This window comes from Lemur catta, chromosome 9 (genome assembly GCF_020740605.2).
Source record: "Lemur catta isolate mLemCat1 chromosome 9, mLemCat1.pri, whole genome shotgun sequence".
NCBI lineage: Eukaryota > Metazoa > Chordata > Mammalia > Primates > Lemuridae > Lemur > Lemur catta.
Genome location: NC_059136.1, coordinates 56,070,906 through 56,142,794, shown reverse-complemented (window position 1 = coordinate 56,142,794; position 71,889 = coordinate 56,070,906). Strand labels below are relative to the sequence as shown.

At 45.2% G+C, this 71,889-nt stretch overlaps 1 protein-coding gene and 1 non-coding gene across 2 annotated transcripts; one reads left to right on the top strand and one right to left on the bottom strand.

Moving 5' to 3' along the window:
• Positions 1-20,226: 20,226 nt before the first annotated feature.
• On the bottom strand, positions 20,227-20,331 carry LOC123645314. The gene has a single exon (XR_006737506.1). It is a non-coding gene; the product is annotated as a U6 spliceosomal RNA (small nuclear RNA).
• Positions 20,332-39,546: 19,215 nt separating this feature from the next.
• Positions 39,547-47,831, top strand: ODF1 (outer dense fiber of sperm tails 1). The gene is made up of 2 exons (XM_045561918.1): positions 39,547-40,096; positions 47,226-47,831. The coding sequence occupies exons 1-2, from the start codon at positions 39,774-39,776 to the stop codon at positions 47,701-47,703; spliced, it is 801 nt and encodes a 266-aa protein (XP_045417874.1). The 5' UTR covers positions 39,547-39,773; the 3' UTR covers positions 47,704-47,831.
• Positions 47,832-71,889: the final 24,058 nt, after the last annotated feature.

The window sequence follows — 71,889 nt, the reverse complement described above, 5'->3', positions numbered from 1 at the left end:
CACCACAACACTGTTTTGCACTCTTTTGTTTTCACTTAACCACACATCTTGGAGATTTTTACATGATCACCGATTGGCATTGTGTTAGTCTGTTTGTACTGCTATAACAAAATAACTGAGACAGGGTAATTTATAAGGAACAGATACTTATTTTACCACAGTTATGGAAGCTGAGAAGTCCAAGATCAAGGCATTGGAGAAGTCCAAGGCACTGGAATGTTCTATGTCTGGTGAGGGCTGCTCTCCACTTCCAAGAAATCACCTTATTGTTGCATCCTCCAGAGCGGGAAATGCTGTGTCCTCACATGGCGGAAGAGCAGAAGAGAGCAAATCCTCTCGCTCAAGCCCTTTTATTTATTTTTTTAAAAAACAGAACTAGAGCTTGCAATTTTTTAAAATATATGTTTATTAGCATTGGGTGAATTATTTTATCTTTTAAATTTTTATGTATTTATTTACTTTTTATATTTAGAGACAAGGTCTTGCTCTGTCAACCAGGCTGGAGTACTGGGGTGTGATCCTAGCTCACTGCAGCCTCAAACTCCGAGGTTCAAGCACTTCTCCTGCCTCAGCCTCCCAAGTACCTAGGACTACAGGCACATGGCACTACCCCTGGCTAATTTTTTAAAAAATTATAGTGAGATAGGGTCTTACTATGTTGCTCGGCTGATCTCGAACTCCTGGTCTCAAGCAATCCTCCTGCTTCAGCCTCCCAAAGTGCTGGGATTACAGGTGTGAGCCACACGCCTGGCCTTCAAGGCCTTTTGTAAGGACCCTATTCTGACTCATGAGGGCTCTGCTTTTATGACCTCCTAAAGGCCCCACCTCTTTTCCACAGTGGCATACAGCTTCAGTACATAGCCATGGTGTAATTTATTTAACTCCTTGCTTATTGATAAATATTTAATTTTTTTTTTTAAGAGACAGGGTCTCACTCTGCTGCCCAGGCTGGAATGCAATGGCATCATCATAGGTTACTGTAAACTCAAACTCCTAGGGTCAAGCCATTCTCCTGCCTCAGCCTCCCAAAGTGCTGGGATCATAGGCTTTGGCCACGGTGCCTGGACTGATAAACATTTAGGTTGTCTCTAAGTCCTGCCATTACAAGCAATGCTGCCATGAACTTCCTGTACATACATTTTCATACATGCATTAGGATATCACTGTGCTACACTCAGCAGTGAAATCACTGGGTCAAAGGAAATATGCCTGTGGCAGTTTGATAGATATTGACAAACTCCCATCCAAAAAGATTTGTCAACATATACTCTCATGTGGAGTATCTTTTCTCCACATTGTTGAAAATGCAGTGTATGGTTGATTTTTTTAAATTTTTGACAATGTGATAGGTGAAAAATGGTACCACAATGTTTAAATGTTCATGACTATACTTATGAGTGATACCAATTATATTTTTATCTGTTTATAAGAATCTAGGGCAGGCCAGGGTGGCTCACGCCTATAATCCTAGTATTTTGGGAGGCCAAAGTGGGATGATCTCTTGAACCCAGGAGTTTGGGGCTGTGGTGAGCTATGATGATGCCACTGCATTCTAGCTGGGGAACAGAGCAAGACCCTGTCTCAAAAAAAAAAAAAAAAAAAAGATATTTTGAATTTTTGTATAACTGAGTGTGTGAACTGCCTATTCACACATTTTATCCTTTTTCTCTACTGGATTAACGGTCTTTTTATTGGTGATTTGTAAGAGCTCTTTATATATTAAGAAAACAAGTATACCTTTGCCTTCCGTGTTGTACAGATTTTTTTGGAATATGTATTTTAAAAACATTTCCAGCTGACTCTGATGACAGCCAGGTTGGGGAACCACTGCTAGGGAATTGTATTTTAATCAGGGTTAATATGTCTTATATGTGGGCCACCTCCTGTTGTAGGTAAAGGTAACAGCTGCCTACCTTGGTGTGGTCTCAGGGAAACAAAATCCCTTTCTGAAATCATCTTGGCTACTTAGTAGAGGTTCCCAGTATTAAACCTACCTTTGAGGCGTAAGGCAGTGTTATCAGGGAGATTAGCCACACACTGACCCGTTCTTGTGCAGTTGCAGGACCGCCCCTTCCCCCACGTCCCTGGGACTATATACAGTACAGACTAGGGTAACAGAGGGAGACTCATTTAGCACAATGCCACCCTCCCCTTTTCAGTCTTCCACACCCCAGGTCCTGAAGCCTCATAATATCAAGATGGAAATAAACAATGCACAGCCCAGTAGAAGAAAGGAACCAAGAGAGGGGCTATGTGGGGAAGGGGGACAGGATAGGATGTCCAGGGGAAAAGGGTTTTTTTCCTCCTAAGGGAAGGAGGAAATCCTTCCCTGGATGCCAGAGGGTCACACTGAGGCCCCTTGTTAGTGAGAGAACCCCAAGAAGGGCAAGCTGGTGGCAGAGGGGCAGAGGAGCAACTGCAGGCTTGTAGCCTTTCTGTGGTTTCTGTGTCATACGGGAACATTCAGCTGAATGTAAAAGGGCTGTTTTATACATAACTTTGGGTGCGTGTATGCTTCACGAGCTGACTATAAGACCATCTGCCCTGGACCGCCGTTCCGTGATGGTTGTGTAGGGAAAGGGTGCGTTCTGGGATTGGACCCAAACTGAGGAATTAGGACACTTCAGATGAAAAAGCAAAGATCAGTGATTCTCAAAGTGTGGTCCTAGGAGCAGCAGCAGCCCCAGGGACTCCTTAGAGATGCAAATTCTGGGACCCCATCCAGAGCTGCTGAATCAGAAACTCTGAGGGGGGCCTTCAGTTCTATGTTTTCTTTTTTTTTTTTTCTTTTGAGACAGAGTCTCACTCTGTTGCCTGGGCTAGAGTGCTGTGGTGTCAGCCTAGCTCACAGCAACCTCAAACTCCTGGGCTCAAGCAATCCTCCTGCCTCAGCCTCCCGAGTAGCTGGGATTACAGGCATGCGCCACCATGCTGGGCTATATTTTTCGATGTATTTTTAGTTGTCCAGCTAATTTCTTTCTATTTTTAGTAGAGATGGGGTCTCGCTCTTGTTCAGGCTGGTCTCGAACTCCTGAGCTCAATCTACCTGCCTCGGCCTCCCAGAGTGCTAGGATTACAGGCGTGAGCCACCGTGCCCAGCCTGAGTCTATGTTTTAGGAAGCCCTTCAGGTGATTCTCAAGATGGAGTTTGAGAACCACTGCTCCAGACAGGAGCTACTGACGTCTGCCACGGTGTCCAGATTTAGCAGAATGCAGCCTGTAGGCAAAGTGCAGGCAAGACAAGGGGCACTTGCGATAATCTCTCTGAGGTTGCAGCACGCAGTGCACAGCAGCTTTGTGACCCTGAAACTTCTTTCTGGGTGAGTGTTGCAAATAAGTGTTTTCCTGGGAGAGCTAGCACCAGAGAGCCGTGTGCATTTACCAGACGGGTTTCTGAACAAGAACTCCTGCAGGAGATTCCTGGGAACCGAAGCTTATCTACAAACGAGAAATTTTTAAAGATCCGCCCCCATCTGTGGAGGTGGAATTTTTAAGGAGTTGCATTGCTGTAGGGATGGGGATGTCAATTTTTCTTGTTTCACCATAAGTGGAGTGAGGGCCCTGGGTGAGCGCCCCATGTTGATTCACTTCTCTGGATTTCGGAGTTGAACTCATTGTGCTTTAGGGCCTCTCTGATTTTACCAAATCCCCAAACAGTTCCCCCCTGGCAAATAGATATACATATATATGTGAATATACATATATTGATTTTTTTATGGCTTGAAAATAATTGCAAGGTGGGTCATTATTTTAGCTGTCTCTATCAGCAAGTAACCTTAATGAGTATCCTCCTGTGATTTATTGCCAAGTTACATTTTTTTTTTTTGCAAATAAGACTTGGAGTCTTTGGAAGGGATTAAGTTTCCTGTAAATGTCTCATGCATTCTCTAGGGTTTTGGCCACAGCACAGCCATCAGGAATCTACCGACAAGACGCTCAGCACTCTGGGATGCTGGCAGCGTGTCATCCTGACTCAACAGACCTTTGCGGTGACTAGAAAAGATTCAGCGGGCCTAAACATTTTCAGAATTCTTTTTAAATTAAATTCCTCCTATTTTTCTTTCTTTGCTGGAAGTGAAATTCAAAAACTCCAAATACCATAATGATATATTTTTTAAAAAGGTTTAAAAAGCCATCTTAGGCCGGGCGTAGTGGCTCATGCCTGTAATCCTAGCACTCTGGGAGGCTGACAGCAGGTGGATCACTCGAAGTCAGGAGTTCGAGACCAGCCTGAGCAAGAGCGAGACCCCATCTCTACTAAAAATAGAAAGAAATTAGCCGGACAACTAAAAATATGTAGAAAAAATTAGCCGGGCATGGTGGCACACGCCTGTAGTCCCAGCTACTCAGGAGGCTGAGGCAGTAGGATCGCTTAAGCCCAGGAGTTTGAGGTTGCTGTGAGCTAGGCTGATGCCACGGCACTCTAGTCCTGGCAACAGAGCAAGACTCTGTCTCAAAAAAAAAAACCCATGTTAGTCCCAGCCTGAGGTCGGAAGGCAAAAGCGGGGTGGTGTGGACCCTGGATGGGAAGGCTGTGTCCCCAACAGGGACGTTGAGTGAAACCCTGAAGCCTTCCAGCAAGGGGCGACAGAGGCTGGCCGTGCACTGAGCAAGCTGGTCATCTCGACCAACCACAGCCTGCCCACTGCATGGTCCCTGTGGGAGAACAGACAGCGTGATCCTTCTGCAAGACCAAACAGGTTTCTCTAAGTGTCCTGCTCCAGGCTGAGGGAGGCTGATTCCAAGGACTGGGGCGTTGGCATTTACACTGGCAGAAGCTGGGCTTCCTAAGGCTCAAGTTTCTCAGACTGATCTGACTTGTTTACATTCCAGTTCACGATGCAGACTGAGAGCTCTTGAGAAGCTGTGCTTATGTTTTTAGGCCTTCAACAGTTTTACACACACATACAGAATCCAAACTTTCTTTCTTCAAAGAGAACCTTGTATTTATATGTTATCTTAACAAGTTTTCTTGGTCTTTCTGCCATGCTTTTCTATTTAGCTGTTCTGGAGGTCAAAAATAAAAAGCCAACCATGTGATATTCTGCAGTAGTGCACCCTCTTAACCCAAGGGCTACAACCCGCCTGAAATTGCATGCCAAATTGTGTGCACGTGCATTTTCCCCCCTAGAGTCAATAGGACATGGCTTCCATAAAAGGGTCAAAGATGGCCTTAGGTGTTTAAAAACCTCAGCCAATTGTTCAAACTTAAATGCCACGGCAATGATTAATTTCCGTTACCTGCAAGTGGACATTCCAGAAGAACTGTGGCCAAGGTTTCTCACCAATCCCTCTCTGCCCAACACATTGCCTCACAGCACATATACATATATCCCAAACCAGACTACTTAAGCCATATTTTTGTTTTCTGAGAAAACAAAACCCTTTTTAATATAGAAAAGTGTTCTGATACTCCAACCATCATCCTGAATTCAGTTGTTAATATTTGTCCTTTGAGGCTTCAAGCCTTTTCTTCCCTTTTTCAATTGAAAGAAAGGAAGCATTACAGATAAAATATAAGTCCTTTTGGTTCCCAGTTGAATTCCCCCATCCAGAAGTAACTATGATAATGAATTTAGCATGCATCCCTTCAGCTCATTGTTTAGAGCTTGTGTGTGTATGTAGCCCCGAACAATATGTAGTATTGCTTTTATATCTGTAAATGATATACTGAGTGTGTTATTCGGCAACTTGTTTTCTTCATTTGAAATTATACTTTTGAAATTTGTCTGTATTGATATATGAAAATCTTGTTCATGCTTTACATTTGCTATTTTGTATATTAACATTTAAATGCATCAAATTGTATTTATTCATCGTTAATGGATACTGGGGTTGTTTTTAACATCTTGATTTTATGAAAAACTCAGCAATGGATCTCCTTAAACTCATCTCCTTGTATCTTTCTAGAGAGGAGACCTAGAAGTGGAACTGGTGGGCTGTGGGGTGTGTGCACCTTCATATTTAATAAATACTGCCAAGTGGGTCTCCAAGGTGGAGCATATCAACTTTCACTCCTACAGCAATACCTGAGATTGCGTGAATTCTTTCCACCTAGGCTCAGCTGGGAATGTACCTGGTCTGAGACCTCCTGCCTCCTTTTACTTCTCTGTGTTTAGGCAGCTACTTCTCTGAGCATGGAGATGAGAATTCTCCCAATAAAGGCCTCTGGGAGGAATCTTTCCTCAACAGTTTCAATCCAGGAGACTCTGGGAACTTGCTGTGGCCTGTGCCATGGCATCATGGCCCAGCCAACTATTAAGCTTCTTAGTTTTTATTTTCTCCTAACTTGGTAAAACAAGTGGAAACTCTTCATCTGCTCATATTTTTGTGCTCAACTGACCCAACCTGGGGGCCTGTTACTGAGCAGGGAGCACGTATCACATTTGTTTGAACTTAGATTACCTAAGGTCAATGTTGCTGCTTGGTTTGGCTAGCCCATTCATTACCAGAGTGTTTATTGAGCATGGGTGAAGGGTGAGAAGCTAACGAAGACAATACCCATATAGTAGTTACCACTGCAGAGGGTGTGCACTGTAGCTTATCTCAACCAGTGCTCCCAACCTGCCTGTGAAGTAGGTACTATCATTATCCTTATTTTACAGAGCAGGAAACTGAGGCTTTGCTTCAGAAGATCTCACTTGCTCAGGCCTCGCCAGGATTCCAGCCCACAGCTCTTTGTCCCCAGACACAATGTCTGAATAACTGCCTGTGTTTCCATTATGGGTTAGGTGGAGCTCTCTGTGGAGCTGGGGTGAGAGGCCACTTGGTTAAGGAGATCAGAGGAGAACGTAGAAAGGAAGTGACATTTGCAATGAGCCTAGAAGGCTGTTTCGTATTTTATCGGGAAATGTTGATGGGAAGGGCAGGCAGAGGATGCACAAAGGCACAAGGAGGGAAGGAGCAGAGAAGTTCTGCAAGTGGTGAATGGCTGGAGTAGAGGAAACTACAGGAGTGGAGGAGGACATAAACCAGAAAAACAAGCTGGGAGCTGATCACAGAGGGCCTTGAATGACAGGTGAGGGCACTTAAACCTCGTTCAGTGGAGAGGATGAGTCATCAGGGGCTTGGAGCTGGGGAGTGATGTGAAGGAGAGTCAGCAGCAGGGAAGGGAATGGAATTGTGGGAAAGGGCAGGGAGGCTGGAGGTCAGGCTTGCTCAACACCCATCCCAGCCCACGCTGACATGGTCAGAAAGCTGAAGACTACAGTTCACACACTTCTTCGGAGCTAGAGTTCTGGACAAGTATCTGAGTAGCTGGCATGGATGATACAGAGGCAGCGTGGCACTAGGGTCCCTTGCTGCTTGATTCCAGGGCTTCTGCAGTGGCGATGGTGTCTCTCCAGTTTTTGACAGAGGTAGTAGGAGTGCAAGAGTCGGACGTTGTTCATGGAAGCCCTGCTTCAAACGTCTTCTCCAGGTCTTTCAACAATTTGTGAGCCACTTGAACCTGAGTTCTGCTCAAACTAGCTTGAGTGGCTGTTTCTGCAAAGGGAACTTTAATGAGGATGCCATTGCAACAAAGGTAGTAAGGACTTCAACTTGGATGGGAGCACCAGGCTGGGAAGAAGGGGGAATGGATGAGCACGTTTCGGAGGTAGAAATGGGCAGGTGGAGGTAGATCTTTCAGTGTGGGATGGAGGAAATTGTGAAAGATGAAGATGTGGTGTGGGGAGGAACAGAGTCATTAATGGGCACAAACAGTAATTTTGAGAAGTTGCCTTCAGTCTAGAACTTCAGGGAAAGCCTAAATTTAAGGAGGTGGAAAGAAGAGTCAGTTATGAATCAATTACCTGTTGAGAAGCCTCTTTGTACTGGAAGTGGAAGCTCCATGAGGACCGGTTTCTTGCCAACTTACTCACCATCATAAACCCTGTGTCTGGCTCAGTGCTTGGCATGCAGTGGCTTCTCGGAACATATTTGTTGAGTAATGAAGTCAGGGTCCGAGATGTAAGAGGAATTATGGAAGGAAAATATCTTTAAAGAAAGTGGGTAGGAAATAGTGTAGGTGGGATAAAAGAGATTGAGAAGTGAGAAAAAGACTACTGGATATAATTGGTGCTGAATAAAATAGAACATTTTCAATGATTTTCTAAAGATAGCTTTTAAAAAATTGAAGTAAACATACACACAGAAAGGGTATATCACACATGTATAGCTTAATGAATTATTTAAAGCAAGTAACCACATTCCAGATCAAAAAACAGAATATCCCTGGCAGATCCAAAGCCTCCCTCATAACCCCTCTTAGTCATTAACCTCCCAAGGGAAACCACTATCCTGATTCTAACATCATAGATTGTTTTGCCCATTTTGAACTTTATATGGAGTTATACAGCATGTATTCACTTGTGTCTGGCTTCTTTTGCTCAAAATTATGTTTGTGAAATCCATCCATGTTGTTGCATGTAGCAGTAGTTTATTCATTTTCGTTGCTGCATAGTATTCCATAGTAGGACTATATCAGATTTATTTACCTATTCTACTATTGATGGGCATTTAGCTTCCTTCCTGGTTTTGAATATTAATAAAGCTGCTATAAACAAGTTTATACAAGTGTTTAGTATACCTATGTACACATTTAGTACACATCTAAAAGTGAAATAGCTAGAATACAGGCTACGAACATATTCAACTTTAGTGAATAGTATCAGTTTTCCAGTGATTGAATTAATTTATGCTACATCTAACAATTGTATTTTACAATTGTCCTACATATTCTCCAAAAAGGATTAATGCTTTTTGTGTTCTATTTAAGAAATCTTACCAACCTCAAAGTCACTGAGATAGTTTCCCATTTTATCTTTTAGAAGATTTATTGTTTTATCTTTCACATTTAGATCTATAATGTATGTGGAGTTCATGTTTGTATATGTTGTGAGGTCCACATTAATGTTTATTTCATTTGGACATCCAGTTGGCCCAGCCACCATTGATTTGAAATGGTTCTCTTTTCCCCATTGTTTGGCAGAACCATCTCTTTCCTATATAACGTATCCACATATGTGTAAGTCTGATTGTAGGCTCTCTATTTGGAAATTTTTACTCTGCCATTTACCCAGATCTATAACTTTTTCCTCTTAATAGTCTTTATTCTTTGTTCTAAGAGACAGATATTAAAGATTAGTTATTTATCCAATTTGCAATGAACACTGAGATTCATAATGAATGTGGTGCTGGATTGTTGTATTGGGACCTATGCTTCCTGTTGACATTGCATTTAAGACCCCAAAGTTGGCTCATTTACCCTTTTGTTCTAGAATCTTTCCTGTGCCCCATCCCTGGCTTCCTTGGATCATTCCCTGTGCCCATGTCTATCTTTCCCTCCAGGGTCTAAGCTCATTTAGGGGCTCGTCCTAATTACCTTCGCATTCCTCTGTGCCAGAAGGGCCGTGTAAACCCAGTGCCATAAGAATTCAAGGACGGAGTGATTAGTTCTGGCCAGGAGAGCTCACAGAATCCTCCATAGTGGTGTTGGCACTTGACCTAGGTCCAAATGTCTGAACAGGATCTCATTGGACAGGAAGGGAAGGAGAAGTAAGAGTAGGTAACATTTACCTCTGCATTCTGTGCCAAGCACTGTGTGAAGGGCTTTCTGCATTAACTTACTCATTCTCACATCGATTCTTTGAAGCAGGCGCTATTATATCCTCATCTGATAGGAAAACCGGGAGTTGGAGTAACTAGAAAGTTAAACCATCATCGCATTCCCCTACAAATACCCAGGCAAAGACTAGGGTTGGGGGTTAGTTTTTCTTAGAATTTGAGAATTTAAGAGCCCTTCCTTAAGAGTGGTAATTTCAAAACTTCAGTATAATCCTTGACTGTGTAAGGGAAGCCTGGAAAATGGGAGGAGTTTGTGTTTGTGAGTGTGTGTGTGTGTGTGTGTGTGTGTGTGTGTGTGTGTGTAGTGATGGTGATTTTGTGTTGTTTTGTTTTCTCCTGAGAGAAAGAAAAAGAGGCAAGAAGAGAAAAGGAAAAAAGATGGAGCGGCCATTACGTGACCCGGCAGAAGGTGGCAGAAATGGCTGAGGATGTTTTTAACAACATGACTGAGGAGGGCCATAAAGGATGGCTAATGTTCATTTTTAAGTTGCCTGACTTTCTGCAAAGTATAACCCTCCGTCTTCCTGAATTTTTAGTAACAGTAAAGTCTGCTACATGCGCAAAGACGTGTCAGTGTGAATTTATGGAGAATGAGGGAGTGGCTGAGGCTCACATTTGAGTTGTACAGAACAGCAAGATGAGCCCTAAGCTGGACTAATTCACAGGAATAGAAGGTCAGGACAAGAGGTAACCCAGACCTTAGCTCTCCTGGGAACGCAGGAGTTTTAGAGGAGGCATGGGCTTCCCAAAGTCTGTGCAATGGGTTATTTGAGATGATCCCCGTTGGATTTTGGGGGACAAGAAGGTTCCAGCTGACACTTACTTATTTAAGGAACAGGGCAGGAGGTGTGAGCTGAACCTAGAGACAGGAGGTGTGAGCCGAACTTGGGGAAGGGCTTAGCAAGTGTGGCTGGAAGTCAGGGGCTAAAATAGAGTGATAGAGTGCTGTAGGGAGTTGAGATGGGAATTCAGCGTCCATATGGGGACCTGAAATGTACAAAAGCAGTACAATAAAGTGCCTAATTCATTGTCAAAGGGAAGAATTAGTATGGCTGGTGGATCCCTTTCAAAGTATAGTCACCACTGAGTTATTTTGAATGACTTTGATAGTGAAAGCTTTTGAAAGTAGGCAACAGGCTGCTTAAAAATACTAGCCTTAATGTGTGTATATAGCATGGACAAATGCACCAGCCACCTGCCATCTTCCTTCACATTGCCCCAAATCCCACCCTGGGAACTGCCCTCTTTCCCCTCCTGAATCCTGATCAAAATTAGTAAGGAACAAGAAAATTCAAGTCAGGCCCTTTTGATCAGGAACGTATGACTTCCAAAATATTTTGACCTTTGGAAATTTTCTAGAACTAGGTCCTAACTAATCTTTCAGTGTTAATGGTCTCCTGTGAAATGTCCACCCAAGTCAACAAATGTTTACTGAGCACAGACCATGTCAGGCACTAGGGATGGTAGAGAAAGCCAAGACCCAGCCCCACACTGGAACGGTGCAATGACTTGTAAAAATCTAGGCAAGACTTTTAAATACATAATAACCTGGCCTCTAAATGGAGTCTTGGAGAGACACTCAACATCGAAATTTCAAAATACTTTCTCCTAGACTTAACCCTCTTTTTTTGGTGGCTTTCTTTATCAAAAGATTTTTCTTTGTTAAATATTAAAATATCAGGGCTTAGCCAGGCACAGTGTCTCATGCCTGTAATCCTAGGACTTTGGGAGGCCTAGACAGAAGGATCACTTGAGGTTGGGAGTTCAAGACCAACCTGGACAACATAGCAAGCCCCAACTCTAAAAAAAAAAAAAAAAAATAGAAAAATTAGCTGGGCATGGTAGCATGTGCCTGTAGTCCCAGCTACTCAGGAGGCTGAGGCAGGAGGATCAGTTGAGCCTAGAAGTTTGAGGTTGCTGTGAGCTGTGATGATGCCACTGCCCTTGTGCCTGGGCAACAAAGCAAGACCCTGTCTCAAAAAAAAAAAAAATATATATATATATATATATACACACACATATATATATCAGGGATGTTCTCTCTTTTAAGAGATTTCTCAACGGGGCTTTATGTTTCTCAAAAGGGAAGATATGTACAAGTTCAGTAACTACTGGGAACAGAATGACAGGCACTATCATGCTGACAGCATGCCTGAGGTTGAGTGACATTAAATTTATTTTTCAGACTTAATTAAAGCTAAAGGACACAAATATCCCCACTCCCAAACCACCATTTATTACAGAAGATAAAAGCAAATCACTTGAAGTAATGAAGAAAAACTTCGGAACAACATCTTAGCGTTTTGTCAGAAAACACTGAATCCTCCGAAGACAGTTAATGGCAAAGTTAATCCCAAAGAGCCAATACCCACCCCGTGTACTGTGGTGGAGACGCTAATCTCGACTTCCTCCGGCCTGAAGACTGCTTCTGGAAATTAGCACGGGCCCTGCCCTTCCCAGGTGAAGCGCTCTCTGGTGGGTTGTACTTAGTAACAGCTCCAAGGCAGGGACAGCCACTGGCCCCAGCCCACTTCCTGCTGCCCAACACGGCCTTTCTCTCCTATCTCAGGGAAACGTCACTGTCTTTTCCGAGATCACTGTGAATTTCCAGGGCCCTTGTGGCCCAAGCATCTGCCCCTGTAACATTAGGTAAGTTCATGGATCTCCTGCTGCTCTGCAGTGTGGTCACTGCTTTGCCCTCTATCGATGCAGACCTAAAACTTGACTTTTAAAAGCCTCTCGCACAAGGGGTGTGTGTGTGCATATGTGTGTGTGAGAGAGAGAGAGTGTGTGAGTGTGTAGCAAGCTTCATGGTGGTTTGGTAAAACGGAGGGCCTCACATTGCAGCAACACAACAGCAAACATGTTATGGAGCTTCCTTCTTCCAAGTCTTTCAGCCACCCCTCTTGTTGCCAGGCTCCTGCTCTCTCTCCTCTCTCCCCCCTCCCCTTCTTTCCTTCTTTTCAAATTCTTCCCATTTGTTTACATGGAACAATTTAGCCCTCCTCAGCCCCTGCCCCTACATTCATCTCCAGACTTCCTTTTTTCCCCCACCCAGAGACAGGGTCTCATTCTGTCACCCAGGCTGGAGTGCAGTGGTGCAGGTGATCCTCCTGACTCCCGAGGAGCTGGAAGTACAGGAGTGTATCACCACATTTGGCTAATTTTTTTATTTTTTGTAGAGATGGGGTTTCACTATGTTGCCCAGGCTGCTCTTGAACTCCTGGCCTCAAGCAATCCTCCCACCTGGGACTCCCAAAGTGCTGGGATTACAGGCGTGAGCCACCATGCCTGGCCCAGGCCTCCCTTTGCATCACTCCTAATGGCTTGGCCAAATGGCCTGATTAGGTTCTTAGACAAGGGCCATCTTCCCCTCACCCATGGGGTAGTATGGTAGTTTTTAAATATGTCCACAGATTCTTTGACACTTCTCCTTTCAAAGGGTGACACCTAAAGGAACCTCCCCTTTAGTGTAGGCTACACTTAGTGACTCAAATCCAAACAATGAAAAGGTGGCAGAAGTGACAAGTGACTTCCCAGATGAGGACAGAAGAGGCAGCAACTCCCTCTTCTCTTAGATCACTCACCTAGGGTGCAAGTCAGCTGCCCTTCACCAGGACTCTCCAAGAAACTTCTCTCTCTCTTCCCATTCTGCATTATTAATTCTTCCCACCAAAAGCCGCCAGGCACAGCCCTGGGTCAAAGTGCAAAGTGAGGGGGTGAAGGAGGGGAGGGGCTGGGTTGCAGCAGAGCAGTAGAGACAAGACCAAGACATTCAAGTGCAGTAGAGCAGGGCACGGGCTCCCAGTCGCAGCCTCCTGAGACGGAGCCCAGTTCTGGCACAGATGGGCTTGGTGTTAAGGCCTGGCCCAATGTGAGTGCTCACTTGTTGGTAGTAGTTATTACGGCGATAGTCATTAAATGAGCACCTTCTCTGTGTCAAGCTCTACGCTAGCTGCATTATGTACATTTTCATATCATTTTTATTACTCACAGAGCAACTCAATAAGGTTGATATGCTGTAGTGGTTGAACAGAGCCCCCTGCCCCCAATCCCTCCTAAAGTATGTCCAAATTGTAACCGCAGGTACCTGTGAATGTCACCTTATTTGGAAATAGCTGTAATTAAGTTACGGATCTTGGGATGAGATCATCCTGGATTTAGAGTAGGCCCTAAATCTAATGACTGGTGTCCTTGGGAAGGAGAGAAAGCTTTGCGGCAGGAGAGCCCCAGGGAAGAGGGCCATGTGAAGACAGAGGCAGACAGTTGGAACTATGTTGCCACAGCCAAGGAAGGGCAGAGCCTTCCTTCTCCTGTTAAATTAAGTGTAGCCTACAGCTGTCCCCTACGTATTTTAAGTTCGGGCTGAAAGTTTCTCCACATAGTGAACTATAACCTAACCGGATGTGTTCACAGGCTGTAACCTTCTCTTGTGCCAATTGCTGAGTTCCTGCCATGCAGAGGTGGCCAACTGTGGAAGTCGTGTTCAAATAAGGCAGACGCTGAACTGTAACCAATCGAGCTGTATCCATACCTCACTTCCGTTTATTCTATCAATAAATTCCCTCTGACCACGCTGACCACGCCACAGCACAGCGCCGGAGACCCTCTGAACCTATTTAGTTGGCAGTGGGGGCCCAATTCTCGAATTGCTCTTTACTTAATTAAACTCTGTTAAATTTAATTCATCTGAAGTTTTTCTTTTAACACTCCCTTTCTGGGATTCTCTTTGGAAGGAGCAAGGCCTTGCTGACACCTCAATTCTGTGCTTCTGGCCTCTAGAACTATGAGAGAGTAAGTGCTTATGGTTCTGAGCCACCAAGTTTGAGGTCGTATGCAACAGCATCCCCAGGAAATGAACCCATGTTTTTATCCCCACTTTACAGGTGAGGAAATGAAGGCTCAGAACGATGAACAAATCTGCTCACAGTCTGGTTTTATGCAAACAACCAGTTTACTCTGGTTACATGTGAAGCTACCGAGTGAGAGTAGGAGAAATGATCAGGAACCAAAACAAGAAGATGAGGATAAATGTGTAGCTCTAGGTCTCTACTGAAGAAAGGAAAATAAGCTCACATCATTTCATGTAATGTGCCACTTCGCCCAGACACCAGAGCTCATTTAATTAGGTCAGGAGAAACCGTGGCGGAAGGAGAGCACTAGCAACACAGAGCTCAGGGTAACATGTGAAGCAGCGAAGCAAAACTCTCTGCGGAGGACCCCAGTCTAGACCAAACAGGGCCAGCTCAAAGGCCAGTGACTTAGATGCTTGGGAGACTTTGCACAGATTAAATTAATTGAGCAATTAGGGGCAGGAAGCAGGCTAAGCTTCTTAAAATCTGAGGCTCCAAGGGGAAATTTTCAGAACAATTTGGTTGGTGGGAAGCAGTCAAGTCACGCACGTAAATTTCTCTTTGTTTGGTTTCTTTTGAAGATGCTGAAATGGTAAGTCTGAAGAGCAATAAATAAACACAGGTTTCTTCTGAAAGGCAAAGAGCAGGGAATCATCAATTTTTAAGGTCCATGAATTTCCCAAGGAGCCATGGAGCTCTGCCTGGTCTTGGGGGGTTTAATCAACTCGAAGAGCACAGGGGACAGGTTTCTCCTAACCTACACCAGTATCATCCCATGAGGCTTCTCTTGTCTTCTTTTGGAAAAAACCCTGCATTTTCCATAGTTGCAGAAATAACAAATGCTCAATGTACAAAACTTGGAAAACTTGAAAAGGCACAAAGAAAATAAAAGGAAAAAATAAACACTATATTTTGAAATACATTCTTCTGGTAGTTTGGATATAACTATAAACATGTAATTCAAAACCAAACTTAAAGCCCGCAGGGTGGCCCGAGCCTGTAATCCCAGCTACTTGGGAGGCGGAAGTGGGATGATCCCTTGAGGCCAGGAGACGGAAACCAGGCTTGGAAACATAGAGAGACCCTCCTCTCTGAAAAAAAAATTAAGAAATAGAAAAAGATAAAAATTAGCCACACCTTACCAAACTAACCATAGCTGCTCCTGCATTTCATGGAAGGAGTGGGGTGAGGACATAATTCATATTTGTGCAGAAAAAACCCTAATATTTAATATTATTTACTATGTGCCAAACACTATTCTAAGTACTTTATACATATTAACTCTAAGGAACTTTGCCTACTACCAAATCAAAGATATTCTTCTATATTTAACTCATTTAATTCTCAGCAACCCTATTACATTAGTGCCATTCCCATTTTGTGGATAAAGAAACTGAGGCATGGAAAGAACTGTGCCCCAACCCACACATTTGGTAAGTCACGGAGCAAGGACTTGTTCTGGAGTCTGGCGGGGAAGCACGTGCTGCGCTGGGCCAGCATTGCTTTCACCCTCCTTCCCTTAGCCAGGCGGGTGTGGGAGGGAGGCACCGCTGAGTTTCCCCTGTTCTCTTCTGTCTGAGACCTGACATGTGTCAGAGTCATCAAGTGTTACCAAAAGCTTGGTACTTGTCCTCAAGGCCACATCAGAATAAGCGGTTGGGAAAAAGGAGGGAGAGGTTTATTAATTTGCCAGCAAATGAGGAAAATGGCAGACTCCCATCTAAAAGTAGCAATTTTCCTAATCATAAGCAGAAATACAGATCTTTTAAAGGGAGGCCAATCAGCTTCAGGCAATTGCTGTTCAACCACAGGTGATGATTCTGACATTCCCATCTCTGTCTCATGTCTGACAACAATCCTGTGACCTCCACCTGGACAGGTCCGTGGAGCCATGTCCTGTAGCACAAAGAACAAAGGATATTCCTCTGCCCCTCCCGACCACTGGCCTGAGGCAGGGATGCAGGTTTTAGTTTTCCAAAAGGAGTGGGGGATGTTTTAAAGAGACAGAAAATATTTTTGCAGTTTTTTCAGGCCATTCCCTCTGTTACATATTCCCCACTGTCAATATTACCCTTTCATATCTACGGAAGGAGGGGTGGCTACTCTGATACACAAGGAGTGCTACAATTACAATGCTGAGGTTGAAGAGCATGAGATGGGGCAGTGCCAAGGCACTGGCCTGCCCTTTCCCCGCGCACACACCCCACCCTGGCTCCCCACCCCGCCCCCTGCCCCGCCCCCTCATCCCACCCCTGCCCCCACTCCCCACCCCACCCCAGCTCTGCCCAGCCCCTGGCCCCACCCTGGCAGTCAGAGCCTGAGAAGGAAGCTCAGTTTACTACAGGGGAGGCAGCCACACAGTGCTCTGAATGTTAAGAAAAAATCCACCACACGTTCACTTTCCTTATGCAGGTGGTTTTGGAGAAATCCAGAGAAATGTCTGAATGCCACCTCTGAGCTGGGGCGGCCAAAGGAAGAGTGAAGCCTGGCTGCACTAATATCGAGCCCGAGAGTCTGGAGGCAGCAGGGAGCCACCGAGAATCTGCATAAACTTGGGGACACTGTACATTGTGGGCTAGAGGATACAACCAATTTTATTTCAGTCCCAAAAGACTGAATGCCCTCAGCTGACATCTGGGAGAGAGCTATACATTCATACACGTATATACGTGTATGTTATTTCTAACGTGTATATTGTGTTATATATAACAAATACATGACATAAACATGTACAAGTAGATATGTAATAATTCTTTACAAAAAGTGACATATATAATAAATCAATGTAATATACAGTATGTATAGTACATAATCTATTAATGTAACATGTATGATTATCTTATATAACTTATATGTTATATATAATATCTACACAACTTAACACATGATGTTTTATATGTAAAATATACAAGTATTTTTTGGTTTTTTTTTAGAGACAGGGTCTCACTCTGTTGCCCAGGCTGGGGTATGGTGGTGCCATCGTAGCTCGCTGCAGCCTCAGCCTCCTGAGTAGCTGGGACTACAGGCGCACACCACGACACCCAGCTAGTTTTCTAATTTTTTTTTGTAGAGATGAGGTCTTGCCACACTGCCCAGGCTGGCTAGTACTTTTTATATGTTTCGTTTCCTTTTGAGAATTGCCTTTGCCCATCAGGGGGTTCATCTTTTTCTGCTTAGTTTGTGGAGTGTTTTATATTATAAAATATATCAACTATTGGTTTGTTTCCTCAAGTATTTCAGCAGGTTTGTTATTTTTTATATGTGGTTTCTGTTGTCGTGATATACAGTTTAAAATTTTTTTGTTTTGTGATTTAATTTAATTTAATTTTTTTGCTCGTGCACAGCTTCCCATTGGCCAATAAAATTTTTATGTTGTTAAACTATTAATCTTTGCCTATATGTTTTAGAATGATGCCAATTTTAATGACTCTACAAATTGAACTTATAGTTCTTTTTTAACCTCTAATTCTTGTCTTCTTAACTAAAACTATTGTTAAAACTGTCATTGTCAAATAACCATTTATGCTAAACCTGAAAAAACTATGATTCTTCTCCCTAAAAAGTATTTTAAATCTTTATTTGTACTTTCTCACTTACCTGCAATGAATATGTATTAACTATGTAATAAAAATATACTATTTGTAAAATCAGGTTAATAAACAGAAACTGTTCCTTCAATCAAGTTGATCAATGTGTCACTAGGAAAAATATTGTTTTATTCTCGCCAGGCAAGTAGGCTCACTTCTATGTAATGTATTGTCTTTCTCATCAGGAGTGGAAAATTGCATTAAAGCTGAGGACTTCCTATGAAGAGAAGCCCTTGTGTTTTTCTTAAAACCACATCACAGCAGAGAACTTCCAGGAGGACACTTTTCATCATTACAAGGATGGTAGAATAAGACTTTTAAGAAGCCCAGCTCATGCCAGGAACAGTGGCTCACGCCTGTAATCCTAGTGCTTTGGGAGGCTGAGGCAGGAGGATTACTTGAGGCCAGGAGTTCAAGAACAGCCTGGGCAACATTGCCAGATCCTGTCTCTACAAAAAATAGAAAAGTTAGTTGGTCATAATAGCACACATCTGTAGTCCCAGCTACTTGGGAGGCTGAGGCAGGAGGATTGCTTGAGCCCAGGAGTTCTAGGTTGCAGTGAGCAATGATCATGTCACTGCACTCTAGCCTGGGTGATAACATAAGGCACACATACACACACACACACACACACACACAAACACACACACACACACACACACACACACACACACACACACAGCCCAGCTCAGCCTTCTGAAAAGGAGGCAGAATGGGCAGCCCCACAGGCAGCCTCCAGTCATGGAATCTGACATCCTGCCCCGTGAGAATGCTTATACCAGACTGCACGTCTGATTGCAGGTAACTATTCCAAGACTGATCCAAAATCACAGGTTAGAGGAGATAGATGGGGGTAGCCGAAATGGAGATGAAAATTAGCTGTGTCAATTTTGCCCAGTATCGGCCTTAGCCAGTGGTGGTCTCATATGGTGGTTTGTGAAACTTTCATCAGTTTTCAAAAGAAATTTTACACAGAGTCCCTATCTGTATCTATATAAATCCGCTATTTTATCTGTATAAAGATATTTTGTAATTTCAAATGGCAACATTTATAATAATCAAACAACAAAACAAATGAGGCTCTTCTGATAAAAATAAAAAATTTAAATTAGTTTTGGTTCAGCCTCAGCATGAAGTGTTTCCTCTTGTATTATGTTTCTGTTGCATGGAATCGATAAAATCCTGATTCCCACATATATGTGATTGCAAATGATAACAGTCTTTAACAACTTGCTTTGTAATCTTAGAATATCCTTCAATTAAACTGATGCAAAAGCTTGAAAGAAGGGTAGTAGAAAATTTTTTTTTATAAATTGAATCACAGGCCGGATGTGGTGGCTCACACCTGTGATCCCAGCACTTTGGGAAGCTGAGGCATGAGGATTGCCTGCCTGGGGAACATAGCAAGACCCCATCTCTACAAAAAAATTAAAAATTAGCCAGGCACAGTGGCATGCCTGTAGTCCCAGCTACTCTGGAGGCTGAGACAGGAGGACTGCCTGAGCCCAGGAATCTGAGGCTACAGTGACCTATGATGATGCCAGTGCACTCTAGCCTGTGCAACAGAGGGAGACCCTGTCTCTAAAAGAAAAACAATAAACTGACTTATTAAATTAAAAAAATAAAAATAAGAATTGAATCACAGGCTGGGCATGCTAGCTCACGTCTGTAATCCCAGCACTTTGGGAGGTTGAGGCAGGAGGATCGCTTGAGGCCAAAAGTTCGAGACTAACCTGGGCAACATAATGAGACCCCATCTCTACAAAAAATAAAAAAATTACCTGGGCACTGTGGCACATGCCTGTAGTCTAGTCCTAGCTACTTGGGGGAGGTGGAGGCAGGAGGATCACCTAAGCCCAGGAGTTTGAGGCTGCAGAAAGCTATGATCATACCACTGCACTGCAGTCCAGGCAACAGAATAAGATCCTGTCTCTTAAAAAAAAAAAAAAAAAATTGAATCACTAGCATTCTCTTTCAACTGCCAACATTTCTTATTGTGAATACAAAAGTCAGTCATGTAGCAACCAAATTATAATAAATATTAAAATGATTAATATGATGTGTTTACCACCTGAAGTGCTCTGCACTCATCAGTTCTTGCAAAACTCACTATTTTGATGGGTTTGGTTTTAAGTGAATGGATGTACACAGATCTGAATTTTTTTTTTTACTTTTTTTTTTTAAATATAAAACACTTCATGAATTTGTGTGTTACCCTTGTGCAGGTGCCATGCCAATCTTCTCTGTATTGTTCCAATGTTAGTATATATGCTGGAAGCAAACACCAGACCTGAATATTTTTAAGAAATGAGGGTAAGGACATGATCTTCCTAATCAATGCAGTTATAGGAAGGTCATAGAAGCATGCAGTACATAAACATTTATTAATTGAATGAATGAATGAATGAATGAGGTTTTTTTTCCCAAAGGAGTTAGTCTGGCAGCACTAATTTATGCTGTCATGGTCTCCAACATGTTAAAATCTGATATGGAACATCTGAGTGTGCATGTGTGTGTTTGTGTGTGTTTGTTATCATTTTTATTTTATTTATTTATTTATTTTTTGAGACAGAGTCTTGCTCTGTTGCCTGGGATACAGTGCCACGGTGTCAGCCTAGCTCACAGCAACCTCAAACTCCTGGGCTCAAGCGATCCTCCTGCTTCAGCCTCCCAAGTAGCTGGGACTACAGGTGAGAGCCACCACACCCGGCTAATGTTTTCCAATTTTGGTCTCCAGGCTAATTTTTTCTATTTTTTTTACCAGACACTGGGTCTCAGCGGTGGCTCATGCCTGTAATCCTAGCACTCTGAGAAGCCGAGGGGAAAGGATCGCTTGAGCTCAGGAGTTTGAGACCAGCCTGAGCAAGAGTGAAACCCTGTCTCTACCGAAAAATAGAAAAATTAGCTGCATGTGGTGGCATGTGCCTGTAGTCTCAGCTACTTGGGAGGCTGAGGCAGGAGGATCACTTGAGCCCAGGAGTTTGAGGTTGCTGTGAGCTAGGCTGACTCCATGGCACTCTAGCCCAGGCGACAGAGCAAGACTCTGTCTCAAAAAAGAAAAAAAAGAAAAAAAAGAGTCTGGGTCTCACTGTTGCTTAGGCTGGTCTCGAATTCCTGACCTCAAGTGATTCTCCCTCGTTGGCCTCCCAGAGTGCTAGGATTACAGGTGTGAGCCACCGCACCTGGCCTGTTATAGTTTTTAGAGACAACACAGTGAAGTTACCAATGAAAGCTCTGGGGTCAGATTTCTTGACTCCATTTCAAAGCTACCATTTACTAGCTTTGTGGCCTTGGGAAAACTGCTTAACTTCTCTGTACTTTAGTTGCCTTATCTGTAAAATGCTAACTACAGCACCTGCTTCATAGGATAGCTGTGGTGACTAAATGAGCTATTCATGTAAATAAAATCGTAAATGTGTTTAATATGGTTCCTGCCTGGCATCTATTTTTAGGCCTGACATAAATTGTTTGAAACCTGGTCACCCATCACCTTTGGCCTAGTTAAAACTTCCCCTTCCTGTGTGGTTATTTTCCATATAACCTGCTTGTTCCTCATCCCATTGGCACAAAACCCAACACACCCCACAGCTGCTGACCATAATAAAACCTCTTGGTCAACGCCAGAGTCATGTAAATAAGTTCCTCCCTTTGCTCTTTAAACCAGGCAACCCACAATCCTGGTGGGAAAGCCTAAGGGGTAAGGCCTATGGCCCTTAACAAAGACGTGGTCCTACAGGTCATTTCTCTCCCCCATCCCCCTTCTCTCTCCACCTGATGGTTGAGTCACTGCCACCTCCAGACTTCCTGTTGGCCTCCTGTTGGCCCCCTAAACCCTCTGGGACCTGTAAGTAATACATTTCTGTACGATGACTTTTGGTTTCACTTCCCCATTGTGTCTCGCCTGATTCACATCTGAACCTAACCTTACCATCCGCCCCCATCCTCCATCCGGGCGCTCCCAGAGTGTGGCTATCTTGGCTTAGGCCACGCTCAAGAGAGAGACCTCAAGACCGAATGAGAAAAAAAATTATGACATAACTTGATAAAGATTTGCTATTTAAAGCTGGTAAAAATAATTAAAATATATAGAAGAAATGTATGGAAAGCAAATGTCTACAGAATTCTCCAAAAAACTCTAAGATTTCAGGGAACATAATTCAGAAAACACTGGTTTGGGAGAAAATGGGTGTGAATGTGCGGCTCAAAGCAAAATGATCTCCTTTGGCTTGCTTGCTCAGTTTATCTCAGAGGACGAGTGCCCAATATGTACTGCAAGATGTTTTTAATTGTAGAAGAACGTGGAAACTCCATGCTACTGGGCCATGTGTCAGAGACAGTAACAAGAACCAGGTAGGACTCACTCTGTGCTGGGCCCTGAATCAAAGCATGGATGTAAACGTTCCCATTTGATTCTCAGAAAATGCTCAGTGAAGTTGGTATTTTAACCCTATTTCCAGATGAAAAAATTGCGGCCCATGGCCCATTTGAAGCTCTTTTAAGCGGAGGAGGCAGGTTGTGTCTGATTTGAGAGTCCGTGCTAAATTATAACTGGTCCCAGCCACACACGCAAAACAGCAACACACACTCAGCAGAGTACAAGTTAGGGGAATGCAGAGAACTTCACCTTGACAATGTTCACGCCATGCTCTCCAGAACCCAGAAACTGGATCCCTGCGGGGAGTGGGGGGCGTGGAGGAGGGCAGGACAGGGGACAGTGGGAGCAGGGAGCCTCTTGCCCTGCAGGACCAGGTGGCTATTTCTCCTTGAATGTCAGAACACACAGGCTGAGGTTTCTCTCCACGCAGCAGAGAGGTTTCTCTCCCCACCCCCACCCACACCCTGTACTTATTAACACCACAGGCTTACACAGCACCTTTTATTTTTAAGATCTCAGAACGGTTGAACAAGACATTTTTCTTATTTTCATGTGCCTATGACTGGGAAAATCAGAATCACAAAGACTATTAGGATCATAATGACTCTGAGGGTTATGCAACAACGATTCAAGATAAAAGCCTTGGAGGGGAGAAGCCCTGCCAGGCTCCCAGGCTCCCGGGGAGGGGGAAGGGACCTGGTTCAGAACCAGGAGCAGAACACAGCTGCACTCCACTGCCAAACCCGCTGGCCTGGCCCTGGGACTGGGAGCTGCTGATCTGCGTGGGAGCTGCTGCTTCCTACCAGGGGCATTGTTGACAGGCAGGGAGGACGACAGCTGGGCTGCTTCGAAGTGATGCTCTCTGCATTAGCCACTTTAACAGTAATTTAAAATGCATTTCAAATACTAGGAATAGCAGTTTGTCACTTTCTCTGTTGTTGTTTTTTCCCACAGACATATTAATATGGATGTGGCTAGCAGGTTCCAAGCTTTGAATTGTGCTCATTAAGTCACAGCTGGCTGGGAATACGTGTCAATCCTATGCCTTTATTTCTCAAGCTGGTTTTATAATGAAATTAAAATGGACTCTTCCAGACATCCCTTTCCCTGGAAGCAAAGCGGCTTTGCCCTCTGGGGAGCGAGTACTGTGTTCTGATATGTTCTTCTCTCGGAAGAAATGCATATGTATTTTTGGTAATTAAAACATTTAATTTGGTGATTACCCTCACAAACAGAAACCGCTCAAATTAACCCTGATGGGGGAACATTCCATCCAGCTGTTCAGGGGGGCCTTTCTGCCCCCTTCCTTGCCCTCCTTCCCTTTAAGGGAACAGCCCACCTGCTTGGGATGTTGCCTTGTCACTCACCGTATCCCTGTGCTCTGAGTGCAAGTGCTGGCCAGATGGCCCCAGCATTACTCATTTTCCTCTGCTGAAATGCATGGTTTGATTTCTGAAGCTTAGGATTTATTTTTAAAAAAAGCTAAGGAAAAAGCTGATTCATTGTTACTCGAGAGGAATTCCTTTAGGGAAGATAATACCCCTAAAGACAACCAGACATTTCATGAAAAACATTTTGGCTTAAGTGAAACTAGCTACATCAGGTGAATTCACCTGGGGAGCTTGTTAAAAGAGGGGTTTTCTGGCCCCCAGCCTGGCCCTACTGAAACAGGAACCTGGGCAGGGACCCAGGAATTTGGCTTTTCAACAAACTCCCCAGGTGATTCATGCACAACCTAAAATTTGGGAGCTGCTGAGACGGGGGACACCCACTCATCACCAGCGCGGGGTTGGGGTGTAACTGTGAGTCACTCAGGGAGTGATGGGGTCTGACTTTTTTTTGATTGGGTGCAGCCCAGCTCACCTGGCAGCCTGTGCTTCATTTGGAAATGACAGATTAGAAAAGGATGTGCGATTTAGCTTTTCACGAGGCAGTTAATCAGTTCACCTCCTCTTGTACCTCAGGGCCAGCCTTTGTGTCCCTGGGTAGTCGGGAAAATCACTGAGACTCCCCATGTCATGTGGGCTGAAGGATGACAGAGCAGAAGCCCTCTGACGTCAGCCCCAGAACAGGAGAACAGGCCAGGCGAGTCCTGCAGCCTCACCCCAGCTGGGCTCTAAGGCCCAGAGGCTGCTGAGGAAGAGCCCAGCACATCTGCAGCTGGTTTAGCTGTGGTTTCTAAATGACACCCCAAGCCCAGCCTGGCTACCCCAGAGCCACCTGGGGAGCTCATGTAAAACGTAGATTCCTGGGCCACAGAGTAAGTGGGTTGGAGGCTGGGCCCTGAAAGCTGTATCCTCCCTGGGGTCTGGGAACCACCGTGAACAGATAGCACTGCTTGTTGGATCATGAAGTTATTAGAGATGCACCCACAGAGAAGTTGATACGTAGGAAAGAAACAAGACCTCCCATGGCATGGGGCATCTCCCACAGGGCCTAATAAGAGGAAGGCAGCCAATGAGGACTGGACAAACAGTCGTCCCTTCCTCAGAGTTTGTGCAATTCACATTTGTTGTGCTCCCATTTAGCACCAGGAGCACCCAGAAAATGATGGGGAAGGTGGGACGGGGAGGATTCTAATCGCACAGGCTGCTGTGTCTCGTGAGGGATTTTTAAAAAGGGGATATTTGCAGTGGTGTGCTGTACGTGGGTGGTGGTGGAGGGGAGAACCCTGATTTGTGATGTTTGCTGATATCCTTGTCGACAATATGAGGTCATCGAACGTGGAACTGGGAAGACGCACGCGTCATCGGCCCTTCTGTTGGCACGTGCTCGCTCCAGCACACCTCTGGATAGTTCCCCACGTTCAAAGCTCTTCCTGAAATGATCCAGCAGTATCTGCAGCAACATCACCAAAGTGTGCCCATACTAGAATCCCAGAGGGACGCAGGGATAGGCAGAGGGACTGGGCCCGACTGGGAGCGGGTTTCTCACAGGTTTGCAGAGATCCACTTGTCCTAATGGCCACGTTGGTGCTCTCTGAACCCGAAGTCAGCAGCCTGCCGGAGGCAGAGCCCAGTTTCCTAAGGAAGTCCGGACGTGCAGAGGAAGCAGGAACCAGGAATTTCGGGTGGGGAAGGGGCCCTCTTTGAATTCAGCTCATAATCACTCAGTAAAGACAAAGAGTTCACAACAAAGGAAGTGGAGATGCTGCCCCAGTTCACAGACAGGCAGATTCTTCACAATTAGCGGCAGCTGAGGCAGAGGGTGGATTCTGCACCACCTGAAATGGAGGAATGGAAAATATTCAATTAATCATTCAAATTTGTGTCTAAGGAACCGTAACACTCAGTTATGAATTTCAAGCACTTTTAAAAACTGCTCTGGGGAGAGATGTAAAATCCATGATGGTTATAAAATTAGCACATATTTTCCCAAATCGGTTAAAATGTTTTAGGTAAGTTAATAGGAGGGAAAGAAGAGGTTTCTGGAAAATACCTCACTTGTGTGAGTGAAAAACACAAAAATGTACACGGAGGGGGGGGGGGACACAAAAATGCAGATCCCAGGTTTGATGGGACTATCTTTCCCCTTCTCGGCCCTCCTGGAGAGCTCTTTGGCTCTGAAACTAAAGCCGGCCGCTTTGTGCGAGTCTGTTCCTATGTTCAGACAGATTAGGCATGAAAAGTGAGGAGTCGAAGGGCAGCAGAACACATGGCCTGCTATATTTTCAAGTCTCTTGCTGTCGTGAGAGCCCCAGTCCAGAGTATGCAGGTGCCCTTTGGGGTGGGGGTGAGGGTTAGGGTAAGCTAGGATAATACTATTTTATTTTTCAAAAGATGAGATCCTGCCATACAATGTGCTATTAAAAATATTTGCTCCTGGGATTGGCTGACAAGCAGGGGTGTGCTGGAGCCAGCTCACATTGGCTCGAAAAAGCCGATGGTGCACATCTCATCTCAACTTGATATTCCGTGATACCACACTGATAGCTTGACGCTGGCCATTGTGCGAGTACTTAAACCACGGTAATTGGCAAATCCTACAAATCAGGCCATTTGTTCCTAGAGAGCTGGTTGTTAAAGATTTATAATCACACAGCTGCTGGCAAGTCATCCTATTGAGAGGATGGGTCACAAGCACGTGCATGCGTCAGCTGGGGCTGCCGTAACAAAATATTGATACTGCAGACTGGGTGGCTGAAACAACAGAAATTTATTTCTCACAGTTTTGGAGACTGGAAGTCCAAGGTCAAGATGTCAGCAAGGCGGGAGTCTCCTGAGGCCTCTCTCCTTGGCTTGCAGGTGGTTGTCTTCCTGCTGGGATCTCACGTGGCTTTTTCTCTGTGCACACACATCCCTGGAGTCTCTTCCTTTGCTTATAATGACACCAGTCATATTGGATTAGGGCCCTGTCCTTATGACCTCATTTAGCCTTAATCACCTCTTTAAAGGCCCAGCCTCCAAGTACAGTCATGTTGGGGGTTAGGGCTTGAATATATGAATTTAGGGGGTGGGACACAATTCAGTCCATAACATCACAAGACAGGCACTTGGGGAAGATGCATTTTATTTTCCAGGAAGTGGTATTTCAACTGCACTTCATGGAGTACATGAAATTTTAAAAGAGAAACAAAAACTCAGGCATTAGGAGTGTTCTGACTGTACCCTGGGTCTCCTGGGCCCAGAGGTGCCCCCACAGGGGTACCTTCAACAGTGACAAGCCACATTTCTTTGCACGGCATCCACAGGGTTGAACACCTCAGCCTCCTGCTGGCCTTCCCCAGTTAGTTCTGGGAGCTCTGCAGTGATGTCTCTGGAAGCTCACAACAGCCCTTGCTCATCCTCTGCTTCAGCTCACTCTGTGGCGGTTCCTGCCCCTCTAGCTAGCCATCACTTGTGGGTTTCTGGTCGCTTTCCCAGGGCAGTTCTCTCTTGAGGTCTCTGGCACCCTTGCCAAGGGTGCCTGTCCTGGGCTTCTGGCAGTGGTGCTGCCTCTGGCAGCTGCTCCGGAGCAGCAGTGCTCCTAGGTGCCTCCATTAATGCCACTGGGACCTCCTCCAGGTCAGCTCGGGGCAGCCGGGGCCACTGCTAACAGGCCAGAGCTTTGCTCTGTTCTCTGAAGCACCAGAGCTGCCCCATGTTTCATGCCAAGGTTGGAAGACTGTTTCCCGCTTGGCTGTGTGTGACTCAGCAGTCATCTGGGGCACCCTTGGCCCTGGTGACTATAGGCTGGGCCCTCCGTGGACTCTCTCCCTGAGAGCCCTAGAGGAGGCTGGCATTCTCATAGCCACCTCTCGGCCTGACCACTTTGGGTCACAGTTAGGTCGGTTATGGTTTTGCAACATCTCCCACATGCAATTTTCTGTTCTACACCTGTTTCACCCCACCACTAACCTCAGCTCATTCTTTGTTTTTTCTCAAAAACAAAACAAAACAAAAAACACTCCACTTATATAAGTGATCTGTGAGATGTGCTAGATATTATCGAACATTTGGAAGGGCATGGAAGGTTATATCATAGCAGCACAAACTCAAAATGAGATTACACATTCCTGAGTCTTAAAAATAACACACCTTTGATTGTACACGGCTACATATACCTTTTAACACTGTTTAGCAGTGTCTAGTAGAGCTGAACAAATGTTTACCCTGCAACCCGGCAATTCCATTCCACAAAAACACCATGAATGTTCACCAAGGCATGGACCAGAATGACCACAACAGCCGTGATCCCAACCATAGTCCCAAAGGAAAAATGCCCAAATGTCCATCTCCAGAGAAAGCATAAGTAAGCTGTGGTAAATTTATGCAATGGAATATCATGCAGCAATGAAAATACATGAAATGCAGCTACAGGCGACCCCATAGATGGGTCTCACCTCTAATGTGAGTGAAAGAAGTGAGACATGAAAGGGTGGATTATTACATATTTCTGTTTCCATAAAGCTCAAAACCAGGCAAACCGACTTCAGGCTCTAGAGAACAGGACAGTGGACCTGTGGGGGGAGGCCAAAGCCGGGGGCGGGGCGCAGTAGGCATGATCAGGGCCTTTAGGGACCCTGCGAATGCCCAGTTTGTAGGTACAGGCGCTGGTTACAGTGTGTTCATTTGGTGAACTTACAATTCGTTCCCTCTCCTGTATGTATGTTTGTCCTCAATAAAATTTATATTACATAAAAGGGATTTCCCACTGGCCGTCTTGTCTCTCCTCCTTGTGCCCTGCGGGTCCTGGTTGTCCTCTCTGGGGCACAGGAGGTCAGCTGCCTCCGCGGGGTTCACCCCACCACACCCCTTCACCACCTCCTCTTCTTGAATAAAGACTGTCCCCTCCCTAAGAGAAATTCTTGTGCCAGCTTTTAAGAGTAAACTTTCCACCCTGCTGGATGTGTTATGAGGCCCAGGGTGGAGCAGGGCAGCCCTGGCAGTGCCGTGTGGCGGTTGTGCCACGTGGGGCCACAGGGCTGAGCTGCTGTGGGGACTCAGAAAACAACACCCCAAACGAAGGCCTCCGAGCAGCCTCAGAAGCCAAAGTGTCTCTGCCCTTCTCCTGCCCTCCTGTCTCCCAGTGCCTTTCTCCCCGAGGCTGGCCGTAGAACGTAGACTCCCTCTTCCCCCAGGCGGGTCATAGAAACCAGAACCTCTTTTCCCCAAAGCCAGCCATAAAGCCTACAAATATTACTCTGACTTTCCCTTTGCCTTTCTGAGTAAACACCGGCTGTAAAGAAATTATCTGACCTTCCTTGTTCAGCTGTAGGTCATAAGACCCCCACTCCAGAGAGGGTCCTGCCCCACACCCAGGAGGAAGGAAAGCTGCTCAGAGAGGTCGAGAAGAATCTAGACAGACAGGCCTTGCTGGATTCCCCACTTGGTCTGTTAGTATGAGATCACATGCTTTTTGTCCAATCATATTTTTACCCAGGTGGCCACACTTTGCTGAACCTAAGCATAAAAACGGACAAGTTCCCCTGTACCTTTGGGTCTTCATTCAGAAGGTTCTTAGGTACACGTTAAATAAACGTGTGTGACTTTTCTCCAATGGGTCTGCCTTTTGTGAGTTGATTTTTCAGTGAACCTTCCGAGGGCCAAGGGGAGCTTTTCCCTTGGTCTACACCACCCTGTGGTCTGCCCCCGAGCGGCCATGGGAAAGCTACTGTGCTGCTCTGCACTTCAGATTCCTCCTGAAACGGTGACAACGGTACCATCTACCTCAAAGGGTCAGCAGGGAGGCCCCAAAGCACAAACACCTGCACCTAGAACACTGCCTGGTACGTATAGCCATTGTTACTACTTCCAACCCCTTGTCTTATGGAATCTTTAATAAAATGAGCTCTGTTTTTGTTTTGTTTTGTTTTTTGCTTTCATATGCCCTGGCCATCTTCCTGTACTAAGACTCCAGCGCGAATCTATGCAGGGGATGGGATGGGCGTAGACCGGGACCAAGAATAAAATCAAGCCGTAGACTCCATGCTGTATTCAGAGTTCAGGCTTCCCTCTAAGCCCAGCGTTACACTCCTTCTTCCTCCAGGTGAGTTCTTTCTCAAGGAGCAAATGGACCTAAGCCGGATCTACCAGTCTAATCCACACAATGGGCCATACCCAACTCAACCCTAACGGGATTACAACTTGGCTGAAGCTGGGATCTTGCCACATATGCTTGTAAAACTCCTCTTATACAACTAACTGGTAAACTTCTTCCCTCCTTTCTTTCACAAATCCACATGCACGTTCACATGCATTTTCACAACTGGAATTTGAACTTTTAACTCCTACTTCTTACTCTTTTGAGATCCACGGTTGCTATTGACCTTTTTTCTTCCCCTAGAGATCCTGAGGCTTCCTAAAGCTATTGACTTTATTTATTACAGCTCACTGTGACTGTGAACTCCTGGCCTCATCCCATCCTCCTGCCTCAGCCTCCCAAATTGCTGGAATTACAGGCATGAGCCACTGCACCAACTGCGCCCAGCCCTACCAGCTGCACTTTAAGGCTTTTTCTGCTAATGACTTTTGAAGTGTTTGCTAAAAGATAGAATGAACGGAATAACAAATTAGCAAACTGTTAAAACAGGAGCATCCTCATCGTCCTCATCAGAAAGCTTTGAAGCGGCCCTGAAAGCTGTTAAAGACCAAGGGTTCCAGGCTTAAAGAGGTTGCTCCACAGTGGCAGCCTCAATTTCCAAGTTCAAGCTCCTACAATCCATATCCCACAATACCAAATTCCCAGAAGAAAGGACCTGGCTGGCCCAGTTGTCACTGGAGTTCTCTCTTGGTGCAAAAGCTTGTATCCAGGCTGGGGACAGGTCATGTCTTAGAAGGATGACCTTCCAACCTTCCCGCTATAGGTGGGGGGTTCAGTGTTTAGAAAAGGGGATCAGTGGACAGACAGATTCCCCAAAAGTTCTATAACAGAGTTCTGCACTTGAGGCTGAATTAAATGTTTTAGGAAAAGTGTAGTTATCATGGCTTTGAGGCACTATGTAGCTTTCAGAACTATGAATTAAAGCACTGAGTCTCAACACGGGACCCCCAAGACTCTTTCAGTGGTATATGAGAGGTCTTGTTTTATCAACTACACATCTGTGTAAGGCTGGATTTTCTTCTCTATTTAAACCAAAACACCATATTGCAACAGATTGAAGGCAGAAGACATTTCGGCTACTCTCTCTAAAGCCAGACATTAGAAAGATTTATAAAAATGTAAAGCAGGCCAGGCTCGGTGGCTCACGCCTGTAATCCTAGCACTCTGGGAGGCCGAGGCAGGAGGATCGCTCAAGGTAAGGAGTTTGAGACCAGCCTGAGCAAGAGCAAGACCCCATCTCTACTAAAAATAGAAAGAAATTATCTGGACAACTAAAAAAAAACATATAGAAAAAATTAGCCAGGTATGGTGGTGCATGCCTGCAGTCCCAGCTACTTGGGAGGCTGAGGCAGGAGGATCGCTTGGGCCCAGGAGTTTGAGGTTGCTGTGAGCTAGGCTGATGCCACGGCACTCTAGCCCAGGCAACAGAGCCAGACTCTGTCCCCCCACCAAAAAAATGAAAAAAAAAATGTAAAGCAATGTACCTGTTCTCAATTTTTTGTTTGTTTTGGAAAACATAGTTCCCATAAAAATGTTATTTGTATTAAATTGTAATGAGTTATTTTTAAATTAATACATATTTTGAAAATTCCTCGGTTTTAATTCCTAATATGGTAAATATTGATAGATAAAACCCACATAACAAAAAGCTCGTTGGGGTCCTCGATATTTATTAAGAGTGTCAAGTGGTGTTGAGGCCGGGAAGTTTGAGAACCACTGAATTAGATCAAGAAGACAGGTTCCACATTTCCCTCACCCTGCTCTCTTCCATCCCCTCCTCTTCCATGGGCCATCTAGTCCCTTAGCTCAAAGGGACCCTGGGTCTTGGCCTCCCTCCAGCTTTTGGCCTCAGGAGTCCCACCTGGTTCTCACTGTGCTGGGCTCCCGCAGGGAGTTGGGAGTCGGGGATCAGAACGTACCTCAGCGCCTGGAAGCTTTCCCTGGAAAGCTGAGTCACACAGAACATTAGGTAAAAAGGGGGTTTTGGACTCCACGTTCTCTGGTTAAAAGCAACCCCAGCTGGAGGTGCAAAGTTCAGGCAGAAAATCTACTCCCTGTGCAGAGAAGCCCCAGCAGAGAGACTCAGTGTTCTTCTCTGTGCAAATGTTTGTTCTGAGTGTTTGGAATGAAATGACAAAGACAATTCAACTCCTCTGTAAAAGAAGCGATCCACGCCATGTGAGGGAAAGCATTCTTGGTAAGAAACGTTCCTTTGGGAGAGAGGAAAACCCACATTGCCGAGAGGGGAGAGAGGGTGCTAATCACTGAAGGCAGCCCCATCCATCACAAGGTGACTGCAGGCAGGACGGGCGGGGCCACAGAGCAGAAAGCACATCACTGCATTTGAACAACAAGATGTGCAGCAAATCAAGCTCTAGGCGTGTGGATAATGGGAGAAGCAGGAAATCTGAAGTCCTCATGTTTGACTCTAACCGGTCTTTTATCCTTAAGGTCAAAGTCAAGAGAAATTTTCTTCTCCAGTCATTCGTCTTCTAAGACAAAGAGACTGGAAGCTGCCTGCCTGGAGGAAGCCCTGGCTCTGCCTCTTCCTGTGGGAAACTCTGTTTTGGTGTCCTCGTCTACAAAATGGGGATAATAATAGTCCCATGTCATGGGGTCATTGTGAGGATGAGCCTGGCACACACTCAAGCATCATTAAGTGTGAGATATCATTATTATTCAAGTAAGCATCTATTAAGAGGCAGGCTGTTATGGTGACGGTGGTGGTAGGAATATAACAATTCTCAACCCTCTCGAGCTAATCAGGCCACTGGCTGCAGCTGTAGCAAGCCCTTCTGTTCCTGGGCAGATGTGGTAATGTGCTTTTTTGCGTTTGACTCCAGTGTGAAGTTCAAGGAAATTTTTTGGTCTCTATCCACATCAAGAACAATCCAGATTGCTGCTGATGATTTTTCTCAGAGAATTCATGAGACTGAAAGGTGGGGAAGGGCAAATGAAGATGAGGGGGTGGGAGAGAGAGAATGTAGAAACTACAGTTGTCGCAAAGAATTCAGAGTGATAAGACTCCTTACGACCTTTAGAGTCAGAGGGTTGAACACAAGTTTGCACCCCAGAAAAGTGTTCCGTCCTAGGCAAATCAGGATGGTTGGTCACCCTAACACCACCATCTTCTCCTCAAATCTTAATTTGATGCGCCAGGTGTGGTGGCTCACGCCTGTAATCCTAGCACTCTGGGAGGCTGAGGTGGGAGGATCGCTCAAGGTAAGGAGTTTGAGACCAGCCTGAGCAAGAGCGAGACCCTGTCTCTACTAAAAATAGAAAGAAATTATCTGGACAACTAAAAAAATATATATAGAAAAAATTAGCCAGGCATGGTGGCACATGCCTATAGTCCCAGCTACTTGGGAGGCTGAGGCAGAAAGATTGCTTAAGCCCAGGAGTTTGAGGTTGCTGTGAGCTAAGCTGACTCCACGGCACTCTAGCCAGGGTGACAGAGCGAGACTCTGTCTCAAAAAAAAAAAAAATCTTAATTTGATGAATTTATTCATGTATTTATTTAGTATGCAAAACTCCCATGGCTCCTTCTCAATGACTGAATGACTATATTTGCTGAAAGAAAAAGGAAAATACATCCTGAGCTGCATTCTGGCTTTCAGACCCTGCCAGGCAAGAGCAACCTCCCTGCTGCAGCAACTTGGGCTTTCAAGTTCACTCCCGTTGGGTGCAGCTGTAAGCAGATATACAGACATCCTCCTCCTCCTCATTCCTTACCTTATTTAGCAGGAAGATATTTGTTAACAACTTTGTGGGGCAAGAGGGTAACAGGGAGAGATCTACAAGCCAACGTGGTTGGTTGTAGGAGGATGGGCCGTACAAGCCAATAAGGGGGCACCTCAGCCTTTTCTTCCCTGCTCGTCTGCCCAGGGTGCTCTAGCAGAGATTCTCTGCTGAGTAGGAAGCTGTCTGGATGACTTGGGTTTCCCAAAGCTAAAGTTCTGAGATTCTGGCCCCAGTGAAGCCTCTCTTGCTCTAGAGACAGTGTTCATGGGTGGGTCTTCCTGGCTGTTTCTAGTCATTTTCCCTAGTTTGGGTCACCATAATTTTCCTGTATCCACAGGGCCTTCAGGAATGGCAGCTGCCCTGGTGCAGCTAGAACTGGGTTATGAAGGAGGAACCAGACAAGCATGGGACGGTGAAGTAGCAGCTGACTTACAAATTCAGCCTGGAGTGGCTCCCTGGGGGTAGGTCCAGGGGACAGGCTGTCATCTCATTTGGGTTCTTTAGATACAAGAAACAGAAACTGACTTGGTAACTTAAGAAAAAAAGGAGCTTTTTGGAAAGATTTGGAGGAGTTCATAGTCCCAAAGAAAAGCTAAGGGCCAACTTGAAAATGACAGAGCAGGGCAGGGACTAAGGTGTCACCTCATCAGGGTCCACTGTCAGAATGAATCACCTCCGGCCATCTTCAAGCTTTATGTCTCTCTGCTAAAGATCAAATTCCCAGAAGAGAGTTGGAGTGGCCAGCTTTGGCTGTGCGCCTGCGCTGTGGCTGGGCAACTTTATTGGCGAGAACCCAATGAGGGCGAGAGTGGGAGGGAGAAAGTTATTTTACCAAAAGAAGGTGCCATGGATGATGGACAGACCAAACATTAGACGTCCCTTCCGGGAAGACTTCCCCAGTGGCCTGCTCAGGGGGATGGCCCTGAGGCTTACTTGGATTTTAGAGGCAGGGGCCAGAGGTGGGCTTAGCAATTCAGTCCAAAGCTGATAGTGCTGGACAGCACAGTATCAGAAAATGTTTCATTATAAAACTGGTGATATTCTGGTTGAAAACACTTAGAAATCACAGAAAAGTCTAGAAAAGAGAATTTTAAAAGCCATCTATAATTCTACTAGAGATAACCACAGTTAATTTTTCAAGGTGTTTCTCTCCTTCCATGGGTTATTCTGGACAGAGCTGAGGTCACACTGTGTGCATAATTTTGTATTTAATGTCTAAGCACTGTATACTGGTCCAGCAATGGTCAGAGGAGTGTCTTTGTAACATTGGCCGAGCGGATGGACTTGACCTAGAGCTGGTTTACCTGGAGGAAGAGGCAGAGGGGACCCTTTTTGGCCCATGGTTCCACCAACACTGGGGACCAAACAAGTGTTGCCCAGCCTGGGAAGCTGCCAAGGCCTGCCCTCCCCCCCAGAGGGGTTCTATCTGGATGCCAGCCAAGGGGGGTGGGAGCTGGACACAGTCCTGCGTAAGGAAGGGCCCCCACCTCCACACTAGAGTCCACAAACACGCTTTGTGTTTATGCTTCAAGGAACTGTGATTTTAGACCATTTTTATGGGTTTTAACAGGTTCTGATGAATTTCAACATGTTCCTTCTGACATGAATAGATCACATTTCCACCTGACCTTTAAGGAGACCCCACCTTTGTTTAGCCTCTTGAAATGATGTCAAGAATATACAGGCAGTCGCCTGGTTACGAATGAGATATGTTCCTCACAATGTCTTTAGGTCAGATTTTTATGTAACTGGGATCCCTGATGAACAGTGCATATGTGGTAATAATAACAATACTGGAATGGCTCATATGTGGTAATAATAATACAGTGTCATACTGCAGTAATAATAATAGTTCTGTACTGTAATCATAAGTTACAGAAACTATTGTGCTCCTTTTAAATCAAACAAACAACCTAAAAACAAACTCACACACAAAGTTTAAATGGGAGGTAGGAGAAACTTCAAAAAAGAATATTAAAGGTTAACATCTAATGTTGTATCAATCTCTTGCTTACTGGGAGGGCTATTTTTTTTAATTTATAAAGAAAAGAAATTTATTTATTATGGTTATGTAGGCTGACAAGTCTGTTGTCTTTCTTTTTTCTTTTCTTACTTTTTTTTTTGTTGTTGTTGATGTTTTTCTTTACTCGGAAACTATCTATCTAGAATAAGTCTATTGTCAAAGGGCCACATCTGGTGAGAGCCTCCTTGCTGGCTGACACTCTCTGAAAAGTCCCTCGGCCCTTCAGGCTATGAGCTGGCTGGAGGGCTGAGCAGAGGGGTGTTTTTGATAAATGTAGCTGCCATTTATCGGAAGGCGATGATGGAGACGGCGCTGGAGGGGACGGAGTGGGTGCTGGAGAGTCGGGATTTGGTTCTGCTGCTGGAGGAGGGGAGCTGACCACTGAAGGCGGTTTCCTGGAAAAGGTTTCTAGGGTTGTCTGCACAGACTTTTTCTTTTCATCATAGATGGCCTCATAGCATCTGATGTTCTCAGTAACTGCAGGGTAAACCTTTGTAAACCGCTGTGAGGATCTTGCTTCTCAAGCTTGGCAAATCCTGCTTAAATGAGAAGAAAGGCTTCAGCTAATTCTTTTGTCATAAATTTTCTCGGCTGTGGAGCTTCTGATTCTTCGTGTTGTTGTGTGTCTGTTGGCTGCTTCTCTACCTAGGAGACCAGCCTCACCCACAAGGACGCTGCGTCAAGGAATCACTTACATCATGAAGGTTTGTTTACATGTGAGGAAGAAACTCATCCCCGAATTATTTATTTAATTATATGTTTTCCTTATGGGGAGCCTTGGAAGCCCATCTGTAAGTAGGGAACGCTGTTAAGTTGGATCGTCTGTAACCTGGGACTGCCCGTACTTCATGATGAAAAGTAAAATCACTAGGCAGGTGAGATAATGGAAGAAACCACATTGAAATATAGATATAACCATCTTAATAATGTGCCGTGTATATACACATGTGTGTGTTTAAGCTCTTGAACTTGTGTACTTAACAATCTCAAACTGAGAGCCTGTCTATTCCAACCTTTGCTGACATTTGCTAAGGGATAGAATTCAGGGTGATCTCAAGAGTTCATAAGTCTATCACTTGGAGCTAGAGAAATCTGCACAACTGCAATTAACTCTCAGGACAAAGTAGGCCATGTTCCTATTAACAGAGTGTACCCCTCAGAATTAAAACACAGTGGAATTGCTCTTGAAAGAGGTTAGAATTTGTCCAGAGGACTATTATTCAACTTTGGTTTTTGACTCATTCCACCTGACCCAAGGGGCCAGCCTCCCATTCTAACACCTCCAGGAACACTTGTTTTCTTTGCTAAGATACTTTATCTGCACAGAAAGGAGCTTCCTAGCTCAAGGCTAGGGAACAGGGAGCCACTGGGAATGCCACACTTGGTCTAGCAGTACAGGGACTTCCACTTAGGGGCTCTCACCTCTCCGACTACTTCTTCTCTGAGTCTTTCATGAGCTCCTTTACTTCCTCCATTTCCAGTTATTTTTCCTCGGGTGTGTGCCTCAGCCCTCTTCTTCCATCCTGCATGACCTTGCCGGCTCTCCGGGTTCCAGCTACCTATGGAATTGGGGCTCCTTAATACACATCTCTAGCCAAGCTTTCCCTCAAGCTCCAGCCCCCTTATCCACAGGATACTCCACATCTCTACCTTAAATTGTCATTAGCACCTCCTGTTCACCAGCTCCCCCAAACTGACTTTCTTCCTGTATTTCTTGTTTCAGTGGCACCACGAGTTTGCAAAGCTAAGAAACGTGGAAGTCATTACTGATTCCAACCTCACTCCATCCTCATTCTGTTCACAAAATCCTGTTTAATTCATTTATTTGGGCTGGGCACGGTGGCTCACGCCTCTAATCCTAGCACTCTGGGAGGCCAAGCAGGAGGATCGCTTGAGTTCAGGAGTCCGAGACCAGCCTGAGCAAGAGTGAGACCCCCCATCTCTACTAAAAATGGAAATATTAGCCGGGTGTGGTGGTGTGTGTCTGTAGTCGCAGCTACTTGAGAGGCTGAGGCAGGAGGATCACTTGAGCCCAGGAGTTGGAGGTTGCGGTGAGCTAGGCTGACGCCAAGGCACTCTACTCAGGGCAACGGAGTGAGACTCTATCTCAAAAAAACAAAAAACAAAAAACAAAAAAACAGTCCTTTATTATTTAAAAAAGAAAAAAAAGAAAAAAATTCACTTATTTGGTCATTCGGTGAACAAATTTTAAGCACACGCCATGTGCCAGGCATTTTGTTGCATATCTACTAGGGAGCAAAAATAGACAAGGTCCCTGCCCTCCTGGCTCTGGTTTGGGGAAACATACAAATAATGTTATAAAAGAAATGTACATACAGTGAGTTAGGAGAGTGTTTCGTTTGGGGGACAGGGAAGGCTTCCCCAAGGAAGGGACATGCAAGAGAAGAGTTGGAGGGTGCCGCAGGAATTAACTAGATCCAGGGTGTGGGGGACAGGCAGAACAGCGTGTAAGTCCTAAATGAATCAGAAGGAGTGAGGAATGGTCTTCGAGGAAGTGAGTGGCCTTCAAGGAAGGCCGCTGTGGCTGCAGCCCAATGAATTACAGTAATACTGATGGGAGAGGAAGGCAGAGGCCCTACTGTTCAACACCTCGTTAGGATTTTGGTCTTTCTTTCAAGAGGACGGAAAAGACTTTGAAGACTGTTAAGGCAGGTGGGGTAGAGGTGGGGAAGGCTGCATGATGACAGATTTATACGTGAAAGTCACTCTGGCCACAATATGGAGAAAGAACTGGGTGCGGCCTGAGTGCAGGTGGGGGCGGCAGTCCAGCTGGCTTCCTCCTGGCCAGTCTCATGGCCACAAAAATTTTGTTGTCTCTTGTCCTGCAGCAGAAGACACCTCTACTGTTGTCCCCTGGCAACTGACCTTCAGTGTGGCGGTCTGATTACCTTTCTACTTCCATCAGTAGAAAAGAATATTGATGATCCTTCACTGGGCTCAAAGTAAAGTTTAAAGTCCTTAGTTTGGCCTACAAGTCCCTTCACACCTGGCCCTTGTCTCCCTCTCACGTCACTTTTGGCTACCTGTGATCAAGCACCTTGTGCTTTAGTCCATGCAGGGGGGATTTGAGAGCTGGGCAGCAGTTTGAGGGGAAGAACCAGAGAGGAGAGGCACCGAGGGCCAGGTCTGAGGCTGAGTCAGAGGTCCAGGATGTTGACCCAACTGAGCACAAAGGAAAGTGGCTCAAGTGGGGGTTCCAGGCAGTTGGCTACAAGAGAATCAAGGACAATCACATGGGAAGCACTTGAGGACAAGCCATCTGGAGGCTTGGATGTGAGACCAGAGGTGTAGTTGCTGGGAGATGGTAACCAAGGGCAGGACCCTGAGCACTGAGAGATGGGAGCTTAAGGGCAGGACACACCCCCACCCCCACCCCCACCAGTGGAGAACTAAGGATAACCAGGATAACCATGACCCCTACCAGTAAAGAATGGGCAGGACTCAAAGACTTGGGACTCAGAAGGTCAAGGACAAAGGCTGACGTGAGGATGACTTGGTAGGAAGAGAACCATGAGAACATTCTTTATTTTCTACCTGCCTGGAGCCAGAATGAATCCCACAGTAAAAGGAGAAAGGCTAAGTCTCCAGTGAGGGCTAGAGCTGGAAGTGGGGGGAGAAACGGAGCCAGGCAGCTCCTGCCATCACCCACACCAAGTTCAACAAGCACAGTCGCAGCCATGGCTTGTCCTCAGAGCACACACAAGTCAAGGACATTCAAGGTTAACCCCATGAACCCCATGTGATTGCTTGGGAGACCCATCCCACTTCAAAGTGAGTGAAATCTCAACCTCAGTGTGGTTCTGAGAGTAGCTCTGTAACTCCAAGGAGGGGCTCTGAAGCCCATGACTGTGTGCAGTTCACATGGCAACCAGAAGACTATGACATACTCAGGGGCTGGTGAGGTCATAGAACACAGGCCTTAAAGCAAGTGAATCATGTGGGCCTCATTTATTTTTAAAAGAAACTTCTGAGAAGAGCTTAGAACAATTTTTTCCCCCGAGTGCCATTTCCCAAAGGTACTCGCAAAACAATAAGGTGTGACTGTAATGGCTGCACTGAGTTGTCTTCTGGACAGCGTTAGAAGGGACATTAAGAAGGTGGACAGAGAACTGAGGCAATTGAGATGCATCGACGAATTTGGCACACGATGCCTGTGCGACTTATACATGCACCCATACTGCTGCTGCGACCTGCACCCTTACCCGTACTGCCTGTGCTACTCCAAGCGATCGCGCTCCTGTGGCCTGTGTGATCTCTACTACCCGTGTTGCCTGTGTGATTACAAGCTTTACTGTCTTCGCCCATCTCTCAGAAGTTTGGAGAGGAAAGCCATTAGAGCCATAGAGGATGAAAAGAGAGAGATTGCCAAGTAAAATAACTTATTTTTAGACTTTTACAGTTGGTATCTTAGCCTTATAAGTTGGAGTAAGGGGGAAAAAATGTGACAGTTGATACTTCAACAAAGATTAAAAGAGTTCAAGATAATGACTCTGGTGACTTAGGAAAAATTTAAGAAGAGTAAATGAGGTCATAATGGGAATTGTAAGATTCTCAAAAGACGGTGTAATGACGCTGATTGGCAAGGTCGTTGGTGGTTTGGAGCGGGAGTGCCAATGTGATAAATAATGTGGCTTTAATGAGGGGAAGAAACAGGGGGTGTCATTAAAAAGCCATTGGAAGCAGCAAACTAAACATTTTTCCTGGTTATGAGGAAAGTGATTTGAGTATATTTGGACTTACAGAAAATGACTACAGGAGAAGTAATAATAATTGATCAAATCCTTAATGTTTGCCAGAGGCTTTAAGAGCAGGGGGAGCAAATTGAACAATAGAGGCGTTTCCCTGGCTTTGTAGGAACGCTTTTCTCCCATCCCCCTACTCCAGACAACTCAACATTTGTCTGCAGTTGGGTCTATCATGTCGGCTCCCAATCCAACTCTAGCAAGGGTTGTGCAAATGAACTAGAGGACCAAGTCACACCTTTCAAAATAGACCTGAAAGGGTTTTTAATTGAATTGGGCAATTTTTAAAAGCCACTTTTTAGACATTTTGTTTTTAATTACATTTTTTTATGCCTGGAGGAAGCTTTCCTTTTCTAACTCTCTACATACGCCATTTAGTCGATTACATTGATGAAAAAGCTGGGTGAAAGCACTGTCCCCGGTTAGATAAATGATGTACATCCATACATATATAATATGAATATATGAATAATATGTAGAGGTAAAAAGGATTGATGAAGCATTTTTACATATTGATGTATTAAGCGCAAAAACAAGGTACAGAAAAACTGTTCAATATGTACAATTTTTTAAAAGATGGGCATAGATAAATAAGTAAATAGGTAGGTAGAAGCAGAGATATAGTCTTTTGACAACAGTTGATAGTCATGTTTCATTGGAAAGGGCAATAGGACAATTATTGTCTAGGTCATCAGACAATCAAAGCTCAACAACAGACCTCCCATAGTCTGGGATGGGGCTGTCACCTATAAATTCATCTACACTCTTTTTGAACCAGTGTTGATTTTTACTCTTTAAGGAATCAAGTTACGTAAATTGCTCACATTGTGAGGCAGGGACTCTTTTTAATACTTAGTCCAAACTGAGGATTCCTTGTGAGCAGATCTGTGTCCACTCTCCCCATACCTTTCAGTGCTGGATTACCCTTGATCCAAGTCCTTTCAGCCTTGGTCTGGCTGCTCTGCTGTTCCCAGATTCTGCAGGTGAAAAGTCCTCTCTGTCCTTTGCCATCTGGGCTCTTCATGCCTCCTTCGGGCATCCCTGTTTCTTGGTGTGCCATAGACACAACCTCAAGCTTAATTCTCGGCAGTGTAGTTGAGACAAGAGGTAATGCTTTCTCTGGTTTCTGACGCTTTTCCTGACAGTGTCTGGGTCTTCGCCAGTTTTTTTCTGTGCCTGCAGCAGTATGTGAAACTGGCGATGTCTTTACATTAATTCCTGGATCTCTGAACTGATAATTCCAAGTCCATTTTAGAAATGACCTCAGGCTTACCCCCTTTTATCTCTTCCCAGCCACTTTTCTTCCAATTCATACCACTCTGTGAAATGTCTGTGCTCTATTTCTGACAGCTTGACATTTCACTATCCAGAAGGGCTTAGTGTCACTTGCAAACCTAAATATTCAATTTTCCTGAATATGGGTGAAAATGTTAAGCCATGATCCTAGCCCCAATCCCAGAGGGCTCCCACTGCTAATATTTGTTCTGCAAATGAAATGCCTTTTTTCTTATCTCTAAGCTAGCTCCTGATTCATCACTATATAGACCCAGATATATCATGTGGATTCAATTTTTTAAAAACAATCTTTAGTGTGAAATCTTGCCCAAGGCCTTTTGAGTTTAGAACTCATATTCACATGACCTTTCACCCCTTTAAAGAATGCTAAGGGGTTGGTTAGTTATGACATGTGCTTTCAGATGTCAGACTGTGTTGTCCAGAAGGTTCTTTGCCCAACGAGAATGTAAAGACTGCCTCGTCTGTAGTTGCCTCCACCCCATTGAAATTGTTTTTCTGTGTAAGAGTCGATCTGCTCTGTCTCTGGGTGTTCCTTTAAACTGGCAAGGAGCCTTGGCCAACTTCCCCCCATACATTTCTTGAGCATTCCCGAGTGTATGTTATTTCTGATGCGTGCGCGCGTGTGTGCGTGTGTCTGTGTGTGTGTGTGTGTGTGTGTGTGTGTGTGTGCGCGCGCGCGTACGCGCGCGTATGGCGTAGAAGTTCCGATCTGTTTCCATTGTTCATTGAGCAGCTACTTCAAAGAACCCTTAGGCGATGTCTTCCTTAGTAGAGAACCAAGTAAGCACTTTTGTTGCCTTAGCTTCTTTAATATTTCCTTTTCCTTCCCCAGTTAGCTCTTGCACCCCAAGCACTAGCAATGCCCCTGACTCTTCCTTCCTCTGCTGGATTTAGGACAGTCTGCACCTGATCCCCACCCCCACCACCATTCATGGGCTTTCCTGTCCTCTCCTCCAAAGCTGGAGAAACAAAAAAAACCCAGCCCCTCCTCAATCCTGGCCCCAGGAGTTTATTCTCTGATGAATGGATGACCGTGTGGCTCTGATGCCTGCCACCAGTCCTGGTGAACACTCGAAACTTGACTTGGAGCTGCACCCTGGACTGGGACCTAGGAACTAATCCTGAGACTATTTCTAACCGCTCACCCGAGTGTGTCTGTGGTTGGCCTGAAATCAATGAAAAATTCCCTTAAAAATCCCCACACCAGGGGCATCATCAAAACTTCAAAAATCTGTCTTCTCTTTTCTCTTCTTGATTCCCCATTCAAGCTCTTAGTATGAGGTTTCCATGGAATCCACTTTTACACGGTGAGGCTGACCACAGGCCTCATGATGAGCTCTTTGTGATTCGGTGGTGGCTCGCCCAGGTCTAAGCCCTCAGAGAAATTCCCCAGAGGTCAAAGCATAGCTAAACTGTGCGGAGGGTAGAGAGGAAACTTGGGGCTTTCTAGCTGGTGAAAAGCTGACTTTCCCACAGAGACGAGAGCCCCTTTGTTTCCGTCCACATCCTCTGCAGAGGTGGAAGTGAGTTGGGCACCTCGGCCCCTGTCATCCTGACCTCTTCATACCCATAGTTCTGGGAGCCCCATCACTCCATGGCTGCTGCCCATCTAGGCCAAGTGCATTGCTATTATTTGATTTGATGTCATTGTTTAATGATACAAGACATAAAGCCACAGATTTAGGACTAGTCCATGGAAGGTGGAGCCTGGTACAGCCTGATAAAGAAGGCTTACCCTGCATCGGTGCAAACCCTGTGCCTAGCACTTCATCCTTATAACATCCCCATTGGGCGATATTGTCATGGTCATCTTAGAGACAATGAAACAGATCCAGGGGCAATGGTCTTGATCACTAGTGGGTGGTAAAACCAAGACTTGAAGCTGTGTTTGCCTGAATCTGGAATCCCTGAGCTTAACCACCTGGTCAGTGGTTTTCAAAGTGTGGTTCCTGGACCAGCATTTAGCAGCATATCTGGAACTTGCTAGCAACGCAAATTTGCACCTCCACCCCTGACTTACTGAACCTGAAACTCGAGTGGTGGGACCCAGCCATCTGGTAGCTGTGCAGAGGAGTCAGATGCACCTGTGCTGTGCTACCCAGCTCCCTGCTGAGTGGTATTGTCTTCAGTAACAACCCAAAAGTCTGGAGAAGAGAGAAGAGGCAGGAAGGAAAGAAGAGAAAGGGAGAACAAAGGAGAAGAGAAAGCAAAAGATGTGATGGAAAGGAGGAGTTGAGTTGAATTGGGTCTTTGGAATGGGGCTAAATTCAGGAGGAAAAGCAAAGTACTCCAGTGAAGCCTAGAGGAAGGCCTGCCTCCCTTGGCTCCCTGGCAGAGACAGGCATTTCTGATGTCTTTATTACTTCATTCATGACCAAGTGGACTCTGATTTATACATTTGCGAAGATGGCTGACTGTATAGCTCTTCGTTGTGGTCAGCACGTTTAATATTCAGGAGCTTGGTTGTACATACAGGTGAAATTCAACTTCAACAAGGAGAAGAGGTGGCGGCACACAGTGACAGACACGGGCACTGCTGTTGTTGGCTTTCCCTAGCTTTCCTAAGAGGCTTCTGCAAAGAACCAAAGGGGCTGACTTAACCCATGTTTACCACGGCTAATATTCACCCCCATGGTAACTAGTATAGGAGGCAATCTGCCTTTGCTCAGAGCCCCAAAGAGCCATGGAAAATTCTGTGTGGGGGGATGGGTACATCACCAGGCAGGAGTCAAGTTGCAAGTTGAGAGTTGAGTCTGACGAGTGAAATGTGGCGCCTGCATTTCCCCTAAACCCACACCCCCTCACTGCTAACCACTGACCTAGCAGCAAGAGCAGCAGCATGACCTGGCCGAGACTTTTTAGGCTACTTTCTCAAGATTCACCTCTGTGAGACCCCTGCGCAGCTTCCGCAGAGCCAGAGGAGCCAAAGTGACAAAAACAGAGCCAAAGGAGGAACACAAGCATTACAATACACGACACTGCACTCTGGGACTCAGGTTGCTTAGAGGAGATGGGTCTGGGAGCTGACTTGGGCTTATCAATCTGATTCCCAGATCCAGCTCGCACAGAGGGCGGGGGGCTTTGTCTGGCAGAACCAACCATGGCACAGCTGGCTGGGGCCGCCAGCAGTTTTGCTGGGGTCCTTGGCCCTCCTTTGTGAGGCCTAGCTCCATCTTCATGGCAGGATTTGATGTTTCTCATCTCGTACGGGAAGGTCTGAGATGAACAGAAGTTTGACTCTCAGCCCATGTACACACCATGCAAGGTTCTTGAGAGCCCCCGGATAATGGCCATCCTGCTCCGTGCTTCACCTTGGCCTTGGCTGCTCTGGCCTGTGACCCATCTAGAGAGGGCACCGTGTCTGAGTCTGGGCTGGTTCCTTGCATCTTTGTGAGCTATTCTCTGCCCATCCAGAGAGATACAGCACTTGTTCCTCTGCTTACATCACAGAGAGAAAGATTTCAGAGGCCAAAATTCTCTTCCTTTCTCCTTAGTATAGCCAAGGGTATCCTGGCACACGCAGGGCAAGAAAGACAGCCATGCCCATGACACCCCCATGTTCCATGGGGCTAGGGGTGGAAGTGGAGCTGAATGGCTGTTACAGTCCTCTGGTGGTATTACACAAGTTGTTTCTGTTTGCCTCAGTGTCTTCAGGGACTGAGCTCTACTTGATCATTTTGTAATTAGCCACTAAGAGTCTTGGTTTGTTACTTTCAGTACAAGGATAGTGAACACTCACACTGTTAAACCAACCACGTTAGGGCTTATCAAATGAAAAGTACAGACAAAAAACAGTATGCATAGCATGATTTCATAGGAAGACACACAAAACTCTCTTTCTATATGTATATAGAAATAACCCCCCACACACACATGCACACACACACTCCTCAAAGAAGGTTTAATTCCAAAATGCTAAGTGTTATATGGAATTATAGGTATTTTTAAAATATTCTATATTTTTGTTTAGTCTTCTACAATTAATTTGTATAACTCATGTAACAAAAGAAATAAATGTACAAACAAAATTCAGCATAAAAAGGTGACACAGTCATAATTACATATGTATCACAAAGTTATTGTGAAAATTAAATGAAATAATGGCTTTAACATGCTTAGCACCTTCCATAACACATTGTTTAAAAAAAAAGGCAAAAGCCTAACCATGTGCCAAGCACTATCATAAATACCTTTCATGCATTAACTAGTTGAAGCCTCACAACAACCCAATGAGGTAGGCTACTATTATTGTCTCAGTTTTACAGATGGGGAAACTAAGGCATAGAGAAGTTAAATAATTTGTCCATCTGGCAGAGCCAAGATTTAAACCTAGATACTCCAGGTCTACAGTCTATGCTCTTAGGCACATTACTTTACTTTTTATTGGTGAATCCTAACTGATCAATTAGCGTGAGGTGCTGTTTTTCTTATTACTAAGGATTTACCAGCAGGATGCCAAATAGCAGCTGTGTAGGATCCATGGCAGTGCTATCTAACCACCAGCTCTGCGGACAGGGGAGGGGGCGGGGTCCTGATTTGTAGCATTTATCAATTTCCATGGTGCAAAACCCCACCATGACCATGATTGATTGCAAGTCATCAACATGAAGTCACTGAATGAGGAGGTGGGAAGAGATGTGCACAGTCAGCTCTTGCAAGCTGGCGGCATCCTGATCTGGCACACCACTGGCAGGCCACTCTGCAGCTGCTCTACACGGCCCCTCCCTCTGACTGGGCCTCTGCTGGTGCCAGCTGTCCAGAGCCTAGAGCAGCCTCCCAGCAGCAGGAGGAGCTAGGCCCTGGGGGGCAGAGCCAGGCCGGGGCTCTCCTGCCATGTCATTTCTTGATGGAGCTTTAAGGCTGAGTCTCTGTGTGATCGCCCAGTGGCGGCATCTGTTCTGTAAACCAGCAGGGTTGGGTTCTAAAGCTGACAGCCATCTTTAAAATGCATATTTTAAATGGTATCTTTTTAGTTATGTCTCATTTTTTTTTAAAAAAGCTCTGTCTATGTATAATGTAATTGTAATAATAATGAGTATGGTAATAATTAAGCAGATTTTCTAATGTGCCAAGCACAGAGTTAAGTAAAATTCCATAATCTCATCTAATCCTCCAAGAGCCCTATGATCTATGTATTATTATCTCCATTTTACAGATGAGGAAACTGAGGCACAGAGAGGTTAAGGAGCTTGTCCATCTCCATAACTAGTAAGAGGAAGAGCTGGGATTTAAATACAAGAGAAAGATCTGGAAGGCCAAGCCCCTATTTATTTAACAGAGGTTTACCTGTGGGGCAGTGTGATTCACATGTGGGGATGCTCAATTTTTACTTTATATATTTCCATACGTTTTGAGTTTTCAAAAAGACCAGTGTTAACTTTTGCAATTTCAAAAGAATAGAAATCAAAATAATTCTGAGTTCTGAGCTTCCTCCCATGCTTTCCTTGTTCTCAATTCCAGACTGAGAAGAACAACAAATAGAATTCTGGCCTCCTCTTGCTGTAGCAGTAACATTTTAGGATCAGTGAACGTATGTGGCTTTGAACCTGATCAAGTCAAAGTTCGAGTGAAGGACGGAAAGGTATGTGTGTCAGCCGAGCGGGAGAACAGGTACGACTGCCTGGGATCGAAAAAGTACAGCTACATGAACATCTGCAAAGAGTTCAGCCTGCCGCCATGTGTGGATGAGAAAGACGTAACCTACTCCTACGGGCTCGGCAGCTGTGTCAAGATCGAGTCTCCGTGCTACCCTTGCACTTCTCCCTGCAACCCCTGCAACCCCTGCAGCCCCTGCAGCCCCTGCAGCCCCTGCAACCCCTGCAGCCCTTGTAACCCTTGCAACCCTTGCAACCCCTGCAGCCCCTGCAGCCCATGTGACCCCTGCAACCCATGCTATCCCTGTGGAAGCCGATTTTCCTGTAGGAAGATGATTTTGTAAAGTGTGCGTAGGAACGTATGTAGAAGTCAGGTACTCCAGCCAGGCAGCTCTTCCAGTGTTTCTCTTCCCCTTACCATGGCCCCTGTTGTTCAAGTACGTAGGAAACTGAATACATAACTGCAATCTGCTGGTGTTGTGTGAAAGTCTTCTTTTTGAATCCACTATGGGAGCTCTGGAAGAATTAATGGATGGGAACGGAAGATGAGATGGTGAGATGCGCCCTCCAGTGCTCTCCTCCACACCCAGCTACATCCAAGGGCATCCCCAGACACTGGTTTTCCAGATGATACAGTGAAATGGCCTGGCCCAGAAACCAAACTGTCACAGCAGAGACAGAGTAGTTAGGGTTGAAGACACACACTTTTTCAAAGCTATCACAGCAGGGAGTTTTGGAGGGAGAGTGACTCCCCAAGCACAGTGCAGTTGAGGTTTTTACTGGGCAATAACCAGAGTAAAAAAAATATGTGGCGGGGGAGTGGGGGGACGGGGAGAGCACGTTCACTGACCGAGGGTGGAATGGCCATGCGGCTTGTCATTTTTCAACCTTCCTGTAATTTGGGGGGGTTGGCCTGCTCTGGTTCAGGGTGCTTTGCAACTTCTTCAAGATTTATTGCAACTATCTCCTTTTCTCAATTCCTGAAACTGCTTTTAGGCACAGAAATTCAGTTCAAAGTTCAGGAGTGGAAAAGCGCAGCTTTCTTAAGATGGTAGCATAGATTGCCTGAACCCATGAACACAGCTGCGAGCCTTTTTTCATCACCAGGACAGAAATAAGTATAAAGGAAGAACAAGATGATGGGGAGGGATAAGAATGAAGACACTGGCTGGTTTCAAACCTGACTTTTAGAGGGAACATAAAACCCTCCAGATTGCAAAGCGAGTCTATTCACCAGTCTCAGCTGCATGTGGGTTAAGGTGTTGGTTCTCAGCCGCACATGGGAATCACCTGGGGAGCTTTAAAAATATAGATGTCAAACAAAGCACACAAAACGAAACAAAAACAAAAACAAACGAAAAGCTAAAACAATTTAAGACAAAAATGTTTTAAAACCCAGATATCTGGGTCCCCTCTCCAGAGTCTAATGTAATAGAGTTGAGATGTGGCCTGAGCATTGAGATTTTTCAAATCTTCCCCAGGTGACTCAAGCACGCAGCAAAGGTTGATAAGCTCTAGACAGGATCTTAAGGCTCTCCCAGCCTTTTCTTTAAAACTTTCCTTTAAGTTCAAGGTTGAAGAATACTGAATGGTGATAGTGAACATATTTTGCTTTTAGTTAGGGCCTCTAATTACAGGTGTGAATTAAAAACATTGAACATTTCAAAAATTTAAGTTACCCTTAAAGTGTCTTGCCATGTTTTGACTACATATTCATAAATATTTTATTTTCTAAGTTATAAATTTTTTGAAAATGATTATGAAAAAATTTCACCCTATAGAGTCATGGGATCCCACGGAGGTCTTAACACCTGGAACATGTAAAAGCCTGTGTCCTGTGGAAGGGGCCATTCCGGGGCACTCGTAAGAACAGTTCATTCTTTTTTATTCACCCACCCACTGACCCATCTGCTTATCTGTCAGCCCAAGCAATTCATCCATCCATCAACTGGCCAGACAGACTATCATTTCAAATGTCAGGTACTATGCTTTGCAACGGGAGGGGGGTGAAGAGAAAAAGTACCCTTTTCAAAAATGCCTCAAACTAAATTCAAGAAGGGATACTGTGGAGGAAGTTGGGATGGAGGGTAGAGAGTTCCACAGAAACTGAATTTATGAGGGCCCTTCCAGACTGGCCTTAGGCATTTCCATGGTGTTTATTGTTGACATCACTGCCTTGCATGAGGCCTCATGGAAGCCAGAGCCTGGCTTTGTCTGCTCCCCACCCTCACAGGGAAAGGCTTCCTAGAGAGACAAGAGTTTATCCACTGAGTACCTGCTCTGGGCGACACACTGTGCCAGCAGCTATTGTCAATAAGTACCTTTCCAGGAATTCTGTAGGTGAAGGCAAGACCAACCCCGTGATATAATTGTCAAAGCATTTGGCAGTTTGTGATCAAGAACTAAATTGTAGGGTGTGGATGTTAAGTGCCCTCCAACCTCAGAGAAGGGCTGTGGCAGGTCGGACTTGGGTGTGGGCCCTGTCCGAGGCCTTGAGGAAAGACACATAGCAGCGCTGATTCCATGAGCTAACTGGGTTCCTGCGAACAGGGAGGAAGTAGACACAGGGAGAAGAAAGAAGAAACATTTAGCACACTGGGAGGCCGAGGCAGGAGGATCACTTGAGGTCAGAAGTTTGAGACCACCCTGAGCAAGGGCAAGACCCCATGTCTACTAAAAATAGAAAAATTAGCCGGGCACGGTGGTGCATGCCTGTAGTCCCAGCTACTTGGGAGCCTGAGGCAGGAGAATTGCTTGAGCCCAAGGATTTGAGGTTGCTGTGAGCTAGGCTAATACCAAGGAACTCTAGCCCAGGTGACAGAGTGAGGCTCTGTCTCAAAAATAAAGAAGCATTTGCTGTTTCCAAAATTATCTTTGGCTGGTCAAATGGATCCCTGGGCTTGGACAGCTCTGCTGTGGCCTTTAATAAAATTTTGCAGATCAGCATCCAACTATAAACACCCTACTCCATCTACCTAGGTGGGAGACAGGAGTGGGGGGAGACTCTGGAAGGGACAGAGGCTAGAAATTGGCCCAGATGGGAACTGGGAGATGAGGGAGGCACATGTGGAATAAATGAACTTATAAATCAGGCACATATGTTGACTTCTAACAAAGACTGTAGAAATAAGGTTGGAGAGGAGGATAATTGCACTTCTTAGTGTTCATGGAACGCATTCCAGAGCTGAAGAGCTATTTAATTGTATCATGAATTAAAATTTTCTCAGGTATAGGATGGAGGGGGATTTGTACCCAGTGGCTATCGTGTATTGTTTGTTTTCTTTCAAAACTCATGTAGTGATATTTCGTAAAATGATATTAAAGACCCTCAGTTGACTATTCTTCAGTCATTGTAAAATAGTTTTATTTAGTGAATTGTTCATGTCCCCAGAACTAGTGGAATAATTTCCTACACAGAAATTCCTTCTCTCTCTATCTCTCTGTCTCTCTCTCTCTCTCCATCTCTCTTTGTCTTTCTCTCCCATTCTGGTGCCTATGAGTGTCACAGGCTGGAAGTCTGGGACACTCTGATATAGCCCTTTGGCTGAGGACATTTAACTGAAAGTTAAGCTAAAATTGATACTGAAACCAGAAGACTGGATTTGTAAGAAAAGTAAGCGGGGAGGGTGTTGCTGGGTGACCCAGATGAATTTCAGTGAAGTTTGTAGGGTTTTTGGCCTTGACAGAACACAGTTTCCAACAGAGGCCTGGGTGGGTCACATGGTTTGTGATCCGGGCTGGAAGATCAACTCAGAAGTTATCCTCAGGGACCAACTGCTTTTAATGCTAAGCCAGAAGCACTTCTTTCCTGGCTGGAGATGTACAGTAAGTATTAGTTCCTGTCTCTAAAGATATAAAACAAAAACAGATACATCCATTGCTTAGGCCTCTGGATCCTGATGGATGTATAAAATTTGACAATCAGACTAAGATCCCCCTCTCCCTGAGCTACACGAAGCCCTGGTACCCGCCTTAGTCACGCAAAGGTCAGCAAATCCGGGGGGTGTACTACCACCCCTTGCAGGCTTGGAAACCTGGCTTTGGACAGATGATAGAGCCCGTGATTTCAGGGCCCTGGGTGTGCTTCAGAGAATGTGTCAGTGACAGGAAGAGTCCTGGAGCCAGAAAGCCAGGCAGGGTGCCTGAAATCCAGCAGCCACTGGTCCACCACTTAGAATCTCTTGCAGTTGGTCACCTTTCGCTCTGCACAGCAGAGAGCACCCTCAGTGAGATGCAGTGACCCCACAGGGCTGGAATAACATCGCTTTCAGTGAGCTGAGGCCCACCACGCATCAGAATACCAGGAATTTCTAGTGTTGAAGGTTCTGGAGGAAGATAGCTCTTCTTTTCAACTCCAACATCAGCAATGACTGCATTTTCATGCACCAAACTAAAGGAAATGGTCTAAAAAGACTTTTATTCTCTGGTCTGTGAATTGCAGGGGAGGGTGTAAACCATTTTGTTATGCTCATGAATTTTATAGGTCAGAAATTCAGACAGGACATGGTGGGGATGCTTTGTTTCTGCCCCGTTTGGGAAGGTCCAGAGGGCTGGAATCTTCCAGAGGCTTCTTCATTCACTGTCGGACACCAGCACTGGGATGACTCCAGGGCTGAGCTGAGCTGGTGCTCTGATCTAGTTTATGATTTCAGATGAAAAGCCTTATAGGAGTGTAGAAAACACCATACTTTATTATACACATAACTGCTTTTATTGAAAACAATACAACATAGAAAGAATAACAATATTCAGCATTAAAAATGTTTCCACTAATAGAACATTTGGAATTAATACAGCTTTAGAACAAAATACGGTTGCCACATCTGTGGAAATAAACTACAGTTGGACACAAACAAGCTTTGCTCACTATTTCTTTCCAATTATTTTTGTGGTTATTAAAAAACCATTTTAATCGAAATGGATCAAGGCTTAGTGTTGGTTCTATAAATATAATGGGGATGTAGTCCAGATTTTCTGGGACCACCAAGATTTCAGCTGACCATATCCTCGTTTGGTAATGGGAGACTGCGGTCCCCTCGTGTTTTTGGTGTGTAGTCAGGGTCTCCTGAGCAAGGTGTTAAGGAGCCAGCACAGATCCTTCAGATACAACTGAAACAAAGACAGGAGAAAGGGTACAAGGACAACAAAGGCATCAGAGACAAGCTGGCACCCTTGGAGAATCATGCAAAGGCGGAGGAAAGCATGAGGCCAGGATTTGTCTGAGCAAAACAATAGATTAGGCAACTCTCTTGGAAGAGGAAGTTGGTTTTCTGAGTCAGCAGCTTAGTCATCTTCCGGTTTTATCAGTGTCAAATGTTTTTAGCTTTCAGGGGCTGGCCATGGGCTTCTGACGTGGTTTTACCTCCGAGGAAGGGGGTGGATTCTAGCAGGAGGGACCCATGGAGTTCTTTTGTGGGGGAGCCTCTATTCCTCCTTCACGGGAAGCCACGCGGGAACCGCCTGTGGTCAGCAGCCTGCGAGAAGCTGGGCAGGATGCAGCCATGGCTAAGCGTGCGCCTTTGGCTTTGGGGAGTGTTCAGTCCAGTGTGGGAGACAGACATGTACCTGATACATCCCAATGCCACCTTATCAAGGACTCCTACCAGGACAGGAGCAAGCACTGACAGGACAGGGGCCACGTGGTGATGGGCCTCACTCAAGTCCTTTCCATGAGGGGGATAACAAAGAACTTACTCCCCAGTTGAATTTCTCCTTCCGGGTTCATTAAGCTCTTCTGAGAAGCCCATATCCTTCCAGGCTCCCTTTGCTTCTCTCCCTATTTTCTCCCCTTTAGGGACCTGTGAGAGTCCAGGCAGGAAACAGAGTACAGCTGGGATTTGGGAAAGACTTTTTAATGCCGGGATTTTGGAAAGACTTTTTAATGCAGTGACTTTACAGAGGTGTGGGCAGCTTCACTTGAGTAATGAGGCATGTTGATGCACAAACAACGAACAGCAGAGGGATGCTGCTCTTGCACTGGACCCAGAGACAAGGGAAGAAATGGTGCTACTGGTGCCCAGGGCAAAAATGCTGAAGTTCTAGACTGGGGGCTGCTGGACAGGAGCCAGGGTGGTAGAAGGATACTGCCCCGCCAGGACTGCCCAGCGGGTGCACAGTGAGTGAGAAGAATAAATACTTCCACCTCTCTTTCCTCCCAACTTCCAATTCCTTGATTGGCCGACTCCAGTGAGACACCAGAAGGCAAGAGGGAGCTGATGATGGAGTTCGATGAGGTTAGCCACCTGGGCACGCAGGCCAGAGAACCGAAAGTGGGATTTCAGAGTTAATGGAAAATAACAAGCACTCCCTTCCTTCCTCCCTCCTTCCTTCCTCTTTTATTCTTCCTTCTTTCCTTCCTTCCTTCCTTCCTTCCTTCCTTCCTTCCTTCCTTCCTTCCTTCCTTCCTTGCTTCCTTCCTTCCTTCCTTCCTTCCTTCCTTCCTTCCTTCCTTCCTTCCTTCCTACCTGCTTTTCTGCCTCCCCTCAGGGCATCATGCCAGGCATTGAGGAATCAAAGATCAAAAAGCCAGACCTGGTCCCGAATTTTATGGAGCTTGCAGTCTGGGAGGGAGACAAATATGGAGCACACAAATAAAGGGGTACAGGAGGGCTGGGCGCAGTGGCTCACGCCTATAATCCTAGCACTCTGGCAGGCCGAGGCGGGAGGATCGCTTGAGGTCAGGAGTTCAAGACCATCCTGAGCAAGGGTGAGACGCCTGTCTCCAAAACAAAATAGAAAAATTAGCTGGGCATGGTGGCGCATGCCTATAGCCCAGCTACTCAGGAGGCTGAGGCAGGAGGATTGCTTGAGCCCAGGAGTTTGAGGTTGCAGTGAGCTATGATGACCCCTGCACTCTAGCCTGGGCGACAGAGTGAGACCCTGTTTCAAATAAATAAATAAATAAAAATAAAGGGGTACAGGAATGGGATGGATGGGTTCAGGGAAACAACCCTGGCTCTGGATTTTCTTCTCCAAAGTCAGGCCACATAGCTCCTTGCCCCCAGAACTACAATGACTGATGAGACCGCATGAAAACTCTTACTTGGAGCTGATCCTGGAAAGCTCAGGTGATGGACCACTCAGGATTAAGAGGCAGAATGCTGTATAGCCCTCCGTCACTAGCCCCCTGTGCCCTCTGCTATTCTCCAGCATTTCTGTCCCTTTTACTTAAACCTGTGCATGCTCTCTTAAAGTGTGATGGAAGAGAAATTCAGAAAAACATCCTTTAACCTTGGGGTGCCAAAATGCAATCTAAGCAAGACAGCATATCCAGAAGCCATAATTGAAATATAGATATATTCAATTACATTTCTAAATATTGGGAGGCAAAAAAATCATAAAGTCAGTAGAGAAATAATAGGCTAGAAAAAATAGTTGAAACTTGATAAAGCCTATATCCTTAGTAGACAATTTAAAAGCCAGGGGAAAAACAACTTTACAATGGGCAAGAAGAACATTTATAGCAGCTTTATTCATAATCTCCAAAAATTAGAAGCAAACAAGACATCTCTCAATAGGTGAATGGATAAACAAACTGGAACATACATACAATGAAATATCATGTTATAAAAAGAAATGAGCTATCAGGTACAAATAAAAAACAAAAAGGAAACTTAAATGTATATTGCTAAATTTTAAAAAGCCAATCTGAAAAGGCTATATACTTTATGATTTCAATGATGCGACATTCTGGAAAAGGCAAAACTATAAAGATAGTAAAAAGATCAGTGACTGCCAGGGGTTTGATGGGATTGGGGTAGAGGGTTGAATATTTAAAGCACAGGGGATTTTTTAAAGGTGGTGACACTATTATGTATGATACTGTGATGGTAGATACACGACACTAAGCATTTGAGAAAACCCATGAAACTTTATAGCACAAAGAAGTGACTCAATGTATAATTTTTTAAAAAATCACTTAGGAGGTCAAAGGATTCTAGAATAGAATGAGATTGTGACGAGAGAATCTGTTACAAATGTATCCAAACATCTCACTGAAGGGTGTGTGGGGGGTGGGGGGGGAAGGTGCTGACCTAAGGGACTTTGGAAAAGAGGGAAGTCCCTAAGTTAAAAGGAAAAGGAACTGCACATAAACACTGTACTCTAGTTGATAAAAGTTTTTTCCCATCAGGGTACAGGTTAACAATTCTGATACTGCTATACATATATACTGAGTTGAAACAATTGAGTAAATATTAATGGATGGTGGGAGCCAGGTTTCTCACCACTGAAGCAGGAATTTAGAAATAAGCAAGGGGAGGAGGCTAGAATGATCCATGTGGTAATAGATTAGAGGTGCAGACATAGAAATGAACTCATATTCATATAGAAATATTTATAGATATGTATATTTCCTTGCTCTATTAGATCAATGGGCCTTGAAGTAACGACATACCAGTAGCATTGAGCAGATCTTGTACCCAGACCTTGGTTTTTAATACCATTCTCCAATTAAAGGAACCAGGGATCCTTGGGAAAATGGCTGATTCTAGAACTGGGGCAAGAAATACACAAGAGGAACCTGCAGCATTTTGTAGTGTCAGAAAGTAAGGAAGTGTTTAAAAAAAAAATCACATTGAAGGGGACATGACAAAGGGACATGAGAGCAAACAAAAAGAGCTCCCAATGGTCACAGCTGGAACAATTTGAGTAACAAAAGTAAGTTGTATGGGATTGTAACCCAAACTATAAAGCAAATATCCATGCATCTATGCTAATAATTAAGTGGAGGAAGAGAGACGCAGATCTCTCCCACGAAGAATTCCAAATAATTTATGAAGACACTCTACCTTCAAAGAGGTAGAGTATAACTCTCCTTAAGTGTGGGCTGCACACAGCGGCTTCCTTCCAAAGAGTACAGTGTGGAAAGTGGGGGAAAGAAGAACTTTACAATGAAGAAACCTGACAAACACTACCTCAGCCAGGTGATCAAGGTCAACACCAACAGTGATAAGTCACATTGCTGGTAAGCACCATAACAGCAGTGTGGTCATGAGAAGAACATCAGACACAGCACAATACGGGGCCATTCTACAAAACGCCTGACCAATGCTCCTCAGAATGCTGTCAAGGTCAACAAAGACAAGGAAAGCCTTCGAAACTCAAAGGCAAGAGGAGCCTAAGGAGACCTATGACTAAATATAATGTGGCTTCTGGAATGAGATCTTGAAACAGAAAAAGGACATTAGGTAAAAACTAAGGAAACCCCAAGAAAATGATTCCCTTCCCTTCCCCCTGCACGTTAATGAATTTGTGCCTTTTCTCCTCTTAGTCTGCCTTCTGTCAGCTGATTTTCAGAGACCCTCACAGGGTGAAGGGGAAGTTTTCCCTTTGCCCCTACAAAAGTATAGACTTTAGTCAATAATAATAAATTAATATTTTCTCATTAGTTATAGCAAATGTACCACACTAATATAAGAGGATAACATTAGTGGAAACTGGTGTTAGGTATAAGGGAACTCTCTATTATCTTTGCAATGTTTCTGTAAAATTGTCCTTAAAAATAAAGTTTATCTTAAAATAATAAAATTTAAACACAATGGGCAAGAATACAAGCAGGCAATTCATAGAAGAAGAAATATAAGTGGCTAACAAGTGTACAAAAAAAAAAAACCCCTCAACCACTGTGGTCTTCATGGAAAAAGAATTAAAACAATAACTGCATACTCTTTTTCACACATTAAATTAGGTAAACTATAAAGAGGAATACTATTTCACTCTGGCTGGGAGGCTATTTTTGCAATAAAGAGGGCACACTCATTTCTTGCTGGTAAGAGAGTATATTACTAAAAGTTTTAGAAAATAATCTGGCATCACCTACTAAAAATGTACATATCTCTGGATGATGCAGTCTACTGTGGGCACCTTGCAGCAATAAGACCCCGGCTGAATACAAACAAAACGGTGGGTTTTGAAGCTTTGTTTCAAGGAGTAGAAAATGGGAAACCAGCTGAGTATAAGGGACTAGCTGAATCAATTCAGTTGACTCATCCTGTGGAATATTCGACTACCTAACAAAAATGATGGGTAAGATCCCTATGGACTGATCTGGAGGGATTCCATCATATAAAACATTAAGAGGAAAAGTTGTAGATTAACACATCTGATCTTGATTCTGTAAAACAACAACCATCCAACACAAAAACACCCAGATCTGCATGTGTGAGGATGGGCATGGATGAAAGATCCAATTCAAATTTATCATATTGTTTACCTGATGGGAGTTATTAGGGGAGGGTAGGCTAAGCCCATCATCTTTCTCCTTATACATCTTTGTATTGTTTGTAACATAAAACAAATGTGTTACTTTTTAATTTTAAAAAAGCTAATAGGCAGGACCTGGTGGCTTAGCCCTATAATCCTAACACTTCAGGAGGCCAACGCAGGAGGATGGCTTGAGCCCAAGAGTTTGAGACCAGCCTGGGTAATATAGCAAGATCCCATCTCTACAAAAAATAAGAAAAATTAGCCAGGTGTGGTGGCATGTGCCTGTAGTCTCAGCTACTCAGGAGGCTGAGACTGGAGGATTGCCTGAGCCCAGGAGTCTGAGGTTGCAGTGAGCTATGATGATGCCACTGCACTCTAGCCTGGGCAACAGAGTAAGACCCTAAATCTAAAATAAATAAATAAATAAGCTAATAAAGTTAAAATGAAAAAATTCAGTTGTCATATGGTAGGCAGAATAATGTCCCCCTCCCCCAAAATGTCCACGTCCTAATCCTTGGAACCTGTGACTATCTTACTTTACAAGGTAAAAAATATTAAGTCAAATTTGTGTGTGGGATTAAGTTAAGGAATTTAAAATGAAGAATTTATCCTGGATTATCCACATGAGCCCAATGTAAGGGTCCTTAGAAAAGGGAGGAAGGAGGGTCCCATCTAGTAGAAGATTTGAGGACAGGCAGAAGTCAGAGTAATGTCAGGCAAGGGGCCACAAGCCAAGGAAGGCAGGCGGCCTCCAGAAGCGAGAAGAGGCAAAGAAATGGATTCTCCCTTTGAGTCTGTAAAGGGAATGCAGACCTGCAGATATCTTGATTTTAGGATTTCTGACCTCCAACATTGTAAGAAAATAAATTTGCATTGTTTTAAGTCACTAAATTTGCGGGACTTTGTTACATTGACAATATCAAATGAATACAGGGTCCCACCTAAAATGTGATCCAGGCCAGGTGCTGTGGCTCACACCTGTAATCCCAGCACTTTGGAAGCCTGAAATGGGAGGATTGCTGGAGACCAGGAGTTTGAGGCTGCAGTGAGCTATGATCAACCCACAGCACTCCAGCCTGGGCAACAGAGCCAGATCCTATCTCAAAGAGAAAAAAACCCAAAAACCCAAGATGCAATTCATCACTTCTACTTTAGTATTTCTGAGTCCTTGAAGGGAGATTTTTATGAAGATTAAAAAAAAATGTAGTCTGAGAATCTTAGATTCTATTTGGGAGGAATCAATCCTATAGGAGAGAAGTGTGAAGAAAACCTTAAAAGATCATAAAACTTGTTTAGGCACAGCAGTGGTCTTTAACACTGGCTATGCACGAGAATGGGCTGAGGACTACTAGAACATGCCTCCAGGGGGGTTCTCACACAGGCCCACAGGGAGACATGCACACAAGGATGCTCATTGCAGAACTGCTGCTAGCAGAAGGCTGAAGGCCACGTGGGCAGCCATCAGCAGGAGAATGGCAAGTAAGAAGCAAGGGCTGCTCTGCAGAATTCATACATCAATGATGATAGAGCCTTAAAACATAGCATGAGGGAGAACAGGTAAGAAATTTAATGCACATTAAAAACACATATATCCAAACAACAGTACACATTTATAAGGACTGATGCACATTTAAGAACATATATCAAATCCACAGGGTACCCATAACAGTGGGAGCGGAGATGAGAGATGAAGAGGTCAAAAATAACATATAAAATAAAAAGACAGGCACTAGGAATGCACCGGCGACGGTACAGTGCTATATATTGAGAAGACTGATCAATGCAATTCTGCACCTGGATTTTGAAAAGGAAGGAAAAAGCATGTAGGTTTAAGAAGATCCAGCTCAGGCCTAGGCCTCAGTCATTTTTAAAAGCTCCAGAGGTAATTCTCTCTCTTTCTCTTTTTTTTTTCTTCCCTCCTGCTCCCTCCAGAGGTGATTCTGATGTGCGCCCAGGACTAAGAGTCCGTAGCAGTGCCTAATGCAGGTGATCTGTAAATAACCCTCTAGAGAAAACAGGGCTCTGGAGAGAGCAAGAAGTGGGAGGGGGCCCCTGAAATGGCAGCTCTTGTGTTAGGACAAAGGCATTATGGGGAATTCTCTTCCTGTATCTTCTAAATTACTTTTAATGTCATTATATTGTGGGGGGAGGGGGCTACAGGTTTTGTTTTTTTCTTCAGATGGGGTCTCACTATGTTGCCCTGGTCTTGAACTCTGGGGCTCAAGCGACCCTCCTCCCTCAGCCTCCCCAGTAGCTGACACTCTGCCCGTAATGTCACTACATTGCTTATATATTTTTTAAGGCAATTGGGTTTTTGTTTCTAAATAGTTCACAGTTTCTAGGGAGAGTTAAGAACAAAACGAACTCAACAGCCACTTGACATCTTAAAATCAGATTGAATAGTGGTAGGTGCCGAATTCAGGGGGGAAAAAAGTTAAACTCCAATTGAAACAAGAGTTGACGCTTTAATGTAGGAAGAAGTCTTAACAGTTACACTTAAAACATTTGTCCTTACATGCTTCGTTTCACACCTTAAGTACAGGAAGTGAATTGAGCTAATATTTGCTATCTAAATGAATGATATGCTTCGAAAGGAAAAGTGAGTGCATTCAACGGGGAGAGGCTCTTTGGCAGGGTCCTCCCAGAAGCAGATGTGAGACAAGATGAAATATGCAAGAAATTAGGGGAACACCTGGGAGACGAGCCTGGGAGGGAGCCAGAAGAGGCTGAGAGTGTGGCTTCAGACCGCAACGCAGAGCTGATGCCGAGTGAAGGCGCGAGGGAAGAAAGGCAGGCCCTGCAGTCTAAGGATTGGCATGGCTGTCAGGGAGTCCTCCAGCCCGTCACCTGCCAGAGGAGGCCACGCCCCCAGCAATGGGCCCGCCTCGATAGCCCTGCCGAGCCCCGTCATTGGCCGGAAGTAGCCTGCGGGAGGCGTGGCCTCGGTGCAAACAGCGCAGGATTTCGGAGCCGGGCAGCCGGGGCTGTCGGTCAATGCCGCTCCCTGCAGTTGGAGGAGAGGCGTGCATGCTCATGGCCGCCACAGGGCTCCTCGGTTCTGCCAAGCAAGTGTTGGCGAGCGCTTAAGGCGCTTGGACCCCGGTAACGACATCTCTCATTGAGTGGTGGCACTTCTTAATTGTGGGGTACAGTAACCAGGTGGAAGAAATTTAAAGTTTTTCTAGGACTTGCCTGAACCTTTCATGCAACTTTTTTGTGATGACAAGATTAAGGAACATGCAAGGTGGAGGACAAACGTCATCCACTTGGAAAGGTTTTCCACGCATAATAATGGCCAAGAACGAGCTCTATGCCTGGCCCAATGCTGGCCTCTTTCCTCATCCTCACAGTAGCCCTAAGGGGTTGATGCTGCTATGACCCTTGGTCAGTGAGACAGTAATTTGTGTTTGGTTCTCCCTGAATTTCAGGCCCCTCACCCTTTGCCTCAGGGGGAGGTTTGTGTTGCTGGATTAGGAAGCAGAAGCTGTCCCCATCTAGCCTGTCTTTCCGGCTTTAGTTTTTCAGAGATATAAGTTGCTCAAGGGGAGAAGGGGTGGGGCAAAGACTGGGTCCTGGGCAGTAGAAAGGGGCAGGGGGAGATCCCCCGAGGCTCAGGGGTTCCTCAAGTAGTTAGGGGACTTGGTCCTATTCTTAACATAGCCCATGGAGGGACTGCAGAGGACCCTGGGTGCTCCTCTTGAATCAAAGACGACAGGTCTTCCCTCATCTGGGGCACCTTGCTGGCCTCCTGGATACTGTGCAACATTAGGGAGGAGAGGAAGCACCAGTAGTGCTTGGAACTGACTTCCCACCAGCTTGGCAGGGTGGAGGCATTGAGACTAAATTTGATTTAGAGCAAGTAAAAATGTGTCATTTTTTGGCATTTATAAAGCATGAGTCATAGCCATTCCAAACTCATTTTGTGTATGTGTGGTGGGAAGTCCAATGGCAGTTATTTTTCAGGGCACACTCAGGGTTGTGAAAGGGTCCTGGGGCATACAGGGATAAGAAGTCTTTTAGCTTGCAGCCACTTCTGTGCAGCGCTGCCCCTCCTCTGCCCATCTCTGGCTGTAGTGGGTCACCCTTGTCCAGGTCCTGTCAAGGCCAGCAAGGCATTTTAGGTGGTGGGCTGCTCCCCTAGTGGCCCACTCATACTGCTTCCCAAGCCTCAAACCCACAACACCTGGATTAGATTGGGTAACCCTCCATGTTGCAACAATCAAACTCCAAATTTTCAGTGGCTTGAAAAGTAAATGTTTATTTCTTGCTCACATAGAAGTCCAGGGCAGGTATTCTCGGTTGATGGATAGCTTTCAGGTACCTTTCATCTTGTGGCCTTTCCCTCCTAGAGCCTTGAAGTTCTCTGTACCAGCAGCTTGTGTATAGGAAAGAGAAGATGGAGAAAGGTTTACCTGCTTCTTAACCTCCCTAGCCAGGAAATGCCACATAGCGCTTCTACTAGTAGTCTACTGGCAAGAACCAGTCACATGGTCCAACCCAGCTGTTGGGGAGTCTGGGAAATGTAGTTCCTGGCTGGACAGCTCATGCTACAGAAGGGGAAGGTGAGGGAACGTGAGTCTTTGCTGTATAACTTGTCATCTTTGTCACATCCTCCAGGATTCAAGTTCTAGCTAATGACTACACTTTATCTTTCCAACACTAAGTCCACCAGCATATGTACCCACACTCTGCCTTCTCTCTTGATACTAGTGTAATAGGATGTCACCTGGTCCTTTCCTTGTCTCCGTTTTGATTGAAGTCATAAAGACAAAAAACAATGCCATAGGTGCTAAGTACTGCTAAAGTAGAGTGCTGGACCAAGTGGTAGGCGGCCCCGAAGGTAGCTCCCAGTGGTCCTCATCTCCTGGTATTCATGCATTTGTGTGCTTTCTTCCCCTTGAGTATGGGCGGGGTCTAATGACTCACTTCTAATAAACAGAACACTGCAGAAGTGATGGGTGCCCTGTGAGATTAGGTTATAAAGAGAGTATGCTTCTGTAGGGCCCCCTCTCTCATCCCATCCCTTGCTCACTCTGAGGGAAGCTAACTGCCATGTCAGGAACTGTCCGATGAAGAGGCCCACATGGTAAAGAACCACCTCAGTCTGGACTGGACATTTTGTTTTTACCCAAGATAAGCTGAAAAGCTGTGGAATCTACCTGAGACCTTGCTCAGGGGCTGAGAGGAAGCAGCCCACACAGTGGGTGAGCAGGCCACTGGGAGAAGGTAGCTTCCTGCTTGCACCCGACTGCGCTCAGCTGGTTCCAGAGGAAAACAGATGAGGTGGCCCCTGCTGCCGTGAGCCCTCACCAGGGGCCTCAGTTCTGTCTCCTCTGCCCCGCCCGCATGCCCCAAAGCTGTCTGCCCTCTCCTGTATTATCAGTTTCTCACTCTGTTAGATCATTCCCAGCAGCACAGAAATTCGAGGATTCTTTTCTTTAACAAGCAAAAACAAAACAAATCCTTCCTCAACCCCTTGCATCATTCAGCCACAAATCCTAATAAAACTTCCCCATGAAAGTCCCCATTTTTTCCACTTCCTTGCCTCTCAATCACTTTTTTTTTTTTTTTTATTAGAAGCAGGGTCTTGCTCTGTCACCCAGGCCGGAGTGCAGTGGTGTGGTCATAGATGACTGTAACCTTGAACTTGTGGGCTCGAGCAATCCTCCTGCCTCAGCTTCCCGAGTAGCTGGAACTACAGGTGCATGCCACCACACGTGGCTTATTTTTAAAATTTTTTGTAGAGTCAAGGTCTCACCATGTTGCTCAGGCTGGTCTCAAACTCCTGGCCTCAAGCAGTCCTCATTCCTTGGCCTCCCACAGCACTGGGAATACATACAGGCGAGAGCCACTGCTCCTGGCCTCAATCACTTAAAAAAACCAAAACAAAACCCAACACATTTAAATAGGAAAATATGTGTATGAAAGAGGGTTAAAAATAAGTTTTTTTGTTCCTTGGTTGACTGAGGCTTCCTTTTCTCAACTATAGCAGAGGCTATGGCCTTGCTGTGTTTTGAGAGTACTAAATAAAATAACTCTACCAATCACCAGAGACAACAGCAGGTATGTATTCAATAAATGTCCTGGCAAGTCCCTAGATTATCTTCTTCTCCCCCCACGCCCGGCTCCAGCCCTCATTCTCTGAGGCAGGGCCTGAGCTGAGAATTGCAAAGTGGAACCGGCAGCAGGAGGGGCAGTAGTAACAGTAATCCCCCAGACCGTGAATTCTGCCTGCCAGCCTGCAGGACATACACCAGTGCACAGCCTGGCTGTCTCCGTAGATCCATAGGGTCTGGTGATTTCTAGATCTCTCTCCCTTGTTCCAAGTAGTCACACCCCCTTCTTATACTCTACAGGTGCTGAGGGCCTCTGGCGGGCCTGCTGCAGCTGCTGGGCCAGGTGCTGAGGGTTTTCAGAGATGTACCCAACACCTTGCAGTCCTCCGTGGGTTCACCAGAGGGGAGGGCAACGCTGTCCAGACTTCACCCAGGAACAGCTGTGTGGCCTTGGCCAAGACACCTCCCATCCCTAAGTGCCCGTTTCTTCATCTACACAATAGACAGAGTAAGAACTACCTGGCAGGGCTGTTGTGAAAACGTCACAGGGCAACCTGGCTAGCAGGATTCACACAACAGGAATTATTTTGTTTTGTTTTGCCTATCAGTTGAAAATGCATCAGCCTCATGAAAAAGAATGGAACTTACTTCTTCTAAAGATATATAAAGAAGTTGGAGATGAAAAAGAATGCATAAGAACACATAGAGAAAGCCGAGCGACTGACAGCCAAGCAGCTGGGGGCTTTTTCAGTTCTGTTGATGAGTAACCCCCAACTTGCCCTGTGAAAGGTGAAAGGATATGTCAACCTCCCGGCTCCGGAGCCGCCGCTAGGGGGCATCGGTGAGCACGACCCGGACTCGGGCTCCACGGCGGCGCGGTTCCGGGATTCCGTGGTCCCTGCGCAAGGGCGGGGACAGCACTGCTGATTGCCAAGAGCCAAGCTCAGGCAGGGATTGCATTTTCATTTTCATTTCATTTCTAAATTTAGGTCTTAAACCATGTGACAAATATAATAAAAGAGACTGCCGAGTGCCAAGGGAGTGACAGAAACCTGCATTTTGGTCTTTTCCTTACAAAATACCTTCTCCAGAACAAACGGTGTTCCCTGGCAATGCTATTAGATTTACCAGGGCTTCGGAGGACACGTTATCAGAGGAATGTATAAATACAGATTCCACCATAATAAATGGACACTGAATAGCTTGCTTTGGAAGGTTTCTTGTTTGATTTCCTGAGGGAAATCAAGTGATTGCTTTGGATTCACTTCTACCTGGAAATACATGTTAAAACGTGAAAATCTAGTTTGCATTAATTTCTCTCTTAAATGCTTTCTGTTTTATTGTGGCTTCTGCGGGTGTGCGGAGCAGTGAGCACCCTGGGAGCTGTGCTTCCCCCCCACTGTATTCAGAATTAAAAGGAGGGTGCTCGCCACCCTCTAGTGGCTGGCTCTGGTCTCCTTGCTGGGCAGAAACTGCTCTGGGAGCTGGACCAGCATCCCACAGAGTAAGTACCGTGGGCGTCCAGGGCCTGGAGAGGAGGCTGGGAGTGTCCAGGCCGGGCAGGAGAGGGAGACAGGAAAATTACTTCCGCAGAGGACCGATTTCTTCTGCTCCCCACCCCACTCCCAGGCAGGAGAACAGGCAGGTTGCCGGCAGCTGCGGCAGCACCGAGGCGGCCCCTGCTGGGGAGGGCGGCGGGGCCTGGAGGGAGGCCAGTGTGGAAGCCACTCCTGCCTTGCACGTCTGTGCTGAGAGTGGAAGCGGGGGCTGCGGCCCAAGGGCACCGCTCACGTTGCTGCACCCCCATGGGCATGCCTCGAGAGTTGAATGTCCCCATGGTCTCATGTCCCACAGTCACTGTGCCACCCAGATGGGCTGCTGACAAGCCTTCCATCTATGTACGAGCCTGCGTCTGCTGTCTGTCCGGGTAGGACTAGGAGATTTGAGGGAGATTCCACGCAAAGGGGGTGCGTTCCTCTTGTGGGAGCATCCCCGTGGACCCTGAATCCTGCCACAGACTGCCCCCGCCTTCTCAGGGGAATGGCTTTGGTCATCTGTGACTGCACTTGGTATATTTTGAATGTAGAGAAGGGCAATGCTGCCTCTGAAGTCTTTAAGGAACATTCTTTGACTTCAGAGAGGAGGACACTGAAAAGCAGAGCCCCCGGTGAGCTCTGCAGGGCACCCAGGGAGCAGCTGGAGGAGATCCCAGGGCCGGGGTTTGGAGGCTGTAGCTCAGCATGGTGAAATAGAATCTGCCACTGTGATGGAAATGTTTTATATAATACCTGCGCATCCAGTACGGTGGCTGCATGTGGCTACTGAGCACTTCTCCCAACTCTGGAGGCCCGTGGATGCCTGTTCTGCAAGGTTATTGGCTAGTGCAAGTAAGATTGTATTTTAAATTATATTTACTTGCAATGAATTTAAATTTAAGTGGCCATATGTAGCCATTGGCTACAGTGTGGGACAATGCAGTTCTAGAGAGACAATGAGAAGGAGACTTTTGAAACCCTAACACTGTTCATGAAAAGGCCAATCTTAGGATGAGACATCCTAAGGGTTTTTAAGGGTTGAATTCTTGATTAATTGTGCAAGTTTTAGAGTGAAGGTAGGCATCAGACAGGGTGCACACATTCCTCTATCTACTATCCAATAAGCCTCTTCCACCCTACCTTGGTACAATGTTCAGTTATGATTTATTGGGCTATATAGTTGGCTTCCCTACTAGACACAAGCCAGAGGGCTAAGGCCCTGCCCTATTCATCTTGGTATCCCCAGCACGACACCCAGTACCTGCTGTGTTGTAGAATCTCAGAAGCTGTTTGCGTTCAATGAAGGGAGCTGTGCCAGGCCTTTGGGGATATGCATAGCGCTGATCTAAAATACTAGATCAGTGAAAGCACTGCATTATACCAGACAGGATGTTGGCCCACAATAAGTGTTACTTTCTTTCCTCCCTTGTTTCTTTTACTCCCTCTAGAACCCACCCTCCAGAGATTTCCACAGGAGGGAGAAAGTACTCAAGGGTTTAAAAGAGGCCAAGATTAATTTTGTCTGGAGAATGAATGAAGGCTTCCTGGAGGAGGCAGCATCTGATCTAGCTTGCCCAGAACTTTGAGCAGCATGAACAAAGACAGAGGTATGCAGGTAGGTGGGAAAGGGTGTGACGGAATGGGCGTAAGTTTAAAAAGCACTGTGGGGGCTGGGCATGGTGGCTCACGCCTGTAATCCTAGCACTCTGGGAGGCCAAGGTGGGAGGATAGCTTGCGCTCAGGAGTTTGAGACCAGCCTCAGCAAGAGCAAGGCTATTTCTACTAAAAATAAAAAGAAGTTCGCTGGGCAACTAAAAATAGAAAAAATTAGAGACACTCAGGAACCAGTCTAGGGGCCCTGCTTAGGGGAAGAGTATGTATTGATCTAGGTGCCTGGAATATTTGGGATGTCATTTTACCACAGTCATGTGAGTTATTGATATTCTTGTTTTTCAAATGAGGGAACAGAGGTTCGGAGAGACTTGAGTAAGTGGCGCACGATCACACAGCCAGGAAGTGGCAGTGCTGGGATTTGCATGCAGATCTGGCTGCAAAGCCTGAGCTCATTCTGCCCACTGTAGTCGTGATTCAGAGGGGGAAACAGGGCTTTCGGGAATTATTGAAGAACAGCTTTTCAGTCTTTGCTTGTTCTTCATTCCTTCCCTCCAAGCCCTCCTGCACTGTGGCAGTTAAGTGTCTGTAAAGCAGAAGAGACTCCTTTTTGTCAGTGCTTGCTGCAGATGCCAGAGCCATCAGGGATAATTATCAGCTGCCAACTGGCCAAGGCATCCATGGCTAGAAGACAGAGAGTCTGTCCCAGCAAAGCTGCCTACTAATCAGGAACAACAGCAATAAGCTGTTCCATCAACAAAGAATCAACTTAGATTGTGTTCACTGAAATTTTGTGGTTGTGGCTGATTTATAACAGCAGCTAGTATTCACCTAAGTACAGTCACACACTACATAAGGACATTTCAGTCAATGATGGACTGCACATACGACAGTGGTCCCATATGATTATACTGCCATGATTTTCCTGTACCTTTTCCATGTTTGGATATGTTTAGATACACAAATACTTACCATCATGTTACAATTGCCTACAGTATTCAGTACAGTAACGTGCTGTACAGGATTGTAGCCTAGGAGCAATTGGTCATACCATATAGCCTAGGTGTGTAGTAGGCCAGACCCTCTAGGTTTGTGTAAGTGCACTCTACGATGTTCACACAACAAAGAAATTGCCTAACGACACATTTCTCAGAACATCCCTGTCGTTAAGTGACACATGACTGTACTACAATTGCTCACTAGGGACAGAGCACACGGAGAAGATTGAGGGTAGCTCATCTCAGATCTCTTCCTCCTGTGCACAGGTTCTGGAGGCAGTGGGTCCTTCCCCCAACCCTGCCCTGGCAGCCCCAGGGCCTCCCTCCCCTCCTCCGTCTTCCTCCCCTCCTTCCTCTCCTGTCCCACAGTCTATTCTGTGCAGTTCTTTGAGAGCTAAGGAGCTCACTCAGCAAGCATGCATCTGAATGTATTCTGAATCACTCAGGTCTGAGGTTGTTAAAAATCTCCATTTCTCCTTTGCATGGGCTGAAGGAAAGGAAAGGGCCCCTGGGGGAGCAGTGACGGCAGAGAAACCCACAGGAAGCGCTCCAAGGTGCGCCCTTCCATCTGCACAGTCCCAGCCGGGCCTGCTGCGGGCTCTAGTGACTAACTCCTCACTGGGCCCTGTGAGCCGGACACAGACCCAGCAGGGCGTCTGTCTCGGCCTGATGATGATATCCAGCTTTTGTCCCTGTGCTTTCCATGTCTTATCTGTGGGGAAAAGGGCACAGGCTTTAGGCATGTGTCCAAAGATAGGAGTCAGGTCTCATAGCAGCTCTTTGGCCCAACACATGTAAGTTACGCTTTGAGAGGTCAAATTTAACAAGAGGAAGGTTAGGCTGCCTTGTAGATGGTGGGGTGGTAGTAGCAAGGGCATGGGGAGAGCTGATGGGACTGATATTGGCGAGGGCAAGGCCCGGGAGGCCAGATGAAGTCTCTGTAGGAAATGAACAATGTCTCCATGGGAAAAGGAAAGAATTATGGTTGAAGTCCGGCAGGCTATTTGCTTTCTGATAATAATGCCTCCTGTCCTTCCGGCTTTGAGGAGCATCACAAAGGGTGACGTGAGCCACTCTGTGCTGACCACTCACTGACCTTGTCGAGTAACTACTAGAAATCTTTTTGCCTGGAATTCTTTCCATGTTAAAACCGCCTACTCACTCCTTAAGCACCGCCCAGGATGCACAAGGATAGAAGTCCATTTGTACCTTCCCAGCTCTGGCTGACGTATCTTTTCTCTACAGCTGTGCTTGGGTCCTCTCTCCCAGGAGAATCTCTCAGATTCTGTTCACTCTCCAAGCCCAGGGTCTGGTCTAAACCCCTGTCTCTGTGCCCCTGGCTCTCTGCACATACTTTTAACATCCCCTCACCCTCTGTTCGTACCAGTCTCTCTCGTCAGATAGTAAACTTCTCGAAAGCAGGAATTGTTCCTTACCTGATTCTATACAGCACCTCATCCCAGTGCCTGGCAGAAAACAAATGTTCAGTGTATTCAACTGAATTCAACCTTCCTAGCCAAAGTGAAATATTTTTCAACAGGTGGTGTTAGAAAAACAAGCATTCAATTAAATGAAATTGAATCTCAGGACTGTATGGACCTAACCCTCCACAAGGGGAAACTGAGGCCCTGGAGATGAAATGGCATGGCCAAAGCAGAGCAGCGTGACAGTAGCCAGGCTGAGATGAGGGCAGCTTTACTGGCAGAACAACGCTAGTTAGTGACAACAGAAATCATCCCTGGGCTTAGGTCTTTATGTAAAACAGACTGAAATCTGCTCATCAGCAGCCGTTGCGGTCTTGTCCCCTAAAGTCTAAAAAATTCATTGGCTTCTGTATTTTCTGTTTTTATCATTTCTACTACATATTTTTCTTTTTAAAATTTTTTCTTTTATTAAATTTTGATTATCAAAGTAGACATAGAAGTATAGAGATTCTGGAATGTGCTGAAATGTAAAAGAAAGAGAGAAAATTAAAAATTACCTGAATTCCACCAGGCAGAGACAGCCTGTTATTATGAATGTTATAGTATATTGTCACAAATAAATATATACTGTGATCAAGCTATATGTTAAAGTTTATGTTTTTCTTTTTTCAATTACTGTTGGATTGTGAGCATTTCTCTCAGTCCTAAAAAATTCAATCCGTATACTTTGTACTGAGTTAATTTTAAGTAAAAAGAATAATAATAAAAAGAAAAAGAAAAAATGCTACATACTATATTATTTGTGATAGCTACACTTTAGTCTATATGGATATACCATATTTTACCTAACATCTAGGTGGTTTGCAATTTTGCATTGTGATAAATGAAAAACATGTTTATTTCCTCATCTCATTATGATGAAACAACATCTTCAGATGAAATCTCTGCCTGTACTTCTGATTATTACTTTGGGAGTAACATATTGTTTGTGTTCTCCACTTTGAAGAAAAGATTTTTAAAAGGAGAACTATTTCAAAATTCAGGATTAGCTCAAAAGATAATTCTATTTTTCAAGTTATCTTAAAAGCATTGATTACTTTTCAACCAGAAAAAGGAAAGATTATTTTTAGCAAACAGCAGAAGACATACTATAGTGAAATTGTGTTAAGCATGCAATGTAAGAGACCTGGATCTTAACATCTGAGGAAAGGATTGATTTCTCTTTCTACCTGGAGGTGTAAATTCGGTGTTAACTGCCATTATGTAATGCTGAACAAGATGTGTTGCTTTTTGAACTATTTTTTGCATTTGTATAAAAGTTAAATAGCTTGAGTTCAAAGGTAAAGTAACTAGCAAGAATATTCTGGTTCATACAATATGGATGCCAGCTACTATATTTAAGTTTGTAGCCATAGAAAATGCCAAGCTAAAATAAAACTATTACCCAAAAAATATGATCACAGGAAAGACTTTCATCTTAAGCCCCAAATATGAATTTAAAATATCATAAACAGATTAAAAAACACAAGCAAGTAATAAAATAGCCCCCTAAATGTTTCTATTTTTAGGTTCTAAATATATTTGTGTTATGGAAATCATACAGATACCAGATTATGGTGATTGTACATTTATTTCACAGACATATAAATGCATTTTTATTATATTATTATGGCCCAAATGTCAAATCTTAGCTTATTATGAAATGAACAACAAAAATAATTTCAAAAAGATAAACATACCTCAAAACAGCTTTTGATGTGGCATGTGTTTTCCAATCTTCTCTTGCATCATTTTTTTTTAATCACTAGAGGAAACTGCTTAAAAACAGGATTAATGATGGACAAACAAGATTGCTATGGATGTGATTTCGAGGCTACAAGACAATTTTGAACTCACACGGGACTAAACCACTGAGACTCTCTTCAAAACAAAGACTCATGTTTCAGGAGAGCTCCCAGGGACAAAAACCATAACAAGGTGAGCCCTCCATACGCATCCTTCACAGATTTCTGGAAATGAAACGATCGTTCACATTTATTGACTAGTTACTATGTACCAGCAACTGTGCAGGGCACTTTGCAAACATTATTTCATTTAAACCCCCCCAACCTGCTCTGTCCCACACAGTAATTACCGTTATGATCCCCTTTTTATAGGCAGGCAAAAAGCAGATGCCCAGAGAGGTCTGGCTTCTTGCCCCAAAGTCACAGGCTAGGAAGTGGCTGGGCATCAGTCCCGGTCTGTGTGATGACAAAGCCCCAGCCTTTAACTCCCCACCCCCCAATGGGCACACCCATTAGGCAAATTTTTTTTTTCTTCCAGAATCTGGGAAAGCCAACCAGTAGGCAAATTTTAACATGGAGAAAAATAAGAAAACAGAGTAGAAATAAAAGTAGAAAGGAGGGCAAAGTCCCCCAAAATTGGATTTCTAAACTAAAATGCAAGAAAGATGCAGTGCTTCAGCAAAAGAAGAATCTGGGTTCTCAGAGGACTCTCCTCAGATATGTGGTCGCGGATGAGAACTATATATCCAGTAGCAAGTGAAACACTTGGGTCAGCAAACTCAGACCTTCTCTCCCTACCGCTGGCCTTCTTGGAGAGGGGCTGCTCTGCCTGGCCCCAGTACTGCAGTCCATTGTTCCTGCTTCCAGAGGTGCCTCAGACTCCAGACAGTCCTGGGGCTATGGATCCCTGGGGCAC

Coding starts and splice junctions, on each gene's coding strand:
- ODF1 (XM_045561918.1), top strand. CDS start 39,774: ATGGCTGCACTGAGTTGTCTTCTGGACAGCGTTAGAAGGGACATTAAG. Junction 40,097..47,225: donor GAAAAGAGAGAGATTGCCAA/GTAAAATAACTT, acceptor TCTCAATTCCAG/ACTGAGAAGAACAACAAATA.